The sequence below is a fragment of the Ptychodera flava genome, assembly GCF_041260155.1.
Source record: "Ptychodera flava strain L36383 chromosome 23 unlocalized genomic scaffold, AS_Pfla_20210202 Scaffold_24__1_contigs__length_23054250_pilon, whole genome shotgun sequence".
NCBI lineage: Eukaryota > Metazoa > Hemichordata > Enteropneusta > Ptychoderidae > Ptychodera > Ptychodera flava.
This window is the reverse complement of record NW_027248278.1, coordinates 18,733,359-18,805,447: the sequence shown is the minus strand read 5'-3', so window position 1 is coordinate 18,805,447 and position 72,089 is coordinate 18,733,359. Positions and strand designations below refer to the sequence as shown.

General features: G+C 38.2%; 3 protein-coding genes and 2 long non-coding RNA genes across 5 annotated transcripts in view; 2 read left to right on the top strand and 3 right to left on the bottom strand.

Moving 5' to 3' along the window:
• The window catches only part of LOC139124746 (uncharacterized), a 16,155-nt gene extending 11,412 nt beyond the window's left edge, over nt 1-4,743 (top strand). Inside the window, exon 3 of the long non-coding RNA XR_011550018.1 lies at nt 4,404-4,743. This is a non-coding gene — a long non-coding RNA (uncharacterized lncRNA). The remainder of the gene's footprint in view (nt 1-4,403) is intronic.
• An 8,639-nt stretch (nt 4,744-13,382) lies between these two features.
• LOC139125051 (uncharacterized) lies at nt 13,383-21,145 on the top strand. Its single transcript, XM_070691164.1, has 3 exons — nt 13,383-13,620; nt 14,227-14,349; nt 17,955-21,145. The coding sequence occupies exons 1-3, from the start codon at nt 13,506-13,508 to the stop codon at nt 18,164-18,166; spliced, it is 450 nt and encodes a 149-aa protein (XP_070547265.1). The 5' UTR covers nt 13,383-13,505; the 3' UTR covers nt 18,167-21,145.
• Nucleotides 21,146-21,705: 560 nt separating this feature from the next.
• Nucleotides 21,706-35,650, bottom strand: LOC139125047 (excitatory amino acid transporter 3-like). Its single transcript, XM_070691159.1, has 11 exons — nt 35,451-35,650; nt 30,889-31,026; nt 30,208-30,319; nt 29,398-29,602; nt 29,005-29,047; nt 28,245-28,455; nt 27,244-27,370; nt 25,751-25,984; nt 24,658-24,852; nt 23,551-23,685; nt 21,706-22,852 (listed from the first exon to the last, which is right to left on the bottom strand). Exons 2-11 carry the CDS (start codon nt 31,003-31,005, stop codon nt 22,636-22,638), a joined length of 1,596 nt encoding a protein of 531 aa, XP_070547260.1. The 5' UTR covers nt 31,006-31,026; nt 35,451-35,650; the 3' UTR covers nt 21,706-22,635.
• An 8,215-nt stretch (nt 35,651-43,865) lies between these two features.
• Nucleotides 43,866-46,011, bottom strand: LOC139124493 (uncharacterized). Its single transcript, XR_011549929.1, has 3 exons — nt 45,872-46,011; nt 45,442-45,520; nt 43,866-45,002 (listed from the first exon to the last, which is right to left on the bottom strand). It is a non-coding gene; the product is annotated as an uncharacterized lncRNA (long non-coding RNA).
• A 335-nt stretch (nt 46,012-46,346) lies between these two features.
• On the bottom strand, nt 46,347-68,604 carry LOC139124718 (thyrotropin-releasing hormone-degrading ectoenzyme-like). Its single transcript, XM_070690835.1, has 14 exons — nt 67,605-68,604; nt 61,593-61,872; nt 60,493-60,616; nt 59,615-59,797; nt 57,063-57,175; nt 55,535-55,738; nt 53,515-53,580; nt 52,627-52,805; nt 51,685-51,764; nt 51,296-51,429; nt 50,637-50,692; nt 47,942-48,089; nt 47,036-47,220; nt 46,347-46,518 (listed from the first exon to the last, which is right to left on the bottom strand). The coding sequence occupies exons 1-14, from the start codon at nt 68,468-68,470 to the stop codon at nt 46,347-46,349; spliced, it is 2,790 nt and encodes a 929-aa protein (XP_070546936.1). The 5' UTR covers nt 68,471-68,604.
• Nucleotides 68,605-72,089: the final 3,485 nt, after the last annotated feature.

The following is a 72,089-nucleotide window of genomic DNA, read 5'->3' as shown; positions in this document are numbered from 1 at the left end:
TAATTATACACATTCATTCATGACATTCATGACGAGACCTGTGACCTCCCTTGCGAAAAATGACTATTTTTGTTTTATCAAGGTTTACTTTCATATTCCATTTGTTACAAAATTTAAAGAGAACATTTACAAGTTGTTGTAGATTTCTGACTGAGTCCGCAGACATAACAATATCATCAGCGTAAAGAAGACAAAAAAATATCATACAATTCCTGTGAGCTGTATATCCATATGACCTGCTTTTGCTAAAATTGTACTTAGTTCTTCAATGAAAAAAGAGAATAACAACGGACTTAGAATGCAGCCCTGGCGCACACCATTAGGACAATTAAAGTATTGAGAAATATCATTTCGTGATTGGACACAAGCTTTTACACTGTTGTACATAGAGTGAAGTATTGTGTACAATTTTCTTTTCACACCAAGAGACATTAGTTTGTATAATAATAATGTGTGCTTTACCCGGTCAAAAGCTTTTAGAAATCGATGGATAGACAGTAGAACTTTTCACGTCTTACACTAAAATATTTCTGGATAGTTGCATGCAAAATAAAAAATGTTATCAATTGTGCTATGTCCCTTGTGGATACAGTTTTCATTGAATCTGACCATTTTGTAAGTCTAGCATTAAAGATAGAAGTAAAAATTTTACCAAGTTTATTTAACAAGGATATACCTCTATAGTTATTTACATCGTCTCTTTGTCCTTTTTAAACAATGGAACTACAATAGCACTGGACCATTCAACAGGAAAACTGCCAGAATCAATCAAAAATATAATGAAATAACTCAACGAAAAGTGTCTGCCAACGTCTGCAAAAAAACGATAAAATTCACCAGGAATCCCGTCTGGACCTGGTGATATTCCAGGTTTTAGACTTAGCAGACTTGGCATTACTTCATCTACTGTAATGCGGGAATTCATACAAATATCAAAGTCCGTATATCTGTATTGCTCTAAATCAATTCCCATGATTAAGGAGAGAAGACACAGTTGTTTATACTAAAGTTCTGCCTTTTCTAGACTGAGAAAAGTTGTACTATCAGGTAGAATTTTGAAAGTTTCAACAGAGCGTCTTTCGCATGGCTCTGCCAGTATGGCTCCATATCGGTATCTACATGCAAAGAGTGTTCCTGGCAAAATGACAAGATCTTAGTATCAAAAGACAAGATTTGGCATGCAATTTCCTGAACAAATGCTTTCTATATGCAAAGAGTATTAATAAGTATTGTCTGAGTATGCAAATCAACGAATGAGTCAATATCAATGGACAATAATCATTGGCCTAAAATGGAGTATTATATAAGGACCCAGTGCGTCCTTCATCTTGACAATAAGCGGCATACAAGTACAGAGGTTCAGGCAAAACTCACAGTGCAGCTTCTCAGCTCGTGAAGTTCAGACGGACACAGAAATCGGTGAGTGACTTGTTAAATTAGCAAACCAGTACTTATTGAAGTGTTAAGTGAGTAGAATATGGAAGGAGTAAAGAAATGATCAGCTTTCTTGATGTTAACTCCGTCTAAGTTTCATTGTCAGGATTTATTTATTCTTATCTTTCCAAACCTTGTTCATCTTTCCTGAGTATGCATTATTTTAATACAATCTTCATTGCGTTCTGTAATCACTTGGTCATAACTTGATGTTGGCAGTAACTGTTGCTGATAGTTCGTGTGTTATGTGTTTGATAGCTTATCATGACCTTAATTATACTGTACTGAAACAGCTGAAATATGTTCATGTTTAATGTTTAATGTTAAAGACAATTGTTTTCTTGATTTCGGGCAAATTCATAACCTTCTAAAATCTTTAAATCTGAACTTTAATTAGATCAGATCTTCATGTTTAGAGCGGTCATAAACGTTTTATACCAAAATCAATATAGTTTTTTAAGTTAGTAAGGCTATATTTTATATCATTTCTTTTATAAACATGCTTTTGTCTCGGGTCGTTTTTATCGATAAAAGAGTTCTGAAATATCTTCGCCAGAGAGTGTAAGAAGTTCTTAAATTTCTTGTTCGATTCATTTCATTGCCGTGTATGCCAACTACTTCAACATGTTTTGGCAACACTAGCTGTATCAACACTGAGTTTGTAATAATGGTGTCAGCAAGGATTCTGGGTTTGATCTCCACACCACAATGCTCTCAGTAGTTCTTCAATGGCGACGTCGTCCTAAATTTTGATGTTATCATATCGTCATTCGTCATTCGTCATTTCCCATATATTGTATTCTTAAAGTTGGATGTCAATCTAGGAACATGGTCTTGAGTTTTTGCTTGTAGAGAAATGCACATGCTTAGGTGGTTCGGTCCTTTTTATTTCAGAAATAAGAAGCATGGGTCGTAGCCAGGAAAGTTTCGATCGATTCTAGTGCCTTAAGGTAGAACGCACCTCGGGGACAGACATTCGGACTCTCAAACTTTTACAGTTCTCTTCTGATATACCACATGTGGGGGTTCATTTTAAATCTCTTGGTGAAAGAAAACTTTTTACCGGCTTAGTTTTTTGAAATTCGAAAATGTTTATTTTTCTCCATAGAGTTAACACAGGGATGGCGGCCATTTTGAATTTCTAATATCGGTAAATCTTGGGTTATTTGTTTCTCTAGTACCAAAATTTGCACGATGACCCCCTACTTTTATTCTTGATTTTGAAAGAGAATGATTGAAAGATTCCTTGAGGAAAGTTAGAGCTTTCACTTTCAAGGTGCATATTACCTTAACACATTTCCGTTTGCAGATGTGACAATCGAAAATCGGCGATAAAGTATAGAACAATGTAAAAGCATCTGTTTGCATGTATTGTTTATTACTTTAGCTGCACCGAAGGCTTAGTTTCCTCAATAGTAATATTCGTTTATACAAAGTGCCTTGATTAGCATTGTTATGAAAACCATGCAAACGTTTTACCAGTATATGATAGTGCTAAAGATACTTTGAACATTGAGATCAGATCTTCATGTTTAGAGCGGTCATAAACGTTTTATCCCGAAATAAATATAGTTTTTTAAGATAGTGAGGCTATATTTTATATCATTTCTTTTATTAACATGCTTTTGTCTTGGGTCGTTTTTATCGATAAAAAAGGTCTGAAATATCTTCGCCAGAGAGTGTAAGAAGTTCTAAAATTTGTTGTTCTATTCATTTCATTGCCATATCTGCCGACTACTTGAACATGTATTGGCAACACCAGCTGTATCAACACTGTGTTTGTAATAATGGTGTCAGCAAGGATTCTGGGTGTGGTCTCCACACCACAATGCACTCAGTAGTTCTTCAATGGCGACGTCGTCCTAAATTTTGATGTTATCATATCGTCATGTGTCATTCGTCCATTTCCTATATATTGTATGCCAACTACTTCAACATGTCTTGGCAACACTAGCTGTATCAACACTGAGTTTGTAATAATGGTGTCAGCAAGGATTCTGGGTTTGATCTCCACACCACAATGCTCTCAGTAGTTCTTCAATGGCGACGTCGTCCTAAATTTTGATGTTATCATATCGTCATTCGTCATTCGTCATTTCCCATATATTGTATTCTTAAAGTTGGATGTCAATCTAGGAACATGGTCTTGAGTTTTTGCTTGTAGAGAAATGCACATGCTTAGGTGGTTCGGTCCTTTTTATTTCAGAAATAAGAAGCATGGGTCGTAGCCAGGAACGTTTCGATCGATTCTAGTGCCTTAAAACATTTCCGTTTGCAGATGTGACAATCGAAAATCGGTGATTAAGTATAGAACAATGTAAAAGCATCTGTTTGCATGTATTGTCTATTGCTTTAGCTGCACCGAAGGCTTAGTTTCCTCAATAGTTATATTCTTTTATACAAAGTGCCTTGATTAGCATTGTTATGAAAACCATGCAAAAGTTTTACCAGTATATGATAGTACTAAAGATACTTTGAACATTGAACTAAAATACTGCACATCCTAATTCATATATTGCTTTCCCTGTCTCTGATTAGATTTATTTGGTTAACTGTTGATTGAAGAATCTTTCGTGATGATGAGGACCAGATTGGCATTACTTTTGTGTTTGGCTCTGATTTTGAGTCTCATGATAAGCGACTCCGAAGGTTTTGCGACCCGGAGAAGAAGAAGGTATCCACGTACATTGGACAATGAACGCAGCGGAGTTATTAATGAGGTTATGTAAGTACACAATTATTTTCAAGCTTAATATTTAATCACTATAAATGAAGTTGATATAAATCACATACACGACGATTGGTACAATTAGTTCTTAACAGGATTATGGTATTGTTCGCTGTGATAGTAAATTCACTGCCCTGTGGATGTTGTGATAGACAAAGTTGAACCTTGTAGACTTTTTCATGTACTCCAACAAATAGACATTTAGTTCTAGAACAGAATATATATTCCATCATTTTGACAGAGATGAGCTGAAAGAAGAAATTCAAGACATTGAAGGAAGAGAAATGAAGCAGGAATTAATCGACATGGTGTTTGGAGAAATGGCCGAACAATCTGAAGAGCCAAACAAATAATAGGAAAAGTTGACGAAACTGGGATTCAAAAGTGATAGTCATAATATGTAACCAATGTTTAAATGTAATAATGAGGTGGTGGTGTTAATTTTGTCGCTATAATAGACTGTCATCAGATATCAGTAGCAGGGCTTTTCATTTGTTGACATTTTTGTACTGAGAATGTTCAACTCCTGTGCACATTTCGTCACTTTGAATCAGCTTCCAATAAACTATTTCAGCAATTTATCATCTTTGTGGGAAGTATACGTCATTACTCTTTACTTCGATCTTTGCACTTTTAAACTTTTGCTTAGAGAGGGGGTTCAAGATGCAAGGTAATGAATTCACTTCGCCAAGTTCATGCTTCAACTATCATGGGTACGATGCCGTATTTGCTTGCATGTTGTCAAAATTACCGAACATGGCACCTTCTATTAAGGAGTCAAGTTCGCAGAGACTGGCCACATTTAGAAACGGCTTATTAAAGATATAATTTAAAGCCTATTTTTTGTGTGATCAAGGTTAAAAGCAGTATACGCCTCTAAAGAGAAAGACTTAAACTTCTGCTCAGAATGTCTTGATAATCATTCACTTATGATATCAAAAATAAATTTCGGTGGTCACCGTACCAATGCTCGGAACTAGAGGAACAAATACAGAAAATTTTGTGATACTTTGAATTCAAAATGGCCGCCATCCCTGTGTTAAGTCTGATCTATGGAAATATAAATTTTGGATATTCAAACGAAACTAAGACGGTGGAAGTTTTTCTTTCTCCAAGAGCTTTAAAATGAGCTCCCAAAGAGTGATAGATCAGACGAGAGTTGTAGCAATTAGAGACTCCGAACATCTGTCCCCGAGGCGCGTTCTAACTTAATACATTTTCTCGTTCGCTCCTAAAAATCGGCAAAATATGGGTATTCTTCAACGGTCAGCGTGACCCGTGTGTGATATCCAGTGTTAATGGTGTAAACGGAATTGCAGTCATTTGTTAGCGACATTGGATATTTTTCAATATACATTACGTGTGATATCCTTGTACTTGGTAACATGAATTTGGATAAATCTTTGAGATGCGTTACAGCTTCATACATAACTTTGTTTGGCCAACATTACACAATAGATCTATACGTCTACTTGGAATTTCTTCGACCTTTGATTCACCAAAAAACCTGCCAAAAAGGTCAAGAAAAACAGACAAAACACACACAAGTTTGTGTCTCGTAAACCCTCCTCGTAATTCCCACCAAAACAGAATCTAGCCTTGTGGTGAGAGACTGAGTCGAACGTCCATTCTGTTTATATGAAGATCTGCATGCAAAGCCATTGGTAAATAAGCCTTGTCAGTAATTGGAACGCATCCTGTTCGAAATTAAGCGTATGATGATCGACGCTTTCAGAAACGATTGGCCAATCAACAATTAGCGACGGTAACAACCCCCACTAATAGAACAACACTTTATTTAAGGAATTTTGATTACAGATTATAACCAATTCCTCTTTCTTCATCGTATTCAGCATCATAATCTATGGTACCAGACAAATTAGCGATCAACAAACTCGGCGAAATCATCCCGCTCTTCTATAGTGATATTTTTGGTTTTGTATAAACAGTTAGTCGTGTGTCTGTGTCCGTGTCTGTGGCCGTGTGTGTATGTGGGTGCCTGTTTCTGTCTCTACCTCTCCCTATGCGTCTGTGTTCAGGATTTTCGTGAAAATGTGTAACACAAAGATAAAAATAAAAAGACCCACGTGATACATCCGTCCCTCCTCTGCGTAGTGAAAGCTAAAGACGAGTACAAAATCAAACAATGGTGGTATGGAACAATAATATTTATATCCCTGAATTTAACTTAACCACTTTTGGACATTTTGCTCTGTTTGTGGAAGATATATAAGCACCAAACAATGATGACATGGAGTGAAAGGCCAAGTATCCTTGACATTTTAATTAGATGTGAAAAGTGTGTAAATCTTTTAAAAATTCCTCGCAAATTTCCTGGGATTGAGAAAAACAACAGAACAACTCAAAACGAAGGACGTCACACGTCAAAGGTCAACTGGTGAGGAAAAAGTTACAAAAGAGTAAAACACTGGAGAAAAGGCACACATTAATCTACCACAAAGGTGTGGGTCTCAAAAAAAGCCACCACCAACTTATGTTTAACAAGGGAGGTTGATGGGATGGAGAAGGCAGGATAAAATTGTTAGAAAAACCAAACTGCCAGCTGCTGGTTTGGCGTTGTCATTCAAAAGAGGCAAAACAATGTTGTGACCCCCATCTAAGGCTCAAATGAATGGAACTTTATTCGCCGTAGAGGGCAGTCCACACCTGAAAATGTGAAAAATGCAAATGCATGTATATAAATCCGATTATCTGTCTATAATCGTGGCTTTGTCACGTAGTATATGTTATAAGGGTATGTATGTCAAATTGTCTCCTGCCTCCAAGGTACATAGTCTTTTGTTTAGGCTACAATGTTTCATTCTAAACATCTCTTACATGATTTTCTCTCGAAAGTTTGAGGTTTATTTGCAAATGACAATGATATGCTTTATTCCCATGATAGATAAAATCAGTGAAAAAAATAGAACGACTTAAATGAACAAATATATTTGATATATTCCGCGAATTGATACATTTAAATCCCTCTTATGCTGTTTTCCGAATGTTTATCATGAAGACCGGTATTCCAATTTAAAGGCCATTTTTAAATTCTGAAGTTGCTAGGTCGAAAGTAGTCCCGGGTCGCAATCAGTCGAAAAATGACTATGCAGCCCGCTACAACGTCAACAAGATAGCATTGATTGTATAGGGCGAGCGACGTTCGATATATGAGGCATTTAATGATGTAATGTTATCCATATTGTCCCATTATGACTCCACATTCAGGGGAAAATCAATGGCTCCCTCGACGTTTCGCCTTTTCACTTTCGCAGTGCTTGCCACATTTGCCAGAATAATGTTCTACAATAGTAAAATACATTCATAGCGAGTTACATACAATCCTCGCTTTACTATCTTGACATTTCTGTTCTTTAGCCGCATGTGTAATCTGTCAAAGCATGTTCCAGGAGGCAGATGTTAGCAAACATGCACGAATATTCCCTTGCGAGTTCCTAGTAGTATAAATGTATCATTTCGATCAAGATTCCATAACATTTACACGGATGTCTTTCTTTCTTATAAAAATTTGGCCCTGATAGAAAAATATCATTCTTCTACAAGACAGTGACATGTCCTCGTTCGACAAGGTTACGTGTTATTTCTTGTCTAACATCCGAATCAGAACACGCCTAGAAATCCGGTTCATGATATGTCTGATGCCTGTCTAGACAGAATTAAAAATGCATAGGACATGAAACGGTGGCAGATTTGTAATAGCGAACTTCCTGATCGGTGTAATAATCAGAAAAACGATCTTCTTCCCTGTTATTTGAACACTGCTGTTGCCTCAGGTCTCAGACGACGCTTATGGTGTACACAGATACAAATCATGCTTATGTTGGAGAGTAAAAAACGGAAAGGCATCATTGTGTCATTGAAAGGCTTATTCTGATGTAGATAGCATAAATACAGGTTGAATATTGTAGTCAAAATATGTGCACGTTTGCGATTTTGAATACAAATAAAGACCGATAAAACATTGTTAAAAAGCAATGCGTGTTTCACAAGTGTTGTAATATCTTCCAGCAGCGAACATCTATACTTAAGTTGTTACAAGTCTTTTTCCGACGAAAAAAGACTAACGATTTATGGATGTAAGAAACAATGATGATGTTGATAAATCAAGATTTACTAAAGAATATCTCCTAAAATGACACACGTCCATAGCGTGTCAGCCGCTATTTGAGAGACTTGTGTCCTAATCGAGTATATACCAGCCGCCAAAGGGGTTTTTATTATTATACTATACCAATGTTTGTGTTTATGGCTTTGAATGTTGGTTCTACCGCAGTTCTAGCTTGACAGAATGGAGAACAGAATCCAATATCGAGCGATTGTTGCTGAAAAAAACACAAATCCAGCGCTAAGGACAGAGTGTTGTTGATGCTGCAAGGATATATATTTGTCGGCTATGGCATGTCGGTGGAAGGGACGACACGAAGTGACAACGCTGATTTTCCAAAATTGCAAGCCAAATGTTCTAATAAGGAAGGATTGTAAAAGCAACATTCTGCACGTTTTCAATACTCTTGCAATTATCTGCATCGAACTGATGCATTTAATCACTTGATTGGTTCAAACTCCAATGTTTTTGTTGTTTTTGTTGTGATTTTGTTGCTATCTAAAAGATCTGTGTCTCCGCATTAAGCTTTTACGCTAAGTTAAGGGCCCGTTTTAGCACTGGTGAAACACTGTTTCATCATAGTGAGCGTGAGCTGTCGCTCAATTTGTGACTGCAACGCTGATATAATAGAATGATCAATTTAGTGTGTTTATCGAAGCCCTTCTGCGGTGTAACTCACAGCTGTTTGGTATTTTCTAACTCCGCAACCGCTCCTTTAACTGGAGATGTTTCGTGTACGTTGAAGGAAATATGTATCAAGTGTGTTGATGACACCATTATCTCTTGCATAGTGACACTAGTCGGGCTTCAATCTAAGTTTAGGAGGGCCGGTTTATGGAATATAGAAGGTCAGAGTGATTGTACAAACTGGCAATGGATTTATTAGTTATCCACATGGCATTCTATCATGAAATTTGCTGTCATTTAAATATCTGCTGGACTTGCAATTAGCCTGTTTAAGTCTTTACCCGCTTTCACAAGGGACAGATACCTGTTTTGAATGACACACTGATTCAGTATCACACATCGGTATTGCCGCCAGTGTTCTGAAGCCTGAAATGCCTTTGTTCCACATGAATCGCTGGGTCTTATTTAAAGTAGCGACTGTTATTTAGTGGACTAAGTTCTCTTCATTTCAGTGAGAAGTAAAACATATAATGCCTTCCTTTTTACTTCTCAGCGATAAAAACTGACTTAATAATTCAACTTTTGCTCTACTTTTAACAACTTCATCTTGACTATTTGAAGGCTGAGGGCGTCAAAGCATAAATTTTAGAAAAGATGGCTTATTGATGCCTGTGAACTTGAGATGATCCCTGCAACTTTGACTGTGGATTTGAAAATTTGTCGTACATCCTTTGGGTGAGAAAGTTTGATTTTCAGTCATGCTTGAAATAATGTTTATCACAGCTATAAAAAATTGTTTTGGGCCCGTTTCTTTATTCATATCAGAGATAGTGATATCTCGGGACACGCATCGGCCTAAGTACTTATTGCCTTATGATGCAATGTGGGCTGCTTCTCAGATTTACTTCGAACACGTACACAGACTGAGCAGATCTTTTCTCGGGCGATCTCGATTACTTCACTGAGCTACTGGCAATCCAGCAATAAATACGCACACTTTAGCGGATTACTGGTGTCATAGGCATAAGCTATGTATCACATTATTCAAAGATAACACTTGCTACCATGTAGATGTGATAAAATGAGTTTTGTTCATGTAATTTGATATTAATTTTACATAAATCGATCTACGGCTATGATAAACTGACTATAATCATACCTAGTGGATAGGTATTCTATCATACATGTTGAATATGTCTATTGGGATGTTAAGGGGTGATATAAATAGGCAATATATGTGGCTTTGCATAAATAATTCATAATATATATATATATATATATATAATATATATATATAATATATATATATATATATATATATATATACATATATATATATATCGGATGAATAAATTTGCACACGTCACTGACCTGGTTGTATATTTTCTGTTTATTCTGTTGGTTGTTTCGATCCAACGTTTCGTCCTAAAGTAGGACTCATCAGGTTGAAGATGTCTACAAAAGGAAAATACAGACAAGGCATTAATGCTGAAGGTACTTTAGAAGCTGAGTAAATTAGAAAGTTACAAAAGATATATGGTATGACAATTCTTACCGTTTATGTGTGGCGCAGATGGAAAGTGTGGATTCAAAATTGGCGGTAATGATTATTTATAGTGCCTGTCCGAGGGCGCTGTGAGCTATTGTTCTTTAAATTACCTGTCGAGCACAATTAGCTAAGATTGTTATATTAAGCTGATTATAATATCACACGGTTTGTGGAGTGTGTCATATAGTAAAAACTGTTCTTTTCCATTAATCACAATTCCGTCTGCCTTTGTCGAACTGGTTGTTAAAATGTGACGTTGGTTTCAGTCCTATATCATGTGTACGTGCAATATTGTTTTTAATGAAGTACATAGGGAACGGTAGAATGCGTCTGGGAGACATATATTCGTCATTTTTACAATATTTTACCAACGGATGAACTCTGAAGCTCTTGGAGGAAGTTAAGGTTTCATCCTTTAACTTTTTTGAAAATCACAAAGTTAATTTTCCTCATACATGTGACACAGGCTTAGCGACAGCACAGAATGCGCCCACGCATGCACACAGGCACGTACGCACATATATATGTACGTATGTACGTATGTATGTATGTATGTATGTATGTACGTATGTATGTACATTGTATGTATGTATGTATGTATGTATGTATGTATGTATGTATGTATGTATGTATGTATGTATGTACATATGTATGTATGTATGTATGTATGTATGTATGTATGTATGTATGTATGTATGTATGTATGTATGTATGTATGTATGTATGTATGTATGTATGTATGTATGTATGTATGTATGTATGTATGCACGTATGTATGCACGTATGTATGCACGTATGTATGTATGTATGTATGTATGTATGTATGTATGTATGTATGTATGTATGTATGTATGTATGTATGTATGTATGTATGTATGCACTATGTATGTATGTATGTATGTATGTATGTATGTATGTATGTATGTATGTATGTATGTATGTATGTATGTATGTATGTATGTATGTATGTATGTATGTATGTATGTATGTATGTATGTATGTGTTACGATAAAAGAACGCGACTATAAAAATTGACGCCCGAGAGTTATATGTTATATATCTCTTGATCTCAAGCAAGCTTATTTCCTATTTCCCAGTAGAATTTAAATTGTTGCTTGGTTTTCATCATTATATCAACAAAATTTTCATATATTTTGAAGTCATTAATACCGTCGACTAGATAAACTTGTAGCTTTAACTTTCAAAAAATAATGAAACTGGTAAAACCATCTGATAGTTCCCCCTCTACTGTCTATTGTAAGAACAAAACAGCATGAAGTGACAAATTCGAGGTCGTTATCCTTGTACGTAGAAGATGCACACGCCCTCAAGCGTGGTATGTAACACACGATTTATTCTATTTATTTCATTCCATTTCCTACATCTATGCTCCTTTAAGAACACCGACGGAATGAACAATCAGAGCTCAATTAAAATTATTTGAATATGGAACTAAATAGTTTCTGATCGGTGTGAAAGATATACATGTATATAGACACTATGTATTTTTACATTGACTCCGGGTTTAGGGTGAATTTCAAATGTTGTCAAAACATTCATGACTTGCACAAACTGCCATTATTGTCCTTTCAGGAAAACCAGCTATTATGCACTGGAATACAATGAAGGAATGTTCTCAGTGCTGAATGAGTATCGTAGAAATAGAGATTATAGATAAACTTCTGAGAAGTTCCCATTGTTTTTATTTCCCATTTCGAGTGCAAAGCTAAAAGTGAAGGAGCAAAGACTAGAGAAATATTCATTATACCTTGCTCACTGAATAATCTTCGCGCTATCATATACGATCTGATCACAGTCTTTCATTATATTATGTTAAAGGGACATAAGCTGTAACTTGTGGCAAGTTTATCATTATTCTGCTTCTGTATATCAACTTCCGTGTCTGACCTTAATCTGTTTGTCATGCTGAAATTTTGAGTATTCTTTTTGTCAACACAGCTTGTATGTGTGTAGTGATCATTGGCAACGGGTATTGTTTAAGGCGTGAAGCGGTTACGTAACCCATCCATGTTCGCCTCGCCTCAAGTTGCTCTCGCCTCTCTTTTCCGAAGAGTGCCGACCATGAATCCTTCGGTAATTTTCGGATTTTCGCCAATTGTTAAGCGAAAGTATGTTCGGCAAAGTTTGTGTTGTTGTTGTCGTGTGGTGCTGAGCAGAATTGACGTGCTGGCGAAAACGGGAGTGTTTTGAGCTTCAGGAAAATGAGTTTACCGTTTTAAAAATTCCTCTCATATTTTTATGAATATATAATGAGTGTGTTTGAACCAATTTTGAAAGTCTTTTATCGATACTGTCTGGTTTTACTCAATGGTTTACGGTCAGTCATACCCTCTTTTACACATGCGTCAAGGAAAGATATTTATGAAACTGCTGCCGTGTTATGTTTTGATTGGCGTGAAGCAGTGTTTCTGGCCTGAGAGCTCACAAAGTAACTATGGTTGCTACGCGACTGGCAGTACGATGCCATCTCGTCGTATTTTTCGCATAATCTCGTGTAATTATCAACCACAAACAAAGCCTCCAAAAAGTTTAACACCTTTGGAGCTCATTTTAATATGAAAAGCCAATAGTCTACCGAGACGACCATGGAACAAAAGGCATGCAAGCGTTGTGACTCTGTTATGTTACTCTGTGATGACACGTAGTTTTACAAGCGAGCGAGATCTTCCTGTTGCTCATCACCGCACCAGGAACTCTTATGAAGAGCATACAAATAGTCTGTGTTTGTGCGAAATAGCAACAAAAGTGGTGTTACATGCATTTCCATTGAAGAACGGCCCCTTACAGAGCCTTTGCTCTTGCATGTGTTCTATGGTCGCACAAAAGGGGAATTTTACGCAGGGCGCCCTCAGTGATGTCGAGTAACGCAGCTGTAGGTCAAAGGTTCATGGTTATTATATTCTCAAACAATTTGCAGCGGAGCAGTGTGGATGAGGCCTCTACACAAGCATTTCTATCACAGTCATCGTGACTGTGTTTCTATGAAGTGTTCGTATATCACAGATATTTGACATTCAAAGATGGAATCCAGTGGAATGGTGGACAGTAGCAGCATTGTTCCTGACTGCATGAAGATCGCCCGTGATTTACCCGAATCACCGGTATGCTCGTGTGAGGCTCTGCTCAGCGTTCAAGGTATTGTTCATATTATAGGCTCTTCATGAGTATGCAGAAGTCCCAGCTGCAAACTTGTAGCTCTCCGGTGAGGCGGTCGGTGATTTTTGGTTTTGCTTGCGACCTCGCTCACCAGTAGCAAAACCAACTACTGGTGAGCGAGGTCGTTAACCCCCAAAATAACCGACCGCCTCACCGTAGAGCTATAACTTTGCAGCCAGCAACGATCCTATCAGTTTATGCAGTCACTGCAGTGTTTATTTTATGCATCCGTGTTCGGCTAGTGACGTGCCCATAACACAATAAGGCCGACACAAATCCCAGCCACAACCTCGAGCTACTGTACTGCAGCTAAAGAAATTACATGTTTAGATAAGCTGTAGGGCTGGGCGGCCGCATGTATAAAATCATTGGTCCATATCAGACTCAGGATATCGATTTTAGGTCCCCATTTAGACCTATGTCTATTGACCCAAATAAAAAATCATAGTGTCGAAAATTGCAAAACGTCATGCGATCAGATATGAGACATTTGCATGACTGTGGAAAGAACCTTCGTTGGGTTGAATGAGTGTTTATTTAAGCGTTAAAGGAGTTGAAAGTTTAAATATTGTTCGTTACTTGCAGAATGTTTAGGTATTTGTCAAGCTGCAAGACATTCGGACCAGCTTCTTGACCTTGTAACGTCCTTCGCGATGGTTTCAGATACATTATGTCAGCAATATAGAGACAATATACTGTCAAAGAAAGGTAGGTTGATATTTATACATATTTGTGCAGTTAACTTGGATTTCGTTTGAGAGATATGGTATTTTTAAGTGTACTTCTTTATAATGAGGAGGGTTATGATGAGGATGGTCGTTCATTTGGTATATATTTGCAAGCCACGACAAATCTTTTTTTTCCTTTCTAGACCATACCGCTTTTCTTATGCATGTGTAACAATCCAGGTAAATGAGCCCTGAAGAGGAGGAATAATTTGGTGAGGTGCAAAGTGACAATAGTCAGAGTGTAACTTGAAAACAACAGCAGACTAGGGAGCTCTCTAGGTGGCGGTATACAGTATAGGCTTTGTCGTTGTACCACCATTCTGATCAGCAATTCTGGTCTTGTTTAGACTATAATGTCACACTCATTTCACAACGAAATCACAATCCGAACAAGTCTAGCCTTAAATGAAACTTGTTTGTATATTCCATCTCACTTCGTCCTCACCATGCATGAGATATTGAAGCATCAGACAGCTCTACATGAGTTAATATGATTGTGTGAAACAAAAATGAATAAACTGCTGTGATTTAGGTGTTAGAAATCGTAGTTTAATAATCACGTGTCTAAGAGCATTTGAATTCTGTCCACAGTTATCTAGCAATTTACTTGCTAGGATGTACTTTATTACAAAAAAAGCCACAAGTTTGGCTTTAAATTTTTGTCCCTTGTGCAAAAGACGCTGTCAACAAATCGATGTCTTTACATTCGAAGTCTGTATTTTAATATCTGGTGGTGGGGTGGGGGGTTACACACATGATGTTTTTTTTCGAAAATAAAGGAAACCCAGCATCAGTGAAACTTGTTATGAAAGATTAGTCTCTCCGACCGAGCGTGGCTTTTAAGGCTGTTTATCCTTTCAGACACAGATCGATCCCTGTGATCGATCTTAATTCAAAATTATTAAATGTGAAAGCAGCGATATATACAGCTTCAACCGCACGAGTTTTAATATCCGAATATGATGAATTTAGATTTATATTATGCTGCGTTCAAAACAAATCGTGAGGGGGCTGGAGGAATTCACAGGATTCGAAAATTATGGGAGTAGTCTAGGGGGACTTGAAAGTTCTGCTGTGTCTATAAAGAGGACCTGAAAATATTTGGTTCGCAAAATTTAGATGGCATCCAATGGTTCTAATGTTAGTAATAATTAAACAAATCTAGAACCATTTGGACGCATTTTATGACTTTAATCTTGAAACAATCTTAAAATGTATGAATGCCATTAGATTTTCGTAAAAACACCAAGTAGGCCTTCTAACGGGGCGGCAGCTGCAACTGTTGATAATTTTCTTCAATATTTCTGTGCAATACATCAAATACAGTTTCACAGCATGCTGGAACACACAATATTCAGTTTGTCAACAAAGCCTGTATTGTTTATTATTGAATTAGAGTCCACACTTGAATTTAGTTGGTCTATCAAATTGTGAAGAAATGTTCTTGGCTGTTCCGAATCAGTAATCTGGATTAAGGGGAACTTCAGACCACAGTACGCGTAGATTGAGTGAATATAGATCAGGCGACACAGGATCAACGTTGCGCTCGAAACTTTATTTCCCCAGGTCAGCCTGATGGCTGCCTGGGGCAACTCTTAGCTCCGAGAGCGTGGAGATATGCTCACTCCAAGGCCCCCAAAGTCCTCTTTCGAAGTTTACAATACTTTGTCTACAAGAAAACTTGCCAACGCTAGTTTCACAATGATTAATACGTGCATGCATGAGACATGTCACAAACACCATTGTTTTAAATCCAAGCTGTGAAAATATGAAAAGCTATACTTAACAGCTACAGTTCTGATAAAAGTTCGACTACTTGTCTTTCTATTGTCCAACCTTGCGTGAGACATTTCATGCATAATCATAGGAATTCACGAGACACGCGGGTGCCTGGAATGGCGCTGCCATTGAATTTAAACAAAAGAAACTTGAAAATGTAATTTGCCGCGAATTTTGAAGAAGACCACCTCCAGTAAATCGTGGGAATTCAAGCCCGAGTGCGAAATGTTGAAATTTGGCAAATTACTAGAATGAAGATTTACAGTAACCGGTACAAATTATAGAAACATGACAGGTCAATGATACAAAGTCATGATACACATACAAAGGCTGTTTTGGCAACCTGAATCCTGGACAACTCAAAATGCCGTAGGGAGTAGAACACGAACACAGTTGTATAAACTAAACAAACATATTGTCAAAATACAAAGTTAATACAGCTACTGCCCTCTACTGCCTACGGGCAGTGTAACTGTCACTGCATACCAGCAGTGACAGCTCGTTATAGCTCTGACTCTGATGTAGTTGAAGGAGAGTTTGGGTCGTAGTACGCTCAATAGTCAGTGAAACATATTTATATACAAGATCAGGGCAGAGAGCAACACATGGAAGACTAGGAGACTTAACAGGTACTAGGGATTTTAGAATTCTGGCATATAAGAATAATCAAATATTAAAGAAAAAATAGGGTCAACATGCTTGGTTTTCTACAAATGTACAATGAAAAGTCAGTTTTTGACGAACATAACTTAAAATAATTATATAAAACCATTCAAGTTTATGCAGTGAATGAAATTTTCTTATCTCATTGTAAAATAACACAAAATTAAGACTTTGAACAGTAAAAACTTTAATTTAAATGAAGAAATGTGTGACCAACTTGAATCATTTATCTCCTAACAACTTTGCCATTGAGGCACCCAAATTCCTGAGATTAAAATGTTCATTTGATGGAGTATTTCAACCTTCAAGTATTGTCAATTTTGTAAAAAAAAATTATAAGTAGCATTAAATCGCTCTGCATGAAACCCTTAAATACTTACTGTATAAGCTTGGATTTTTGCAGCAGCTTGACTTTTAGCTTAACAGTGCATATACAGATGAATACAGTAAAGAATCCATTGATTGTATTCAGCTATCCTGTGTTTCTGTTGACTCATGTGAATTCACGTGAATATTTCTGTTAGGCAGGTAACTCATTAGTGTGAATTTATCTGTATTATTGTGTTTTGATGCAGTGTCGTATACGTATTGTACTTTTTAAAAATATATATTTTGGGTAGGTCACTGTGCTCAGTTTTTCATACTTTTACAAACTATAGCCAGGATTTCACAATTTGCATACTATCTCGTGGTTATCATTTTGTGTGCTCTTCAGCAGGCGCCATTGACCTGGCCATAGTTTGATAAACTGAAGTCGTCTTAGACTGGTAAATCCAAAAAGTCCACCAATGCATTTAAATATGAGTCAATATGGTGAACTTACCTTCCAAATATGGCTCTACAACCTACTGATAAGAGGTAGTGTCGAACATCTACGAGCAGAACTACGAAATACAAGTTTATTTTTACTCTGCGTGCATTCCTAATAAATATGCGGCTATATGATAATTGGGGAAGGGACTTGAAAACTTTTCATCATACAGACGGGGGGACTTGAAAATTTTTGAGAGTATCGAGCGGGACCTGTAAAAAATTAGATTCCAATCGCTTGCCTCCAGCCCCCTCCTCTCCCCTTCACCATATATTGTTAACGCAGCCTTATGAAGTTAAATTACTTAAATTAGTCAGTCTCTCTTTTCTTAGGTGCCTCAGTAGTCATGCAAAGTATTGCCCAACACGGATTGATCAAACTTGAGTATAGCAGTTCCGGCATGCAAAGCAAAGAAGACGAGCTACATCAACAACGAGAGCCTGCTTTTACAAGTCACCAATCGATACGCATGGTAGACAGAGAGTATGGTGCCCTAGGAAAGAGCCATGGGGAGGCTGAAACAGAGAATCTACAGCAATGGTGAATAGTAGTAACAGCAAGTGGAGACACAAAGATAATCAAAATGAGTATGAGGAAATTATCAAAGTGAATGAAAATTCACAAACAGAAGCGTTGTATTCCTGTACACAGTATGGAACAAATGTAGAAGGGGAGGTCAATATGATACACATAATACGTTCCTCGATGACAGACAGGCCAGAATGCATGAATTTACGGAATGTGAGGAAACTTGTACAAGGGAGCAGCAATTTGTTGTAAACGCGAATAGATCCACCCGTTCAGGTGTCGATCAACATAAAAGTGAACCTATATGGAAGTATATGTACTGAAATGATAATTGTGCAACCACAAAAATGCAGTGTATTGTGGGAAGAGATTCAAACACACGTCAAGTGAAAAGACACACATGTTGATGCATTTGAATATCATACTAGCATGAATGCAAAGAGTGTGGTGAAAAGTTTACCCACAAGAAGTCTCTTAAGGCACATATGTGGACCCACTCCAATGCTAAACAATTCAAATGTAATGATTGTAATCAAAGATATAGCCACAAGAGCATTCCACAGAAAAATGTCGGGCCACATGGATGCAAAGACTGCGGTAAAAGCTTAAAACACAAACGCTCTCTTTCCAGACACATGGTTACTCATTCAACTGACAGACGACATGAATGCAAAGAGTGTGGTAAAACATTCATCTGCGAAGACTATCTTCAAAAACACATGTTGGGACATTCAAATACCAGACCACATGAATGCAAAGAGTGCGGTAAAACATTCAACTACAAGGACTCTCTTAAGGCACACATGTTGACACACTCGAATTCCAGGCCACATGGGTGCAAAGAATGTGGTAAAACATTTAGATTCAGGAGCAGTCTCCGGGCTCACATGGTGACACATTCAAACGACAGACAATATGTATGCAAAGAGTGTGGCAAAACGTTTAACTTCAAACACCATCTTCGAACACATATGCTGACCACATTCAAATATCCGACCATATGATGCACAATGTGTGGTAAAACCTTCAATTACAAGAGCTGTCTTGAGGCACACAAAATGACACACTCAAATGCCAGGCCACATGAATGCAAAGAGTGTGGTAAAACATTCACCTACAAGACCTCTCTTCGGACACACATGTTTACACATTCAAATGCCAGACAGCATAAATGCAAAGATTGTGGTAAAACATTTAGATATGACCATTTGCTTCAAACACATATGTCGATCCACTCAAATGCTAAACCATTTAAATGCACAGAGTGTTTTAAAACATTCACTACCAAGAAAATTCTACGGAAGCATATGTTTATTCACTCAAATACCAGACCATATCAATGCAGAGAGTGTGGCATGACATTCAACTTCAAAGACTATCTTCGAACACATATGGCGACACATTCAAATGTAAAACTGTATAAATGCAAAGAGTGTGGTAAAAGCTTCAGTCACAAAAGCTCTCTTTGGACACACATGATAGTACATTCAAATGCCAGACCGCATGGATGTCAAGAGTGTGGTAAAACATTCAACCACAGGACCTCTCTTCGGACCCATATGATGATACATTCAAATGTCAGACCACATGAATGCAAAGAGTGTGGTAAAACATTTCGACTCAAGAGCAGTGTCCACACACACATGTTGGTACATTTAAATGTCAGACCACACGAATGTAAAGAGTGTGGTACAGCATTTAAACAAAAGAGCAATCTTCGGACACACATGATGGCGCATTCAAATGTCAGACCACATGAATGCAAAGATTGTGGCAAGGCATTTAAACGGAAGAGCCATCTCAGGGCCCATGCTTCAAGTAAGGAGTGCAAAGTTTGTGGTAAAACATTTACCCCTAAGTGTAATCTTAGGGCTCATAGATCAACTCATTCAAAGCAAAGATATCACCGAATAGGCTATCCCCTTAGTATAATGGGATAACCAAGTGTCAAGTTTGCAAGAAGACATTTCAAAGGAGGAATACTTTCAATATCTCTACACGGACACGAGTAAATTTTAAAAACATGAATGCAAGCAGGTTGGCAAAAAGGACATTTATGCACATCTGGCAGCACATATGACACACACTAATCTCAAATCATCTGAATGCGAAGTTCTGTGATGAAAAATTTTCAATGGAAAGCGAAAAATGGTAGAACACATAGTTTGTTCTGGTGCTGGACCATATGTATGTGGTAGAGTGTGGCAAAACATCGGCATTGTTGTTCCCTTAAGACGCATACTATGCTTCACACAGGTGTAAAACCTCATGTATGCAAAGACTTTGTGTGCTAGTACCCAGGAGCTACTTAGTTGAGTGTCTTCATATTGTGATGAAATTTTCATATTTGTATTTTTAGGCAATTTTGCCCATTTTGGGTCAAAAATCTTTTCCCTTAAAATCGCGTTTCCAATTGCTTTGACACTATGTATGCATGTTCCTATCGGTTAACTTGGTTGAAGTATGTTAAAATTGTGACTGAACATGCAATACTGTAATTTTGTGAACAAATTTTTTTTTTTTGTTTTGTTTTTTTTTGTTTTGGTTTGCGAAATGCCAAATATCGCATTCTGGAAACTAGTCGGACAGCAAAAACATGAGAAGCACAGTACATTACACCTTGGATTTGTGTGTGTCGGTGCATACTAAACTGTAAATGATAACTCGTTTAAATGAAGTTATCATTGGCAAAAATTATGCTAAATAAACATTAACGAGTAGCAAAAGTATAAAGTTTGTGAAAATATCAGTTGGTGTATTTTTACAGGCTAACAACCAAAAACCCCAAAGCTAATAATAATTTGTTTACTTAAATATTACTGCTTAATGAATTACCAAATATTGCTTACATTTATCCCATGTACTACAATATCACAAAGTGACATCTTAACTTGGTATGGTAGATTGTATCACTAATTTTAATGTACGTGGCTGCATGGTAGTGTGTGTGTCTATTGCAACATTAACGGTCACAAGGAATATTATGACATCAGCAATGGCGATAAAGTGGGTGTGGGTCCCGCCAAACCCTGTCTTATAGACTTACGGATATTGGTCACAAGAAAGATTCGAACTTGTCCGACCCATCGATGTATAAGCTCAGATGTGTCCAGATGGCATACCCAAGCTGGACAGCAAGGATGTAGGTTAGGGAGACTAAAATGCTAATAAGAGACTCTGCGTTTGGAATGAATTTCAAATGTGGTCAAGGCATTCATGACTAGCACAAACTGCCATAGTCATTCTAGGAATAACCTGCTATTATGCACTGGAAACACGATTGGAACTAATTTGGGATAATTGGATCTTCGTATTTTCAAAGTTATCAAACGTGTTAGGTGCCCTATAGCTGAATTTTGCAATATTACAGATTACTCATAAAACAAAGTGTGTAATTTAAAATGAAAATAGATGAGGTTACATTTGCAGATTAAATCGACATTTCTTCACCATCCAATCATCCCAAATGAGTTCCCATCGTGTTTGGAGTACGAATGTGTCTTCAGCCTAATGAAGGAATGGTTCTCAGTGCAGAATGAGTATCGTAGAGAGAGATTATAGATAAACTTTTGAGAAGTTCCCATTGTTTTTATTTTCCATTTCGAGTTCAAAGCTAAAAATGAAACCTCAAATACAGGGAAAACTATTGCAAAATTACTGTCGAGTACAATGAATAGTTAATCTTTCTAATTTCAAGTGCACATTATACCTTGCGTAATGAACAATCTTCACATCTTCCTACACGATCTGATCAAAGTCTTTCAGTATATCATGTAAGGGTACGCAGTCGCCATTACCAAGTTACAGATGAATCTAGCACCGTACTCCGGTTAGCTTAAATTATCAATGATTATATGTCATCGTCTTTTGCTGTAACGATACTGAGGTTCCATGTTGTCTTTGGCAAAAGATCACATCCATGTGTTCCTGATTTAAATTGAGGCCCAGAAAATTCATATTTCAGTGATATCTATGGAAGTGCGCCCTCATCCCTGAGCTTACAATTTAAAGAAATGATATATACCGATATTTTATCACCAAAAAGTGCCTACATTGACCGATCGTTAAACCAGAGCCAGCGAAACGCATATCATCATAAGTATGACCCATTTAGTCCAAACTTTGTTTGAATTGACCATCCATGTTAATCTCATGGTTGAAGGGTAGTCCATGGGTAAAAATTGCGGAAGGACTGGAAGTGAAAAGACCGTAAGACTCTGTACAGAATGGCTTAGTTGTCAGTATTCTGCAGCCTCTGCATGTTACTTGTAAAATGAAATTCACACGAATTTTTTGTCTCGTCTCTTATATCGATAAATGTTTAACATTTGGTACTAAAATTATAACTTTATGTATGTCCGAAATAAATCTCTTTGTATTATACATGTACTAGCCTAAACTAAAATATGACGTTGCAACCATGAAATTATCCCAATGTGACATGTAGTTTCAATCACGTTAATGACATGTTTTACGTTCAGGTTTTTACAAGAAAGTGTCTTTCTCTTCCTTGTCTTTGTCTTTGTCTTCAGTGTCAGCAGCTGAGTTCTTCTCGTCTTCTTTTTGCTGCTCAGGTATTTCGTCCTTTTCTTCGTTATATTCGTTTTCGACGTCCGCCTCGATTTCGTCAGCCATGATTGAATTGACCAAGCCGGCCCCGACACAGTGACTGGTACAGTTGACGCCAGTTCTCAGGGAATCCCTGAAATACACCAATAAATGAAACCAATCAATCTATCATTGATCTGAGTTTGGTCAGTCGATCAGCCTCACATACCACGACGGAAAGGTGGCTATTCGTCAAGCATGTCAGAAAAGTTTCAGCCAATCGAGTCGGTAACGTATTTAGTACACGGATACATCCGACTAAACAAAGACAACTATACGGAACTTATGTCGTTTTTCGGATTCTGAGACGATTCTACGATTTTCATGTTGCACACTTATCTTTTTTGGAGTGGAGTTGGTGGTATGACGAATAGATACAACCCGATAGATACAAGCGGATATCTAGATACAATCGTAAAGGTCAGTAGGGTGTATTGGGAACATAGACTTGCGAAAGTGAGCAGCACGACGCAAAATGTACGAAACAATGAATTGCATAAAAAGTCGTTGATGTTCATCTATGGATACTCCACAGTTCTATAGCATATGGAGAGGGGGTGGAGAACTAATTGCTAAGAAAGATAAATATGTAAGTCTCGCGAGATCGCCACAGATGCGAAAATCATCTCTTGCTGAATTGATGACATAAGAAAATGACATATGGAAACGACACACATGTCATAATATCCCCGAAATATCTCTTGAAAAATTGATATGATAGAAAGGAAATTTTTCTGAAAAGGAGATATAATTTATCGTACTCGTAAAAAAAACTAGTTAAAAAGAACTTACAGAAGCCACTCCATGGAAACCAAAAGTCCGATATTTTCAGTCGAGGCGCCCACGGCACTGGCTACAGTTACTATGGCAACAAGACTGGCGCTCGGAACAGCAGGGAGGCATAGTCCCATCACCCAGGAAACAATGCTAAAGCAATGAAAATATGGTGAAGTGATGGTGAAATTTGCGTATGTATACTTTTTTGTAAACACGATTGGAACTCATTTTGGATAATTGGATGGTGAAGTAATGTCCTTTTAATCTGCCAATGTAAGCTAATTTGCTTTTCTTTTTAAGTTATGTACACTTGTTTTTATGAGTAATTTGTAATATTGCAACGTTCAGCTACATGGCACAAACGCTTTTGAGAAATTTAAAAAATTATGAAGATCCAATTATCCCAAATCAGTTCTAGTCGTGTTTGTATTTATTTTCTCGTATTTGTTCAGAACAGCATTTTTTTCACTAAGAGCTACCGGTAGTCTGAAAGCTTTCAATTTCAGTATGTTGGTTCGTTTGGAAGACTTCACACAGATATTTACGACCTAGAACGAAAACATGATTTATCTTGAACTTATTTAAGGAAAATAACATGATTTATTATGAAAACTATAGCTATTGATTTTTGTCAGTAGGTTTCTATGGATGATCTCTATGAGAAATTTTACGTAGTTGTACAATTTGCATAAATATATACTTGGGCCAATTGTCTCTTTTTTGTCAAAAAAACACTACTTTTCTGAAGCGTCCGGTATAGGGAAGCATTAATTTTAGAACGTATGTGCTGTTTCGATTTGGTTCTATGTCATAGGTATAGTTTTTTGTTATTTATTTCCGCAGTTATAGTGAAATATTCAGTAGAGTTGACATGTTACATCATAGTCTGAATGTAAACGAAATTAAATTCATTTGTCCAAGTATTATTGCCCATTATATATTTGGTGGCTCTCAGAGTATTTAAAAAATAGATAACTGCGCATGTCAGTATCGTTTCCATGTTGTTTCGATTCCAATGAATCGAGGAGTAAATGTACGAAACTGAACATTAAAAATGAGCAAAAGTTACCGTTTGTTGATGTCTCATTGGTCTACATTTTACATAGAATGCACAATACTTACGCCATCGTAATGACGTGGCCAAAATTCATGGACATGTTGGACGTTTGTGCAAGATAGAGGGCGCCGCTGACGATGAATAAGGCTGATCCATCACTCTTCATGCCAACATTCAAGGGAACAGCATAGTGTGTTATCTTCTTATTCATCTTGTTATTGACGATACAGACGCGGAATATCATCGGCATTGTAGCGGCGCTATCAAATCGAATGAAAAAAATAAATCCAGTTATTGACTTGCAAACTAGTACACAAAATATCGAACAACACGATAAAATAATGCACAAATTAAAGCGATGTCCACTTTGAATTTACCGGACAATTAAAATACCTGTTGCAGATTTGTCATAGAGGGCGCCCTCAATGTTTTCCCTGGAACGCGACCTTTCAATACAGCTAACAAGTCAAATTTTAAGGACATGCTTCAAAGTGTGGTGGCTCTCTTGAACACGATTGGAACTAATTTAGGATTATTGGATGCTGAAGTAATGCCGATTTAATCTACGAATGTAATCTCATCTGCTTTTCCTTTTATATTACACTTGTTTTTATATGAGTAATCTTAACATTGCAACATTCAGGTATATGGTACCTAACATGTTAGATAAATTTTAAAAAAATGAAAATCCAATTATCCTAAATTAGTTCCAAACGTTTTGAGAATTTTACGCATCTGCTACATATTTCCAAAATGAGATGACTTTTCGATATTTTTAAAAAGTAACTGAAGAACGAAACTTATCGATAATTAATACACTTTTAATCAAAGAAAAGTGCTTAAGAATATGATTATACTTCATATAAGCTTATACCACGAGTACGTTGGTAAAATATTGTGGTCATAAGTTGTTTTTTAGGCATTTCAGCGTGAGCAGAAAAATTCATGCAATTTTTACGTTAGTTCATCTTTGATAGTGAAATAAGCCTTGTCTTGAGCGCTATTAGTTGTAAGAGTACGGTTAAAATGATGGTAGCATTTCATTTGGATTGTGTTTTTGCATAGAGAGGGTGGATAATGACAAGAACAGACGGAAAGCAATGGCAGAGATATACGGGCACGGATCCACCGTAAAGTGGTACAATCCATTATACTTACTTCGTTTTCGTAATCATCGACATCAAAATGGCGCGGGAAGATCTGAAGATCATCAAATACGGATTTTTCCTGGTGAAGATGTAATATATGGCCGACAACGTGATGAATTCATGAATGCAAAGTCCGACGATGACGTCAGCAGAAAATAGACCAAGGGATTTCCAGACAGCGATGAGGTCATCAACTGGCAACATAGATTTGCATATCAGGCTCGGTGTACCGATGGGCAAAAGCCTAATCGGGAAAAATGAAGAATTTGAAATTAATGTAAAGTGCAAATAGAATTTGAATACCCAGTCTTAACGAAATGACAAAATTCTCCTCCTGAGTGACGTATGCATATGATGAAATGCAACCTTGTATGTTATTTTCCCCGTGGCTGGAGGGACTGTGATTAGGCCTAATTGGGTGGATTTTTAAGAACGTAGGCCCTTATGTGTTATACTTGATGCCAACTTTGTATCCGGTGGATACAAATCATGGCATTAACAATCGTAAAGAAATATACATGTTGATAATAATGTTACAGACTATTGAGAGTTTGTGCTGATTCATAGAATATTTTGGACTAGTATTTGTGCACTTTTATAGGCGACTATTTGTAAAGATTTGCACAATTTGTAAAGCTAAACAAATAAAACAAGCAACATACATTATATATCGGTGTAAACTCGAGAAACTCCCCTCACCGCCTCTTTGTCCGAAGGGAAACTTTATCGATCGGCAATATTGTCCCTTCGTCTACCAATTTCGTGTTCACACAAGCACGATATCATGCCATGACAAGTATCCCAGTGTAAGGAAGACTTGATCATTTTTGTTTGGAAGTTCTGTACTACTTCCACCGATTTGTGTCGTGGTAAAGTACAGAGATGTGGTCAGAAATAATGCGTAATAGGTAGGGCTGATTAAGACGCTTAAAAGTAAGGAAAACTAGAGCAAAAATTAAAGTTTACGTCTTTCCATTTCAAGGTGCGTACTACCTTAAGGTAGAACGCACCTCGGGGACAGACATTTGGACTCTCAAACTTTTACAATTCTCTTCTGATATACCACATGTGGGGGTTCATTTTAAAGCTCTTGGTGAAAGAAAACTTTTCACCGGCTTAGTTTTTTGAAATTCGAAAATTTTTATTTTTTACCATAGAGTTAACACAGGGATGGCGGCCATTTTGAATTTCTAATATCGGTAAATCTTGGGTTATTTGTTTCTCTAGTACCAAAATTTGCACGGTGACCCCCTATTTTTATTCTTGATTTTGAAAGAGAATAATTGAAAGATTCCTTGAGGAAAGTTAGAGCAAAAGTTTTAAGTCATTCACTTTCGAGGTGCATATTACCTTAATAGTATAGAGGTGTGTCTTTCACGGTACCTCATCAAAATTAATATCAGTGCAGAGTAGTTTTCAGGGCAATCATTTTTGTGTGGCTCCCAAGGAAAAATCAGTGGTTTTCTACTATAAATAAAAGTGAACAAGTTTCTTTAAGCATACCAGAGGTAATACGTCAGGATTTTGGTTGAGATGAGACGCAGCGATGACATGAATTGGAGCATTACTGCGCACGATTGCTTCTCCATACACATGACAACACCAAACAACGCTGAGAAAACCAGCAAACCTGTGGAATGAAACCAGGAAAACATAAAGAGTTGTTGATATGCTTTCACGGTCCCACCTTTCGGTGAGTAAGACAGTATTCAGGTTCAATGTCAAGTTGTATATGTCGGCGCCTGATATGGAAAAACTTGAATACTTTCAAATTAAATGCGCTCAGAGTTTGGTCCTCATTTCTCCTTTTCATCAAACGTGTTTATTATAAGGGCCATGTGAGTTTACCACTGTACCATTTAGGAAAAATCAACATAAAAGAAGAAGAAGAAATATTAAAATATTCGACAAGATATTGAGAAAATTTAGCCGAGGAAAATGACAGAACTCAGGAATGCTGGGATATATAGACCTTCCCAATCCACGGTTCTAGCATTAATTGTGTTATCATTACTTTGTACACGGCGTCAGTGTAATGTTTTGGATGCCATTGCTTTGGCCACGTTCTCGGCCAATGTAATTCTCGACAGATAAATTGTTGTATTCATTAACATGGTAAGACAGGCAAGCAGTGCAATGGCGGTAGGTGGACAGTAACGCTCACAGACAGTGTTCCACACAGCTAGGGAAAAGGATGGCGACATACTTATTTAGCGATACAAAATTTGTATTCTTTTGTCTGGTTATTAATACAGAGTATATTGTTTGATGAACAGAGTGGTGGCCCGTCCCGCAAAATCCCCTTGAGGGGAACCCTGCAGCCACTACTGGTAAAATTACAAGACCCAAAGATGTCTCAGAGAATGTGACAAATAAACTAACACAGAAAATTACATCCAAAACTTACATCCGAAGCTTCAAACGGCAAGACATGCTTATTTTACTCAGACTTTGTTTACAGGAACAAATATCATCAGAAATAAATACTGACATATGCAACCTACCTAATAGATTAGTGCCACTGCCATACTCCAAGGATTTTGATGTCACTATGGTGATGGCGTCCTTGCTGGGTGATGTTGTTGCGTTGATTCCAGTATTATTTCCACTGACACTGTACGAGCTGTTTGCCGATAAACTATCGTTGGTCAACGGATCTAAATTTTTGCTATCATCGGGTGGGTCGACTGTGCCAAAAGTGTATGCCGTATACGCCTGCCAATAAAGAACATAAAGATGTAAAAGCTAGCTTGCATTTAAAATTCCAATTAAACGTTCTGAAATCATTTAATGTATTTGCAGGATGACATCACAAGGTACTTGATACGTGCAAGGTCCCCTACATGACAAGATTAACACTTAGACTGACCCTAGTCGCCTGGCTTTTCACGGTAGCTGAGTTACTCGCTGGCCAAGTTCCACGATCTACAAACAGCCTACTATTAGCGCGTCAGTCTGCTGGAGTTCATTTCTTCAATCTATTATGTTTTGATACTTATATGCCGACAGACTTGGAACAAGTCTATATAACACTGCTTACTTTGTGACATGGTTAATTTTTTTCAGAGAAACTGAACAAGGTGCATGCGCTATTAACACAACTCGAGTTTATGTGTTTCTATGTTAATTTCTTTTATTTCGATTGATCTTTGCAATTTACTTGTAATGTCTTGTATACTTCTCAATATGTATCTCCTTTATATGCATTTATGCCCAAGTGTATTCCAACGCATGGTTGTAAAGTAAGACAGAACACGTAATTACCGTTTGAACACAGGCTTTTACCAGGTTGTTTGGAATCAGGTTTCTATGAAAAATCAGACAAAGAGCGAGCAGATATAATTCACGAAGTTATACTTTTGAAACAGAAAACGTGTGAACAGGTGACGAGTACATAACAAAACATCTCTCTCTCTCTCTCTCTCTCTCTCTCTCTCTCTCTCTCTCTCTCTCTCTCTCTCTCTGACTAATCCGAAATATATCATTGTAATAGTGGAAATATGGGTTTGTGAGTGTGTATGTGTTTCTGTATCTGTTTTTGCGTTTGTCAGTGTTTGTGTCTGTGTATAGTAACTTACTTACTTAGTTACTTACTTATTTACTTACTTACTTACTTACTAATTCACCAAATGTCACTTCCAGTGTATTAATATCTACCTAAGTAAATCTGCAATGACGTCTTGTGTTTCGTAATGAGCAGTCTTGAAATCGTCATCATCGTTGCCGATTTCAACTTTCCCAGGTTTGATGGCCAAGGTCAGAACTGTTCCCACCACGACACCGAAGAACACCACGGTGAACATGAAGGCGAAACTAATGCCGCTCATCTTGCCGTTGGTTTTGGGTTCAATTGACGCAGTGGCTGAAACAAATAAATATTGCAAGAGGTATTACTGGTGCGAGTACCCGATGTGGTACTGTAATAAACAGTGACTGCTACTGCCATGACATTGTTCTGTTCACATAGACATATAAGTTATATCTTTCAGCACTTTATATTAACCGATGATTTGCTGACATAGACGTTAAGTTGTACCTCATAGTCGTATCCTTGTATTGGTAATTTCTGTGGTCTTCTTTGTTTTTGTTTGTCAGTCAATAAATCTGAAATACCTAAGTTCCCATGTGATGAAACTCCATTTAATAATTACAAACCCAATGTACTAGTATGTGACGGTCTTGAGTCAATCAAGATCCGACGAATTTTTAATCTTCTTCTTTTTTTCCATAAAACACAAGGAGAACTCGGTAAACAACACCGAAGGGTAACATTTTTTTCTAATTTTTAATTTGTTTACAAAATATCGCGAACATTAACTGTAAATTCGCAAAGTGTTGGATGCATTTAATGCTACCAGGTGATGAAGGGAATTTTCGGCTTGTGTTTTCTGAAGACAAATTTTGTGTAAAAAAAGTAAATTTCGTTCTTACATTGAAAAGGAAAACATTGCTTAAATTATCACTCACCTGTTATAACACTGGAAGTCAGTACGGGTATCACCATACAATACAGCCCCCTCATGAACAACTCTCCCGGCATCCCTATCCACATAATGGCGTCATTGGAGGGTTTGAACGGCTAAGAAGCAAAATTAAAATATGTAAATTACCATATGTGTCATCTCTGTACAAAACAGTTTTGGAAGTATCTTAGGGAATGCCAAACGTTATGTTTTGTCTCACTAATCGATAGTAATGTTTTCGAACTGATATGACTTCTAACCGCTCTTGCTCAACGGAAAATATTATTTCCTGGTTTTGTGTATTGTTCTCCCTTTACAACATAAAACCGAGAGATACTATTCCAGGCAGCAGCCTTGCCACAAGAACAGAAGAATTTAGAGATCAAGTGATTTCCAGTGCTTTATATTTCTACCACTTTTAGCTTTCCCCAATGAGTTTCTTTGAATTTTTTTTTTGATAAAACTTGTATACAATTGATAAAACACACATTCAGGACGCTGCGTGTATTTCTATTCAACGAGAAAGTTTGTGACTTCAAAGGAACGACAATGCAAAGTTGTCGCATTACGACAGAACGCCAGAATTGACATGGAGCAAACATATTCTCGGTGTAGTTGTCATTCATGTGTTTTTTATAAAAAGTAAAATATTCATTACAAAACGTGACAATATCTATTCACTTACCCTGATGATGAAGACGAGAACGAATCCGACGACCACGCCTATCATCGTGAGTATGAACAGAAGGTTGTTCTTAATGACACTCTTCCAACAACCTTTACTGCAATTCATTCTGGCCATTCTGACGTAATTAGGCTAATCCTGATAGTTGAAAATAATACATTGAGAAAGGACAATATTAAACTCTGATGGCGCCCTTTTGGAAAACTAAGTGAAAAAGTAGGAAATTTTTCACAAGCCACGCATATTCTACCTTAAATTAGCCATGTCATTGGCAGTTTATGCGCCTCTAGGGCAAATATTTGGACTTTCAAATTTTTACAGTTCGTTTCTGATATACCACTTGTGGGGGCTCATTTTAAAGCTCTCAGTGTAAGGAAAATTTTCATCTTCATAGTTTTACGAAACTCAATAATTTTGCTTTTCTCTCTACGACTGAGTTAATCAGGCGGCCAATTTGAATTGCGAATATCAGTAAATATTGGGTAACTTGTTTCTCCAGTACTAAATTTTCAAAGTCACCCACGATTTTTATTCTTGATTTTGTAAGAGAATTATTGGAAGATTCCTTGAGACAAGTTTGAGCAAATTTAAGTCTTTCATTTTCAAGGCACATACTGTTTATTGCACGCCCTCAACGGTCGGACCGTTATTCGCACACCAGTGCAACTAATAATGCCTCCTGCAGCACTCGGTGCAACTCTCAAATACGTTCAAGGTTTTGAAACAGCTTGCAACTGGAGAAGCTCTTCTCAACTTACCATTGAAACAAACTCTGTTTTTCCTGCCGGATAAACACCCATCCTACGACTAAATTTTGCAACTTTGTACTCGGTAACTCGCTGTTAAATTTGGTCTACATTTCATGTGTTTGTTTGTTATTTATTTTATGTTATATTTTGTTTATTTTCATTTGTATTTTGGGGAGGGCCAGGGGGTTTCGACTATTCCTTGTTTTAGTGGTAATTTCGAGTATTATTTGCTAGTAGGGTGTCGAGGCGACAGGAATCCATGATGGCTTACTCAGATTGTAGAACCGTTCGTTAAACGCACTCAAGTTGCGTTCACCATTCTCTAATGTTGGAGTTAAACAGTTTTTCACAGTAAAGAATGCAAAACACGCATATCACAAATCATAGAGGGGTTCATGTTGGAACGTCAAATATCAAATCTTAAAAAATCTAAGAATTGTGTGTCAACATTCTGTTAACCTGTCCCTGGATCAGTCCATTCCATAGAAGCCTGGGGAATTTCTATATAATGGTTCGTGCAGCGCTATGTAGACCTACAGCAAAAAAACAGGATGGTTGGACAGTCTCATATACATTACGTTTACTTTTTGTACGTGACACACAAGTTTTGTAGATAACATTGTAGATAAAAAGAACCGACTCATTTGAGTGTCTGGATAGAACACACAAGGGAATTGCTAAATTACTAAGCTACTGCAATAAAACTGCTTACACTAATTAGTTTCAGCTGTAGCCAGCTGGCAGATTGGCGTGTAGTGTGTTATAACTGGGCAGTTTCTGTTTCACCCGTGGCCACTTTAGTGTTGACCAAGGTTACTTGATACAGACAAAAAATTCTACTTGTCCAAAGGCAAAACTAGCTCTGTCTGGGGTTGTAATGGAAGTTTACGATTGTCACCCTGTGTTCAAGATTAAGATACAATGTAACATTACCATCACTGGTCCATGTACAAATCTTGTTTATTTCAATTTCCCAGACCAAACTGTCTGCATGGGACATACAATGTTGTCGACTTTGCCAGCTGGATACAGCTGAAACTAATTAATGTGAGCAGTTTTATTGCAGTTCACTGCAGTAGCTTAGTATTCTAGCAATTCCCTTGTGTGTTCTATCCAGACACTCAAATGAGTCGGTTCTTTTTATCTACAATGTTATCTACAAAACTTGTGTGCCACGTACAAAAAAGTAAACGTAATGTATATGAGACTGTCCAACCATCCTGTTTTTTGCTGTAGTGTCCAGGATTCATGAAAGCTGCATTTGATCTGAGACACAGAACTATCACCTTCGATGTCTGAGGTTCTAGTTCCGGTCAGGAATCTACGGTGGCCCCTACACGCCACGGAACTCTACTACTTTTGAATATAAACTCTAATTTTTCTTGACAATATCTTTAATATTTGTAAGAGATTTTATTTCTCCACCGCAAACTTTTAATTTTGTACGGGCAACTTTATCTTAACATTATCTTAACTTTAACTTCTCGAAAGTAGTTTTAGTTTTAACAATAAAGAAAATATGTTTCTCAAAAGTATTTTTTATTTTGTAAAACAAACGTAAAATTTTTTCAAGATAACAGACTCCCCTACACGTCATGGAAATTTATTACTTTTGAACATAAACTCATATTTCTTGACAATATATTTAATATTTGTAAGAAATTTTATTTCTCCACAGCAAACTTTTATTTCTGAACGGGGAAACTTTATTTTTGGGGTAAACTGTTTTTAAAAACTTTTAACAAAAACACTTTAACTTTTAAAAAATAACTTTAACTTTGAAAAAAATATTTGTTTCTCAAAAGCGTTTTTTATTTCGAAAAGAAGTAAAAATTGTTCACAGCAAGAGTTGAAGATTTTTGCTGAGCGCAAACTGAGTTACTTAAATGACATAACCTTATGTTTTTAGAGCAGAAAACTTAAATTCTTAAAGAAAAGTTTTATTTTTCAAGAGTAAAATTAATTTCTTTATGGAAAAAAGATTTTCTCAGAGCAGCAAATTGAAATATAGTGAATAAAACTTTTTTCTCAATGGAGAGAAATTATTTTCTGAAGACAACAAAACTAATTCCTTTAAGACATATTTTCTACATATAAGTGTGGTTTAAGATTTGGTAAAACTGAACTGAGAAAGAACGAAAAAGGGATGAAAAGTCAAACTTACTTTTCTTCAGAGCGAAATTTATTTCGAGAGAGAAATATTTCATGTGAGGGCGCAATTACCTATAATGCATAGCAAACTCTTTCTAGCGAGAGTAAACATATTTTGGGGAAGAGTAAAACATTTTTCCGACGAGCAAAACTATTTTAACGGCGGCAGAAGTTTACTTTTGAGAAACATATTTTGTTTATGGTTAAAACTAAAATACTTTCGAGAAGTTAAAGTTAAGATAATGTTAAGATAAAGTTGCCCGTACAAAATTAAAAGTTTGCGGTGGAGAAATAAAATCTCTTACAAATATTAAAGATATTGTCAAGAAAATTAGAGGTTTATATTCAAAAGTAATAGAGTTTCGTGGCGTGTAGGGCCACCGTAGGAATCTAATTCTTTTGTAAGCTTTCAGAGATTTGATACAGTTCTGCGTTGAAGATTTAGATTACTGAGAACCAAGCCCCAACAACTGCGGACAGTTTTGGTATACTTACGTTTCGAAACTTCGAAATATTAATTTCGAAGTTTCGAAACGTAAATATACCAAAACTGTAATTGAAGTCGACGAAAACAGAACTTGCAACATCTTGTCACCAATGCGTGGCATTTCATCGTATGACCACAAGGCTTTGCTGCTAGTGCTACAATAGGTGAAACACCCTCTGCGTCTTTTCGAGTACTTTTGAAATTCCCCTTTCACCCTGTTTGACCTCTTGAACCCTGTTAATCGTGATTCACATGATGATATCACGTCTTTGTAAAAGAAAAGAGGGCTGAGGTACAGCGCCCTTGCAGCATTCTAGTGGGTACATTTTTTACAATTACATCCAGTCTGCGTCATCAGCGAAGCAGTAACCACAGTCCCTCTATCCACAAAACTGTGCAGTAACCAATCTTTAGCCCCCTGCTATTTGTTGACAAGCGAAATTGTATGACTTGGTCGTTGGGCATTGACCCCTTTGTAGATACTAGCTTATGCAAATGATTGAGGTCACATAAATAAAACGCCAAGCGCGTTTGCGCCTGACAGGCACATCATTTCCATAAGTATTTCCATTCATGGCGTAGAGGCGTAATGTTTTCAATGGCCGATTACTGGCCGCTGCATTGTGCATTCATTCGAAGTTGACTCAGCCCAACAAAGGGCAAATCTAGGTGAGTTAGACACAAACGCCTATCACCCACCATCCAGCCGATAAAAAATCATGCACAGTTGGTGCTATGGTATTGTTAAACTCCCTCTGCTGACAAAGTGGTTTTGTGACGATGTGCCGGGGTTGGGATATTGGTTAAAAAATAGAGCCGGTTTTCGGGGTTTTTTCCCACGCTGCCCGCTGAATGACGCAATGTAGCATCACAGAGCATGGCTTCTCTGTTTATACACACAGGGATAAACATGTTGCAAAAGTCAGTTTCTGGCTGGTCAACGCATGGGCTATGTATGGGCTATGCGTGTAGTATAACACACATTGAACGCCAGCTGTTTGTATTTGTTAGTCTTGGAGGTATCACCTTTCTACCTCCCTGCATGCCCTGGTATGGTAGAAGCAAGGCGTATACGTTTTTAGATAGAGTTTCAACGGCAGAAGCCATGCTATTAAACAGACACGATCACTGAATGTTATAACTTAGACAAACTGCACATGCCAGTATAAACTTACCGTAGTGCTGAATGTTAAAGTGGCTTTACACCAAGTCTGGGCAAGACTACTCCTGTGATACGTGAATGGTGTGGACGTTCACCTTCTGTCCCGTTGAACGTTGATTTGACGCCGAGCTGCGTTCCGGGTTTTGTGTTCAGCCACTCCGCCCAGGCCAGGAGACGCTAACAGTTATAAGGTTCACTTGACAGACACATAAGGGTCTGGCCTTTCTCTTTTCCTCATAACTTAGGGCGTTGTTATTTAAATTTCGAGGTCAAATACAGCCAGACGTTCTCAACTTGGAAAACACTTCTCACCGCATGACAAAATCTGAATATCCCCGGGGCAAAAAAACAACCGCTTTAAAAAACTGTATGAAACGTCATAGTAGGCCTAAACCTTTTTGATTCATGTTTTTCTCACTTATTTTCGCATGAGTACCTACGGTGTAGCATGTGTAGGTTTACATACTTACTGAGCACGCATACCTCCGGGCACTACGAGCGGTCTGCTTCTTCTTTTTTTGAAACAAATGAAATAAAATTCGCATTAACATTTCTTTGTTTCGCTTTTGTTTCTATTCTAGCCCTGAGCTAGAGCCCCGTACAGTCATTTGACTGCAAAGGACAAAGGAAAAGTGTCAACATTAGTTATATTCAATCTGAACTGTCTACTCACACGAGTTTGAGTTAAGTGAGACCGCGGCAGGAAAACAAATAACCAGGATTGAACCTCCTCACGTGAGAGTACAGGTTTTTATCTACTACTGCGACATTGTGCAAGTCACCTGAAGCTGATCAAGAAAAATTCAACATCGTGTAAGCCTCGGATTAGAATTTAATAAGCCTGGTGAAAGCGTCGTGGCTAGACGGTCGTGAAAGAAAAAAAATTTCTAGGGTCTGTTGCAGAATTCGCAAGAATTTTCGCGCCTTTTTTGCGCAACACCCATCTTTCGTCATACTACCCTAAAACACATCCATCACAACCCACATTAGACTAGTAAGCCGTCAGACGACGCAGGGTTGTACCCTTCAAAGCCCTGCCGCCCAAAGGGATCTTCAAATCTTACCCCTACGCAGCTTCAAGCATTCACTTATAGGAAATGATCTTCACTCTTTCGTCTTTCCTTCCCATCATGGTATTCTAAAAATGCGGATGGAGGACATATATTCGGCCTCTCAAACTTTTTCAATACTTTATTGGTCTGCAACTTGTTGAGAATTATTTTGAATTCATTGAGTGAAACATCCTTTCACTAGTTATTAATTTTTTTTGAAAAATGTAGAGTGTTATTCCAAATACACTTACATATAGATGACACGGCCATTTTGAATTTGAAATCTTGGTAAATATAATGGTTATTTGTTCTCTCGTGCAACATTTTGCACCCTTCATCCCTGATTTTATCATCGATTTCGAAAGTGATTGGCGCAAAATTTCCTAACGGAATGTTTTAGCGTAAGTGTATGTTTCCAAAATTATCGAGGCCCGTACTACTTTAACACGTTTTGTTCAGGGACGATCTTTGGAATTTTGTGAATGAGTTGGAGGTGGTCATCGCAATGCTATTGTTACCAAAACTTGGCTCAGCAAGCTCTGTCTCAGGTCCCCCATCCGGATGAGTAGGGCAGAATCAATTGCAATCATTCTCAGCTTTGACTGCGACTTTTACATCACTGTAGATGTACCTGAAGAAGTTGTAAGTATGGAGCAAAACATTGCACTGTGCCGAACAATCTCATCCACAAAGGGAAAAACACCCAGTAGAGAAAGTAAATTAATTCATACGTCAACACAACTCAATACTGTCAGTTGTAATTAACTTCGAATCATTTGTAAAACATAAAAAAAATTGTGTTGATAAATAATACAGAAGTAAATATCATTTTATTATTATACATCTACCATCGCAAGAACGATAAATTTTGTGTGCACTAAACAAAAACGAACGCCCGTCCCGTAATATTCACTGTTTCCAGGCGCCCACCCTCTGTGGCTGCATCTGCGCGATCACTCTTAAACGGTTTCAAGGGATCCATTGGACGAGTGCCAGGGTGTGTCTCGCGCCCTGTACGTGTCACGGTGTCCTAAAGTGGCTTTTGTTTTGAATCTAGAGGCACTTCACCAATGGCGTACAATACACTCTTTCATATTAGGATGATCAGCTCCACGTCTTGTTGAATACTGTTGTGCAGTAATTCGGTTGACCGTTGGTGACGAATGTTACACAACAACCGCACGAATTAAGGTAGTATGCGCCTCGAAAGTGCAAGACTTCAATTTTTGCTCAGACTCTCCTCAATGAGTATTTCAACCATTAACTTTCAAAATTGAGAATAAAACTGAGGGGTACCATGCAAATTTTGTTACTAGAGAAAACAAATTACCCAAGATCTACCGAGATTTGAAATTCAAAATGGTCACCATGATTCCTGTGTCAACTCTGCGGGGGAAAAACAAAATTTTCGATTTTCGAAAAACTAAGACGGTGAAAAGTTTTTTTAAACCAAGAGCTTTATAATGAGCCCTCACAAGTGGTGAATCAGAAAAAAATTGTAAAAAGTTTGATAGTCCGAATATCTATCCCTATGGCGCATTCTACCTAAATTATGATATCTAACTTTGGAATGTATCACACATTATTTTAACATTGATCATAGACAGCGGGTGTTTGGTTGTATGTCTATACAGACAAGATGTGCATTCAGGAAATACGGCCAACACACACAAAGTGGCCGTGATGCTGTATTATTCAGAAATTCATGACAATCTCTGACACCACAGACACGAACATGTCGTCGGTCAAATATGCAGTTTTCCCATACATTATTTCGAGGGGGGCAATCTGACGTGTTATTTTTCTTTTATGAATGAGCTGAGACCAACAAATACGTATGAATAAATGTTGTATGTCTTTAAAGCTCAGTAAATTGCCCACAGTTGTAGGTCAAACTGTTGCACTCAAAGGCAGACACGCCTATACCACTACTATACCACCATATAACATGTATTGGCCTGAGGTAACTCGTAAATACCTGTGTTCGGATGTTGTTGGTTGACGATCGATGCAATCTCATCTATATCTGTTAAGAATGAATTCTCACTGGTTTCGTGTATAAACAATAGTTTATTGTACTACTCTTAAATACAATATTGAAATACTTGAGTTCGTTATCCATTATTAATTGTAATAACAAAAAACGAAAACTTTAATGCGGGGCTCGTTTTCACAAAACAACCAAAGACCGTGACGTAACGATGGATTGTCCTAAGATACCAATTCAAAATTATTGACGTTGACATAAGATGTCATTAAAAACGAGTCTATACTCATCAAATCAATTATCAATTCTGAAAGATCAATCACTCAAAAACTGACAATGGCAGGAATGTATTTTATTGTAGGAATTTTCTGTGGAAATTTGTGAGAATTTCAAGGAATGTAGATGGGTAACAAGCTTTTGTGCGAATTGTAAACCGAACAAATGTGGCAATTTTATACTTTACTGGGTTCGGCACGTCTCATTCGTGGAGGATGTTCAACAGTATACACAAAATTAATAGTTTGACCAAACGTTTGGAAAAGAGTGCGTGAAAGTCGTCGAGTCGAAGACGCTGTGTTATTCTTAATGTAACCGATGAAAACGGTAGAATGTAACCCACCAAAACTCTGCCAAATTTATTTCTCTAGCATGGCTGACTAGTCCAGTACTGGCGTTAAGGCTCTCTAGAATAGTAACAAGTCATGAGGCACGAAATGACGAACAACCACACAGTAGAACAAACAACATCCATGTTACATGTATTACTAATTGCATCAAGTCAACAACGTCTACATACAAAATAGCAATATTGTTCTTCAAAAACTACTAATTTACCCGAGCTACTAATATTACTCATTTGTAACAATAATCGTACTGGTCGACCTCAAAAGATAAGGAGTTAAACTTACTTTCAGTACAATAACTTCGTTTCACACTCTTTCCAAATACTCAACAGCTTTTATGAAAATATCACATTACTGCTGAGGTACCTCAGACTTGACCTGGTATTTCAGTAATGCGTAGAATTCACACGCGAATCTAACTCTTGTTCATCAATGAACGCAATTGTAAATCATTATACTGAGCGTCAGCATAGGCGAGAACACACTTAATCGACCACGATGCAGCGTCCGACTCCAAGGCAGCTGCCATAAGCGCACCCATCTCGGATCCTGGTCTTCCACTGGTATCTTCGGAAACACTCGTAGCTCTGCCGAACAGGAACGTGGAACAAAGCGCAAATCTGAAGTCTTCTCACTTATTTAAATTGGGCGCATCGTCAAATGTTCAGTGCAACAATCACATCAAATGTTCTCGTGAGAGAACATTTCTCACAGAGATCTTATTGCCCCTATGGACAGTTTATAGTCGGCAAACAATTTGCTGTTTACGTTGAAATTATAACTTTCAACTCACGGCCATACATCTTTGCGTACAGTGTATTGCTTAGGGGCCGTCGATAATAAAAGCTGACGCACAAGAAAGGTAATTCCTTCGTTTTACTTGAAACCCCCTCCCTCCCCCCTCAAAAAGAAAGTTCTTATGCGAAATCAATTTCCTCATTATGATGCCGTTTCTGACAAACCCACCACACGCACCTATCCGATCACCCTCCCATGAAAAAATACTGGAAGGGCACAGTAATTAATAAATCTCCACTTTACGCGTTTCAATTTTTTCGACAGAACAGTTTAATGTATCTCGCACGTAGGAAAATGTTTCACATACATGTTTCACGTTGAAAAAGCATACAAGTTTTTATTTCACATTCATGTCTTTTCGTTGTCTTTTCTGTCTCCGTATTTTGTGGTCATTCTGTTCTCGATGAACGCGAAGGTAATTTTGCGTTCTCGCTGCAAAGTCGCACTTCGAAAACAATAGAAAATCCTTATGCGATTTTGACGCACACAAAACGAAATGAGCTTTTACCCCCTCCCCCTAAACGAAAGAATTACGTTTGTCGTGCGTCAGCTTTTATTATCGACGGCCCCTTATATACGTGCACAGCTTGCAATTGTGAGAAGTGTTCGTTCAATCGACTTAGTCGAGGATGGCATAGACATTACATCAACAGTAGAGAGTTCGATCTCTACCAATCAAATGCATATTCACCAACTTGAGGAAAACATGAAAATACACAAATATCTGAACTTAAAAAACTAAACCTTCAACTTCAAGTGCAGTGTGCTTAAAAGTGACTCGAGAGAAAGTTTCCGCGCTGGACTGTCTACCTATGCAGTAATTGATAAACAAGAACTCCTAGATGATACATATATACACAGCTCGCAAAATCTACTCGTTACACTAGCCATTAAAAGTACATTCTTATACTCATGCTGCCCACTGCATCACAATGTTATCTGTTGCTGTGGTGAGACCCTCGTGCGAAAGTTCAAAGAATTGTTCTCAAGTCATTGTCTTATTAACACGATTGGAACTAATTTTGGATAATTGGATTTTCATATTTTTCAAATTTCTCAAAAGTGTTAGGTGCCATATAGCTGAATGTTGCAATATCCCAAATTACTCATAAAAAAAAGTGTGTAATGTAAAAAGGAACGCAGATGAGATTACATTTGCAGATTAAATCGACATTACTTCACAATCCAATTATCCCAAATTAGTTCCAATCGTGTTTATTTGCACTTGGTAAAATGCATATTCCTGCGCAAGCTCCGTAATGGTATGCTATAAGCGTCAGCGTCTTGGAAAAGTGTGTTCAAGATAGTTTGGTCTTTGATCGAGTTATTTCTGCAATGTATCTATACACACAAGATGACGCGGATCAGTACAGCGACGACAACCCCCAGTAACTGGGAGCTTTTCCGATCTTACGGAGGACATCTTCCCGTCAAGACCGCCGCAAAAGCCGGTGCACACTCAAGTTATTGAAGACAGATCCGAGCGAGGTCGACCGTCGTCTCGGACGCCCTCCTTCGGCTCGACGACGCATCGATCGGAGACAATGCCAATTGAAGAACCAAAGGGTTTTTCATCTCCTATTGGACGTTTTTTTGGCTCGTTTTGCTGGTGATTCTCTTGGTTCTCACAGTGGTAATGCTCATTGCTTTTATTCAACCCGTAAGGAGTGGAAGTAGTGAAGTTTCAGGAACAGCGCCATCAACGACTCTTCACCTAAGCACACCTTTCCACCGGCCTTGATTGCCGACGAATGATGTAGCGAAGATGTACGACCTTGATCTCACTATTTGACCTTGACGACCAAGAATACTTGGGTTCGGTTCGAGTGACTGAATCGTGCTCAGAAAATACAAAATTTATCATTCAGCGTTTTAACAATCATCCCGGACAAGATATCCCTGTCACGTGACGTGACGGCTAAGTGGAGCCTCTGGAGGTACGGAGACAACTTTATTTTTAAAGATATCAATCTTGCACCATGATCAATATTACGTCATTGTCATTGGTGAATTTAAAGGAATTATGTATCAGGGTTTAGCAGGGCTCTACATCAGTGAATACACAGATACAAATGGTGATCTTCGGTAAGATTCTTGACCTTGAATTTTAGCACGATCCTCTAACTTTTCACAAGTTTTCTGTGTCACTTATTTAGCCTCATTTTAAAATTTGATTTCTCGAGAGCATACTCTGTTGTCACCATATCACATCATACAACATATCTCATACATCATATTACCATATCGCACTTAAACACAACCAAACATACCTCGCCATACCACACTACATCATGCAACACAACACCATACAGTACCACAAGACATACCACATCACACCACAAAACACCAAATAATACCATACCATACAATAATCTACTCCTTGTCATACAATGCAGCACAACACCTAATCATACCGAACCGTACCATGCCATTCTATATAAACAGCATACCTAACCAAACCGCAAAACACGTGATGATCTCCCACGTCACACAAAAGCCTGCCATACCCTAATGTACTGTACAGTACAAGACTATACGATACCTCACCACACCTTATCACACCATACCATACCACACTATGCCATGCCATGCCACACTACACCACACCAAACCACACAACACCACATCACACCACCCCACACTATACCATACCATACCATACCATACTATGCCATGCCATGCCACACTACAACACACCAAACCACACAACACCACATCACACCACACCATACTATGCCATGCCATGCCATGCCATGCCACGCCACGCCACACTACACCACATCACACCACACCGCACAATACTATACCATACCAGGTATGGCATACCATACATTACCACATCATACCTACCGTTCCACGCGATGCAATACCTTGCGATACTACATATTATTTAAACCAAGAGTCGCGAGAATGTACACATCTAAATGGTAAATATCAAAAACACTGCGTTCAAAAACACTACGTCACATAATACAAAAGGCGCTAATCACTATTGAACTAGAAAGTTGTTTACACCCCATACATGAAAGTCTCAGGTAAGCCCAAGGGCCTACATTAAATTGAAATAATCAAGACATGATAGCTAAGTTCAGACAAATACGCAAAATATATTTCATTTCTTAACTTCATGGTTGACAGAATATACATATAAGATGCATGAAAATTATACTAAAAGAAAAGAAAACTTAGGTGTTACATCTACACTAACATTATATGTGCACAAACTTAGTCGGTGTAACTGTTTATGAATACCATCAAGGGCATATCGCGTATATGATTGTCATTTGCATATTTAAGTCTGACCAATACGACTAATTGAAGTTCAGACACATTGTGAATGAGTAATTGTGACTTGAAATGTACGAACATTTTAAAAAGAAAGTACGGTGAAGATATGTTGGTTTCAGATATTGACTGAAGTCAGCAAATTTCAGGAAGTTTTGCAGAGTTTGTGTGTGTTTAAGAGTTTAGGAAAGAGTGAGACAGAGAATGAGAGAAAGGTAGGCTGACAGAGACAGACAGACAGACAGACAGACTGCAGGGAGGGTGGAAGGGGAGAGGGGTACATGAATTAAGAGTTTGAAGAATTGTATGTAAAAAACTGTCTTCAATAGTACACGTGATCGTACTCAGTATAATGCCGCAGAACAACATGTATCACAGTGCACATGAATTCTGGCTAAATAGTATCCACTTTCCATCTACAACTATAGCATGGGAAATAGTTTTATACCATCTCCCAATTACAATATGTACAGTGTCATCTCATGATTATAATCTTATGATTACAAATATTTACTTGACATAACACCTCAAAACATAAACTTCGTACCTACTACACTTACGTTAAAAGGTTGTTACAAAAATGTCAGTTCTTATCAAATACTTCCTTTGTGAAGCTTTAAATATATATATAATTCTAAAACTACAAACTACAATTCACTATGTCAAGACAAATATATGATGCTTGTAGATTGTTGTTACGTCATATAGTAGTGTAAGTTGAGATGCACATAATCTAATCTCTAATCATGCTCAGCTACAGTGAGATATCACATCATTGCATGATAATTGCAAACGTTGCCAGTTTCCTACATGTGTGCCACAGTTTTTGTTTACTCATTAAAAGACATGACTATGTCATGCAACTGCATGAATATATATAATAAAGCACGGGGTAACATTTCAGTTGAAAACAATTTGTTAGGTAAGGTCTTGAAAAATCACAGTATATATATATACTTTAATCTAGTTTTTTAATCGGCAGTACTGAAATTGATTAAGGTGCGTAGTTCGTCTCTTTCGCTCTTCTTCCCTATTCCTCTGCAATAGTCAGACCTTACAAATGAAGAGTTGTACCCTTACCATATATATCAACGAAAAGTGTAAATGCTTAAAGGACTGAATATATTGATTCATCCTATGCAAATTCTTCTGTTTTATTATTAATTAATGGTATACTGTCACCTGTTCCAATTTTGCCACAGTTACCATGGAAAGAGAAAATCTAACCAATCACAGACTTTAAGCGGGTGGCCGCTTTTTAAAAACAGCGCCCTCACATGGGCATTGTCAATACCAAGGAGCGCCCATTTGACCATATATGGGTATATTTAGATTACAGGTGACTGTATACCTTTAATGGTCAACTTGAGCGATCCTTACGCATCGACTGTTTTCATATTTATTTTACCAAAACACGAATGCGTTTCTGGGATAGGTTAGGATGGGTTAGGGATGGTTCGGTTGTTATCATCATGTTTTCATCCACTTACAATCATTAAAGCCTCGTTCAAGAGCAGCACATTATTCCTAGCAATGTACAGCCGCATCAGACTCTGACTTACACCTCTGGAAAGTAATCTATCGAATATTGACCATGAATCTCAAGAATATACTCATTTTCCCATATAGCCAACCTGCATGTCTGCATTTTAAAAAATCACAAAATTTTACGCATTTGGAAAATTCTCATCGAGAAATCTCGCAATATCTCGCTCATATTTCTCCAACCAATTGATGTTTATTTTCACGTGATCAACAGCTATGTCGAAAGCTTTCTTCACTCCAGCACTTTGGGGCAGCTTATTCCTCATCGACATGAACTGTAAGATGATTATTTGAAATAACAATGGGAAAGAAGGCATTAGTTTCTCTATTCATTTAAAGTCATGGAGCCGTTTGTAGCATTGTTCTCATTGATAGTGCTTTGACAATTTCACTATGATTGTGAAATCTCTCGAGATCTCTCGAGACTTCGATATTCATTCTATGAATTGTTGCCTGCACTATATATTGAATGACAACACGACGCAAGTATAGTCTGTATCATTGGCCTTTGTCCTTTCCTTAAAAATGTTAATGATTGGGTTTGTTCTGTGTAATGTCATTAAATGTCCGATAAACACGATAGTCACCCAAGATCTCGTAAAGTCTCGCACAGTTAAGTACGTGGTCCATCCTCAGCATACTGAGGAAAATAAAGCATCCAGGTATGTAGTTTACTACGTAGGTGCGTGGTCGTACTGTTTGAAAATGGTTTACCTGCTGCAGCTGTGAGTTCCTATTAACAGATCTAAGTGTCTTCCAAATACGTGTCAAAGCCCATACGTTGCCTCTTGTTCTGTAAAAAAAATCCAAAAACTCAAAATAATGACAAACTTCATAAGGGCAAAGACAAATAGACTAAACAAACAGGACAAACGTAACAACCTTGCACACACGTGATAATTGACCACGCATCTCAAGTAAAGTACATACAGAGATATATAGATACAAAATTACGTACATAGTCTGATACATAGTCTGATAAATACATACATACATACATACATACATACATACATACATACATACATACATACATACATACATACATACATACATACATACATACGTACGTCCGTTTGATGTGCATAGAATTGGTCTGTTTTTGAATCTCTATCAGAAAAAAAAGTCTTTTGGTTTTACTTACGACTCAAGAATATCATCAAAATGCTCTATGACAAAATCCACTGCAAGACCGCTGCCAATCGGTGACTCGCTGACCTTCGTAACAAGTCTATCTCCCCCAGACGATATGATTGAATCATTCAAACACCACATCATATACCTGTGAAATGATGGAGTATCACGACTGAACACAATGTTTGGAGGCGTTACTGTATGGTTTTTATCGATAAAAATTACATTGAAAAACAAACTTATTTTAGTTTTGTCAACAAAATGTAAAGTGTTGTGTATTGATGATCTTTTTGTCGCCTGCGTGAATGATTTGGAGATAAATACCACGAAATATTACCACGGGAATATTATGTGAATCTAGCAATAATATTTCATACACATTCCCCAATGTAACTAGGTCTCGAGTAATGTAATTCTCCTATAAGTGTTTTCATGCATATAAACAGTTGTTAGCGTTTAAATTTGTCACAGCGCAAGATTCCATCTTACCTGTTCAGGACCCAGGGTTCAGTCGATTTGGTCAGACCTTCCCTTAACGAGAGCTTGTCGTCAGTGGAAGTGACAGTGTTGGACAGATCCCACAATACCTGCCATTGGCTGGCATCTGAGTTGGCCACGCCCACCGAATATACGGTAGTTCGTACGTCCACAGGTATTCTGTGTATTAATGAGCAGAGATAACAACGTCAGCTAAAAGGTACACAGTCACCGTAACTTTGCATATTCCATATATGGTTAAGGGGCGGGCTTAGCGTACTAACGCGTAACACCTGTAGCTGTCAGTCCTCCATATTTGATACGTCAAAGTTTATGCAGACGACGCTGCTAAGTATGCTATGGCTGGTCATGTGGGGGCGACCTTTTTAAAAAGCGGCAACCGCGCAAAATCTGTGATTGGCTAATAAAAAACAGGTGACCGAATACCTTTAAAAACATCCTCATTTCACTTACTTTTAATTACGAGCATTTATTTGCCAATTGGTCATAAAAAGGGGACTCCAAAAGAAGAAGTCTCATTAGATAAACATTGAGAAATTTAAGCGAATGACCGCGTTTGCGATGACCATTTTCGGATTGAACAAAATTCGCATATGCATGCCACTGATAGTTTTGTTAGAGAGAGAGAGAGAGAGAGAGAGAGAGAGAGAGAGAGAGAGAGAAGAGAGAGACTTACTGGATATTGCTGTTCAGCCAACTTGTGAAATATTGCATCGCTCCCTCTGTACACGACGCATAGCCGTGCTCACACGCCATTTTCACCAACTTTTCCCTTAGGTACCGTGTCTTCACACTGTCGCTGTTCGTGAAAGTGAAGCCCAATTCTGAAAACTTATCACTGAGGAGGCTGATGACATATCTCTGAAAAAAAACAACAACACTCATCGTCAGTTCCTGTATAAACGGCTTATTATTTGAGATAGTAAAAAGATAAGCTTAATCGGACCTTTATATTGTAACAAATATGAGTACAGGTCATATCAAACATCTTCGATTTTGGAGATCTCTGATCGCCGAATACGTTCGTATTATTCAGTTGCTGTTCTCGCTCGGTTTGCTCTTCATGAAAGATGTACCAGACGGAAATATTGACGGAGGAATAGATTGCAAAAGGGAACGAAAAAAATGGCAGATCAGTGACAAACAGTTGGCAGACAGACTCACAAAATAACTATTTATTGGGTGGTCTATACACTTTCAGTTCTAAACTAAATCTAAACACTAAATATGCATAAAAACATCCGCTTCTGTTAAGTTTAGAGCACAAATAATCTGACTTGTAGATATAAACAAATGTCCTAATTAATTATGTGATAGAAATCAACAGAAAAACAGATTTAGTAGGGCGGCTATTTCATACAGGCCGCCATATTATTCAAGGTTTGTCGCCTAGCAACAGCCTAGATCCAGATCATAGCACAGGTCAGAGCCTCATTTTGATGAAAAATTACCATATATAGTATAAATGCTCATTAACCATATCTGATAATTTCTAGTACTGATTATTTGCTTAGTTTTTATTGAACGTCGTGTTTGACGATTAACACAGAATATCAAAGCAAACATGCAAGCTCCAACATGCCTGAAATTTCCCATAGGAGCCTGTCAGATATAGTCGAGCAGAAAGATATTGAAAACCACGATATGCAGCCTCCCACGGCAGATAGCTGTCTTCTTCCGTTAGATACGAGGTGACACGTAGAGCAATCTGTGTGTCCAATAGTCCAGCCCTGTAACACAGCAAAACAATCAAATCAAAACATAACTGAATGACTCTAAAAGGTTTACAACGTCTCTCTGTCTACCGTTTGTGGGGTTAATTTTGCATCTCATGTATAAACTCAAGTTTTTACCGCCTTACCTCTGTGAAAATCGAAACTTATTTTTCCGGTAGAATTAACACAGGGATCGCGGTCATCTTGAATTTAAAACACTGGTAAATTTCAGATGATTTATTTACATGGCAGGCGTTTCATTAAAAGCCGGCAGCCGGTGAAATTGACCGGTTACTCTCACGATTTCGCCGGCTACTCTTTTTTCAAATTTGGCTCTTTCATCGCTAAAATATAATTACCTTCTGAAATGATACGGACAAGTATCACAAATTGTGTAATCAAACTATTTAACGGCTTTTATGTGAAACAAGTTTAGAAGACGAGCGACTGCTACGATCGCAGTGTACTACGTTAAAGCACGGTCTTGCATATACTGCCTCAATAAAAATCGGAATTGCGACGGACGATTCCATTGGTTACCTGAATTGCTGATTTGTATGTGGTGACCTTTATCTTCGCCAATGAAAATGTGCGTACTACACCTGTAGGCCGTCATAAGCTCAATTCAAAATGGTCGATGAACAAATGAAGACAGAAGCGATCGCAAGGTCAAGTTTCGCTGTACGATCTTAGGTTTTGAAGTGCACCGAGAAACAAGAGAAGGATAATTACGTGGATTTAAACTGTTTTTGAAGGCAATGGCCTGATTTTTTCTCACGAAAAAACTTCCCGATAACAGTTCGAATTTTAGTATGTGAACGCATGTAACCAGCTGGAGGTATGGTATGTACTGCTTTTCGGTCTATCCACGCCAATAAGAATTCGCCCAGAGTGGTTTAAAATACGAAAGACCTCTAAATTCACTTCAAAAACGATGGTCAGGTTAGTCCAAATGTGAGCTTCTGAACGTACAAATTTTCATATCCTATATCAAGGTTCTTTGCACAGCCACATAGTCAAATAACCTTGAGGGTCTTTGTTTCTATTTGCGAAATATGGTAATCACTGTCATTTTTTATCATTCTTGATAAATAAATTATCCTTTTTACCTCCTTAGTGGTATAAAAGTTCTTCATCTACCGATTCCATACATAACATCAGGGTTCTTAATTTTAAGCATAACATAGTACATTCATGAAACGTTTCTCGTTTACTGTGCTTAAAATATCAGTGTTTCATCCAGGATGGCATCAACAAAGGGGATTTTTACCCTTTACCTGAAAATTTCTGGGGGGATTTCACCTCTACGTTGTGACTGGCACCATTTCATTTCATGGGGGGTGGTCCCCCCTTGACAAATTAATTTGGGTGCCAACATTAGAGAAGGGGAATCCCCAATCCCCTGACTAGATGTAACACTATCATCTACAATATCACATTTATATCATTAATAATAGTGTATCATTAGTCTACCTCCTAAAAGCATGGAGGTTCTTAGATTCTAAGACTAGTTTTCTTTGTTGAAAACATCGTCAACATTACCACATTTTATCATTTTTAATTATGAATTATCACATTTACGCCTAATCTCCTAGGAAAATGGCTTTTGTGATATGAACACAAATTGTCCTGGAACACTGCAGACAATTCTGATCCTGAAAATAGTAGAAATTCAAGTGACTGTGAGCTGTAAAAAGTGAATTTTAGCTCATAGGGTTTCCGGCCTTCGGCCGGGAGGGGAACACCCCCTCTCGGACCCTCCCCCAACGACAACCGCTTTGTGGTCATGGCAGCTGCAAGCCGTGTACTTTATCATTCTGGCCCCCTACTTCACGACTTAATGAAAGCCCTGCATGGTACCAAAATTTGCCCCGTGACGTCTTATTTTTATTCTTAATTTTGAAAGAGAACAGATGAAAATATTACCAGGGGAAAGGTTGAGCAAAGTTAATTTAAATATTTCTTTTTTCGAGGCGCATACTACCATGGCATAGATTAAGTTAACCAGTCACTTTGGGGTCATTATAACTTTGGAAATATGTAGCAAATCACCCCTTGGGTTTATGGACACTAGAAGACGTTGCGGAATTGTTACACGGTGTAGAGTATCCGTGCTAATAGCAACTTCACAAACTTCGACATGTCTTTTAAATGTGTTCTGAGATGATTTGCACGTAATGACGTTGCTGGGGAGGTTCATTGCAATTTTATTACAACATTTTGAAATTCTGGGGTGGAACGTTACAATGATTTTTTTCTGTGAATAACAGCGCGTCTGTCAACTGTGCTGTATAGCACAGTTATTTTCACATGTCTTCAGATCAGATCGCTTTATTTTTGCCATCGATATTTTGATGTGATATAATTACATATTTATATTGATATTATAATTGCACCTTTTAAACTCACAGAACCACGGTGTACAAATTCTTCTGTACAAATGCCTATTGGTCATCCTTAACAGTAGTGCCATCCTGTTTGATAAGCGTTTTTGTCTTTTTAGCAACCCATAAGACTGTTTACTACATTGATTGTCTGTCGTCAAAGCTCTGAATATCTCACCTTTGAAGATGGAAAGCATCGTCAACTATGGCTGCCCTGCTAGCTTCGCTGTATACCTTTAAGGCAAAACACAGTGAGGGCGTACTCGTTAATGATCTTGTGTAGACCCGACAGAGGTATAAACGGTGAACTAGTCTGGAATCCCTTAGAGAGTGTCAAAGAGCTGACCATAGGAGGTTTTCGTTCGTCTATTAGACAATGTTTGGGTACTGACATTTAAAACAGCTACTTGTAATCTAAATATGCTCATATATGGTCAAAGGGGCCTTCCTTGGTATTCTAAATTCCCGTGTGAGGGCGCTGTTTTTAAGCAGCCACCCGCTTAAAATCTGATTGGTTAGATTTTCTCTTTCCATGGTAACTGTGGCAAAATTGGAACAGGTGACAGTATACCTTTAATGGTTCAGAGAAAAAATTCCTATGCGCTTGACAGTTAATGTGTAGATACGTTGCCATCCGTCCTACATCATGTAATTTATGATAAGCTTCATTCTTAACGAAGAAGGGATCTTTCAGCGAAAGTTTTATTCTAATGTCTGGCTACATTTTAAATGCTTTTCCCGCCTTTCCAAAGTCTTTTGCTGACGTCATTGTGTCCAATGGCAAGACCACTATTGGGTTAAGACGGTACTCAGAATAACATCTATATGAACTCTTACCAAGTGATCTGTCGTCAGCTGTGCGATTATCAATTCCCAGTTGTTCAGATCATAGTTCACCCTAAGAAAGCTTGACAGTTCAACGTTTCCTTGAACCCACTGCTCGCTTGACAATGTTGGTATTGTCAGCTCAACTGAAAATAGATATGGAAAAAAAAACAATACTAAATATTGTGTACTGAAAGATTTTTCAATCTGTCGAGAGGTGGTTCATGGTTCTATTGGCATCATGGGGCCGCAGTGCATGACGGGACATCTAGGACTGTCCCATGACGATAAATTAGAGGCCACCGGAGTATATTGTATATAAAGGTAAGCATATAAGTGTGAAATAAAAGGTATAGCAATATTTTAAAATGTAGTTCAACGAGAAGGCGAAGTATACTCACTGTTTCCTTTGTTCATCCATTCATCTGTGACAGGAATTGCATCACGGGAATTGTACATGAAATGCACATACCATTCATAGCTAAATATTGAACAGAGAATGGCAAATGTGAGGCGAAATTATGCTGAATATTGCAAAAGTCTACATTGTTATATTGCTTTAATATATTACACAGCTTTTGTCGTAATCGATTCGTTCAAAGGTTTCCGCGTGTGTGGCTGTTGTAGTAATTGGATCTGATATGCAATAACCTTTGAACTTTCATTGGAGTCCCTGATGTCTTCGTTTTAACTCGCATTCTTATTATGATGGTGTTAAATGCATTCTTTTGCTTATACAACAAGCCGTACAGTGTCTAACATCCTTCTTGTTGCCTGTCACCGTTGAAGCCATTCTGTCACCTGTAACTTTTAAAGGAATTTTGTCATTTTTTATATACAGCCATGCATTGACTTTCAATTGCCTTGATAAAATGTGTGGGCGATGCATGATAGCGAGTGTGTGTGTGTGCAGGCGTGTTATGAACTCCACAGCGTGTGGGTGGGTCGAGGTCAGAAAATTTGAAACTACTAGTACTACAGCTCGGCTATAGAACCACTCTTTTGGTGGGTGAGGATTTAGCTGAGCGGTTTTGATACTGACATCTTCGCTAGGACACTGGGTGCTGTACGTTGTGAGTTCGAATACCCTCGAGAATTTACGTAAATACGTAATATTAAATACGTAAATTACGTAATTTTCACTTGCTGCCCGCTACAGGTGCAAAAATTGTACAGTATCACTGAAATTGAATAGTAAAATGACTGATACGCCCCTTTTACTTTGGATATATGTAAATTTGCGTTGGTCGAAAACTCTCGGACACTCTCATCAACATCCCGTCCGTTATTGTCATACGTCACCTGCCTTGTCGGTGAATTGTTACCAATTTTAATACACCCACCCAAATTCTCCTGTCGTCAGATCAAACGTCGTGCCCTCAGGTTTTATCAGAAACAGAGATTGTTCCACTGAAAGTTGTCGTGAAGTGGGCGTTTCCCGGGTAACAGTAACTACGGGGTAGCCCTGCTGTAGTATCCACGTATCCATCACCTCCTTGATGTCGGGGTTGCTGCCAGAGATCTGAAAGCCAATCACGATCGGCATTTGTGTTACGTCATCGGTACGTACGAATAAAATCAAGCTGATCAAAAGTATGCAGTCACCTGTAATCTAACTATGCCCATATATGGTCAAAGGGGCATTCCTCGGTATTCAAAATGCCCATGTGAGGGCGCTGTTTTTAAAAAGCGGCCACTCGCTTAAAATCTGTTATTTTCTCTTTCCATGGTAACTGTGGCGAAATTGGAACAGGTGACAGTATACCTTCAAAACCATATACAGATCTAGAGATGTACTCCGTCATTACATGCTGTATACTGTGTGCTCTTTGCTTCTGTTCAAAGAGGAAGCTACCGAGCCAATTTGTGCGTGTAAAGAGAACTGTTGGTGAGTAACATTACAGTGTTCGGCACACAGTGTACGCCTTTCACTGTGGAGTTCAATGACCTTTGACCTATTGAAATCACAAGAGCTGCGTAAAACCAAAAATTATAGCTGTAATTGTCCGCCGAAACCATAGTTACAAATTGCGCAGCGGTGGTCCACATTCGTCCCCAGACTGTTGCAATTTAACACATCATGCAGAGCGCATGCGCGTTCTTTGGTAACGTAGTTGTAATTGTTCATCCTCGCTATAAACAACACCGGCAAATTGCAGACCGCCGAACCGAAGTGCGCCAAAACTACATATACGCAATACACACACGATCGATATAAAGTGTTGACTCACCTCGGTAAGCTCTGCCCACAGATCGTCTGCGTTGGCATTGCCGTATTCGTATTTCCTGAGGTATGACTGCGATAGCGAAACATACAATCTTATGTTATTTAATTTGATATTTCAATTGTAAAAGTAAAATACAAGCCTTCCTTAGTATAGACTTGGACCGATTTGCTTCTAACGGTAGCGGTTCCTTCATATGTGAAAGGTACGGTTGTCAGTTGTATTTAATATGAGTCAGATTATTGTGTTAAAATTTACTTGCCTAAACTTGCGCAGGTATATTGCAATTAAGGTAGTATGTGTAACCTCCACAAATGTAATAATGTCCACAAACGTAACATCAACCACAATTGTAATAAAATGCACCCATAAATGTAATATCGCCCATAAATGCAACAAAAATCAACCATAAATGTAATAAAAACACCAACCACAAATGTAATAAATGGTAACCATAAATGTAATAAAAAATCACCCATAGATGTAATACTTGTAAATCATAAATGTAATAAATCGATTTTGTCGTTGCAATTGAGGAATTAGCCCTTAAATATTGATCTATGTAATAAGGAAAGCAACTCCACACATTATTCATTTCTTAATTGTTTGCGTTTAGTGTGTTTTGCATATTTGAAAGTGTATTTTACGTTTCCCTGTTTTGTGTACAGAACTGACTGGCCATGGCTAGACACAGCTGTAATCTGAGTGTCAGTGCAGTCTCTACTCCAGAGTGGGGAAGACAGTATAACACTACGATCCTTTAACGCCGTTTTTCGAAAATTGCCTTACTTTCTTAATCAATGGCCTCAAATTCGTCTTCAGTGGATAAATTGTGTGGAATAATCGATAGATTGTCTGTATTCCTATGTTGTCCCACTTGAAGTTTGTTCCTTCACTAGGGATGCCAGGATGTCTAATTTTGTTCTACTGTGTTCAAGGTAGTGTTCGTATTGTTTTTTACTAGATTGAAATATATGTTCTCGTCAACATGTTTTGTGTCGTAAGTTTTGCTGTTATAAGGTTTTATATTTCTCTGTTATTTGTTCTGAGTCATCTGTCATAAACTTTGTGTAGTATCACTGGTTGACGAGTTATTTTGACGCTTCCTTATTATGTAATTATCAGTGTCTACTAGAACTGCTATTCCACTTCCATTATCTAACGGTTTGATCAGTACCTCGCCGTTTTCTGATAGCGTTCTCAAGGTATTCTATTCTGTGTTTCGGAAAGGAAACCTAGTTTCAGGAAAGTATGCAATAACATTACACTAGTCTTATTAAAGTTATTATTTACTCAGGGCATTGATAAACAAATGATCACATATGCAAGTTCAAGTTTATTACATTTATGGTTAATTTGTTTATTACATTTGTGGTTGCGGGTTGTTACATGAATGGTTGACTATTTTATTACATTTGTGGTTGATTTTATTACAATTGTGGTTGATATTACATTTGTGGAGATTATTACATTTGTGGAGGTTACAGTATGCACCTCGAAAGTGAAAGACTTAAACTTTTGCTCTAACTTTCCTCAAGGAATCTTCAAATCATTCTCTTTCAAAATCAAGTATAAAAATAGGGGGTCACCGTGCAAATTTTGGTACTAGAGAAACAAATTACCCAAGATTTACCGATATTAGAAATTCAAAATGGCCGCTATCCCTGTGTTAACTCTATGGAAAAAAATAAAAAAAATCGAATTTCGAAAAACTAAGCCGGTAAAAAGTTTTCTTTCACCAAGAGCTTTAAAATGAACCCCCACATGTGGTATATCAGAAGAGAATTGTAAAAGTTTGAGAGTCCGAATGTCTGTCCCCGAGGTGCGTTCTACCTTAACTATCCCGACAACAATGAGAAAATCGGCAGTAAAACTCTCTAAGATGCTCTTTAAATTTGTATATCACGTCAAGACGTAAAAACTATGGCACCAATATACCAACAATAGAGATGAAAGATATGTGGTGTGACGTCGGATACACAGAGTTGATGCAAATTTTTAAAATCCTCCCAATAATTGGCCTTACCATCAAGCCATCTCTAAAAGAATCATCGCCCAACATCGTTTGTAGCATTCGGACCACAGAAATCCCTTTATAATAGGTTATTTCGTCGTAGTTTGATAAAATGATGCTGACGTCATCTACATCCGGGTCAGTCATGGGGTGGGAGAGGGGGTACGAATCGATGCCCAGGGCTCTTTGCACAACTTCCACCACTGACACCTCAAACTGAACAAATATAACAAGCCATCATCATAATCGTTGTTGTCATATTAATCATCATCATCATCATCATCATCATCATCATCATCAACAACAACAACAACAAAAACAACAACACCGATCATCACAATAATCATGGTCATCATCATTGTCGTTGTTGTTGTCGCACCGCCTTTATCATTACCATCTGTGATCGTCGTCAACACGATGGCCGTCGCCAAGATTACCATCACCGTATTCGTTGTCGCCGGCGTCGTCGTGATTGCCACTGACATTCTCACCATTATCACCATTCTTACAATTACCGGCATTATCATCACACTATTATCTAAAAAACTCTCTTGCTATTGATGTATAACATCTTTAAACCGCACACATCATCAAAATACGGGTCCGATGCGCGCATGTATTGAGCCACATGATTACAATTTGACCTTTGTTGGGCGAAAAAGTTACCACATTCCTTAATACAGGCGCTCAGGAGGACAAATTTTGATCGAAGGTGACCTACTTATCTTGTAAAATTAGACTGTGGACATAATTACTTCGTAACAGCGGATTTATTTCTATGATCATTATATAGATATGTGCGGTCGATTGACAAAGTCCGGTGTTTGCATTAATTATAATTAATGAATTTGTGAGTGAAGTTATTGACCTCAAAAAAACCCCGCCAATTTCAATCGAAGCCGACAAGGAAGGAAAGGACGCTTGCGTTATAGACCCTTGATGTTCTAAGTTATTTGTAAACATAACATAAACATCGGGTAAATAAAACAGAAACAAAAAACAAATAAAAGAGCAACTACAATGAACTCAGAAACGAACCAACCAATAGTCATTGAATAAAATAATGAATGAAGATATGGATTAATGAAGGATTAGCCGAATACGTTAATCAACGAACGAGAGAGAATTAATCAATCAAACAATTAATTCATTAATTAATTGGAAATTAAAACATACATAATAAAGTAAATAGAATAAAGCTGCGTTTCCGATAGTATACTTATCATGACACTTATGTTTCCGATGAGTCAACTTTTGATGAAGAAAATGGTTTTCGGTTTTTTCTGCAATTTTTTGAATTGGTTTACATCATTGGAATTACTTTTTGAACATATTGTCAAGTATTGCATGATTTGATTGTGAATAAAGTGAAAATAGCCGATGGGTCACGAGTGGAAAATTCGGGTACCGTGAGTATAAACTTTTGATTATTCTTTCTTGTACAGCATCATTTCTCCAATTCGCTGATACCAATAGTCTTTCCATCTCTGTCAAGTTCGCTAGATTTCACTGCAGTTACTTATTATAAATTCATACTCACCGCATCCGATGACGGGTCTATACTCTGCATCGCTTCAATTGAAAAGAATGTCGCGAATCCTTCTTTTAGCCACAGATCGGCCACGATGTCAGACTTACCAAGTTCCCAAACCACTGAGGAGAGATTATATTGTTTTAAAGGGATATAGTCGTCGAAATTGCGCCTGCATGTGCGAGTTCTTGTTTACAAACGATGTATTTCGTACACGATATCTAGATGCACCTCATCATCATAGCTTTAACATTTAAATTATACGATGTAGATTATGACAGTCATGTTTTAACTGTCATCAATCACCATCGTACCTTGAAAACAGTGTTGCCAATGGTCGCATGGGTCCCATACGACCTTTGAGCGCAGTTCTGACGACTACGTTTTAAGGTAGAATACGTCTCGGGTAGAGATATTCGGACTCTCCCAAACTTTTACGATTCTTCTGGCCTACTACTTGTGGATGGTGGCTCATTTTCTAATCTCTTAGAGTAAGTAAAATTTTACTGGCTTATTTTTGTGAAATCGGTATTTTAATTTTCCCCATAGGGGCCTACAGATAACACACGGATGGCGGCCATTTTTAAATTTCAAACATCATTAAATATTGGGTAAGGGACGGTCTCAGATTGTCGCATAAGTTCAAAAAACGCAATTCCTTCGCTTAGATCAAAACCCCCCTCCCCTCCCCCTAAACGAAAGTTCAAAAGTGCGAAATGTTGATGTCTGCCTAAGAGAACAATGTACTGAGAATTATGCATTTCGTGAAGACTGTAGTATTCAGTGCTGCTTCGTCAACACAGTGAGAGTGAAATGACCAGGTGTGGTTAGAGCGGGAAGACGCTTATAGCACATTTAAAAATAATACTTTTTATCTTTATAATTTGATGAATGAAATGTTTAGGATACAATATTACTGTTGGTAAATTGTATTTGGTACAGGAGCGAGCTAAAACAGTTTCTGTAAAATTTGTTGGCACGAGTGTGCATTTTTTAAATTTTTACACACAAAGAACTTGTCATCACAAAATAAATGTGCGAAAGTGAATTTCACTTATAGAATGGGGTCAAACCCCCCCACCCCCCCCCCCCCCCGTAAACGAATGAATTTCGCTTTTTGAACTTATGCGACATTCTGAGACGGTCCCTAATTTGTTTCTCTGGTACCAAAATTTGCAATGTGACCTCCCGATTTGCATTCTTGTTAAAAGTTCGCTTGAGAAAATGTTGAGCAAAAGTTAAAGTCTTTCACTTTCGAGGAGCGAACTACCTTAAGGTAGTATGTGCCTCGAAAGTGAAAGACTAAAACTTCAAACTTTCCTGAATGAAACTGTCAACCATTCTCTTACCAAAGCAAACAATAAAATCGTTGGTAACCGCGCAAAGTTTGGAACTATCGAAACAAATTTCCCAAGATTTTCTGGTAGTTGAAATTCAAAATGGCCGCCATTCCCGTGTTAACTCTATGAGCGTAAAATTTAATTTTTGATTTTCGAAAAACTAAGACGGTGAAAGTTTTTCATTCTCAAAGAGCTTTGAGATGAGTCCCAACAAGTGGTAGATCAGAAAAGAATTGGAAAAATTTGAGAGTCCGACTATCTGTCTGCGAAGCGCATTATACCTTAAGGTAGTATGCACCTCGAAAGTGAAAGACTTAAACTTTTGCTCTAACTTTCCTCAAGGAATCTTTCAAACATTCTCTTTCAAAATCAAGAATAAAAATAGGGGGTCACCGTGCAAATTTTGGTACTAGAGAAACAAATTACCCAAGATTTACCGATATGAGAAATTCAAAATGGCCGCCATCACTGTGTTAACTCTATGGAGAAAAATAAAAATTTTCAAATTTCGAAAAACTAAGCCGGTGAAAAATTTTCTCTCACCAAGAGCTTTAAAATGAACCCCAACATGATGTATATCAGAAGAGAATTGTAAAAGTTTGAGAGTCCGAATGTCTGTCCCCGAGGTGCGTTCTACCTTAAACGAAACGTTCTGGAATATTTATGTTGGCTATATATTTTAACAGTATGGTAAGAAGTAACACATTACAGAAGATAGCTTAATGAATTACGGTGAACTCATTTTTCTTTCTAAACCGCTTGCCTCCAGCCACAGACTGAAGTTTTGCTCACCGAAATAATGAAATACGTGAAATAAAAATAGATACAAGCTATCTTTTCTCAAATTACGGGAACATAACGGACGAAAGCAAGCTTTGACAACACTGTGACTACCATCGATAAAAAAGAAAGTAAGCAAGCACTGTTTGATGCGAAGTTTGCTTGAGTCCATTATGGGCCTTGAAGGGGTACATTATTGCCATCACTTATGGTTTTGGCGATAACAATGAATTTGTAGATGTAGAAAAACTTTTGGGTTACAATACTGGATAATCGGATATATTATCAGTCATGATCTGAGGCTATCACTTCACAAAATTCACTGGTATTAAAGCTATTACAATTTCCTCTTAATCGTATCGAGTCGTCTAACCTTATTAGGTGTTACCTTTCGATTACAACGAGAGGAAAGAGTCCCTGAATTACTTCAGGGGGTTATAAATCGAATAAAAACTAATGTTTGTTTTACCGAATGGGCGATTTCATGGGCGACAAGTTCTGACACCAAGTTCCGTTTTCGTATGGGCGACGTCGACTCCTCGTACAGAATGTAACGTTCAAAACACGTGATCAACCCCCAGTGTTCCATACCAGCCGCCAGAAACGTTGGCACTGCGACAATATCTGGAATATTAAAGAGAAAACTAAAATGCGTCAAGATCGTACGAGTGGCTATCAGATATACACTAGTCCAGGACTTGCAAAATATGGTACACATGTATTATTCACCGTGTTGGGGAACGTCTTTATGTCCATTGGTGGTTTCGACGCATGCGCAGGTACTTGCAATTCCAGAAGTGCTAGAAATTGCCCCGTGACAAGAGCCAGCATATATTTCAGCATGTGTGTCAGAGTCGAATGGCTATTTTACGTCGATTTCGTTCGCAAAATTGTCCAAAATTTGTCTTTGCATCCAAACGCTTAATGTTACATGAAAATGTCTTTCGATAAGTGAGTGTCTTCCACAAGCCTGTTCCCAGCTATCGTCGTTAGTTACCACATTTTGGTAAATGCCTGGTTTACACCCAGACGACTCGAAAGGCGGGAAAACTGACAGATCGGCTGATAGACATGTATGGCAAGTCCAGAAAGCAATCAATTGACAATCGCTGCATGACAGGTCATGACAGGGTCAGGGTTCACAGGGACAAGAGAACAGCATGTCCCATCGTGAGACAAACTAAAAGCACCATACTCGATATTTAAACAGAATATAACATCTAACGGTTGCATAGGGCGGCCATGTGTACAAAACAAAAGAAAGTATTGTTTTCAGGAAGGAAAGAATCAACGGAAGACATGTTAAGTAAATCGCACACCTGTTTTCGGAGTTGGGTCCTCTATGCCGGAAAAGTAACTGTCGAAATAGATGTAGCATTGCTCTGCATAATTAAGTGCAAAGGTCATTTGCTGGATAACATCTGGACGTGACCATACTCGAATCTGTGATTGAAAATGAAAGTAAGACAGGAATACGTGAATGCCTCATGACCCTTGACTTCGATTCTACACCATGCAATCTCCCTGGAGAGAATGTTATATTTGTGTTTCATTGCATCTCCTTTGTCAGTAGGAAAGTAAGAACCGTTGAATCTATCTATCTATCTATCTATCTATCTATCTATCTATCTATCTATCTATCTATCTATCTATCTATCTATCTATCTATCTATCTATCTGTCTATCTATCTGTCTATCTATCTATCTATATCTATCTATCTATCTATCTATCTGTCTGTCTGTCTGTCTGTCTGTGTCTGTCTCTCTCTATATATATATACAATGTGTATATATATATATATAAATATATATATATATATATATATATATATATATATATATAAGGCCATGTTTATCTGAGTCTGTCTTTCTGTCTGCCTGACTGTCTGTCTGTCTATGTCTGTCTGTCGGTAGGTAGGTAGGTAGGTAGAGGTTAGGTGTGTATTCTGTTAATATATCTTTAAATTTGTCAATCACTTGCACCCACTTGTGTATCTATATCAAGTCACCCATCTACACAATCAGTAATTCTCGTTGCTCGTTGCAATCTCATGACCCACAATCCACCCAAACAACTAGCCAACATTACGTATAGCATCCAGCCAGCAACCAATCACGCCCGCCACCAGTACAGCCGTCCATCCATTCATCCATCCATTAACCGGTCACCTATCTGTCCCTCCAGTCCGTCCCTGTCATCCAGCCATCGAACCGTTCTGTCACAAATCTATTCAAGGAGCGACTCATAATACGGCCAGTCATCCAGTCGGTCACCGATCGAACTGACCGCCCACCCGTCAGAACAAGTCACCGGTACAGCCGATCAACCGTGTGGCCATCTAAACATGTAACGAATCACCCATTCGTTCACACCTCACTGCTTGTATTATTTAATATTCACCAAGTGACAGGAACTAACCTTTCTGCCCCGCTGCGTCTCCCTTTCCATGCTAGTCAAATCACCTATCACAAAACCAAGAAGATAGGTAGACATTTTTTGCGTCTCTTCGAATATCTCCCGTACCCATCCCGTCTCCGCGTCTTCAGATCTCTCTAAGTCCGTGTTGAATAACACCTTGTCGAGATTGTAACGTGGATGCGTGACGCTGACTTTGTAAACTGCTTTAAAGGTGGGCTCGTCAAAACACGGGAACGCCTTCCTTGCAAACGTAGGCTCAAACAGCGAGACAACCATGGTTCTGTTGATAAAGTAAACCACATGCTAAATAGAGACAAACACGTTAACATTCTCAAAAACTGCGACGAACGAGTTTTGCAAACGATGGCGACTAGTCCAAATTTCTCTACATCTTGAGCATACTAATGTAACGCCCTCCCTTGTAGAGATTTTATCTCCAAGCGTCCCTCAAGTGGCCAAGGTGTGTGAAGGTTGGCTCAATATCGTACGAAAAAAAGATAGGAGACAGCGTTATACTATTAATTTATTATTGGTAACAATTTGAATGAGAACAATCGAGAACGGGATATTCCATGGTGTAATCTTGTTTAATCTTAAGAAACAAAGACATGCGGGAAATTTCCACGCGATGACCATTGCATGGTGATATGATAATTTTGTAGTTATGTAAGTTTAGAAACGTATATAACTTTGCGGAGAATGTACACTTGGGATACACTCTTAGACGTGGAGTGCCACGTTACCATATCGTAATAAAAATTTAAAGTTGTGCTACAATCAACATCTTGGTGTGTTGACTTTACTAACTGACAGCACTACGATCCAGACTGGTACCTCAACTCGTATTCCCCTAACTACGTGCGCAGTGCTAAGGGTTCTTCACAGAAGCATTCTAAGAACTATTAACCTACGGCATTTGAACTTATTTGTGACTACCAAGTTGTCTGAACGCGCAAAGCAATCTGCCGCCATGCTGATAACATCCAGTAAATTCTTGATCGAAAGTCGAACTCGAAACGTATGGGTGCAATAACCGGGCTTGTGCAATTTTTCTGACCGCAACCCCTGCTACACGCTATAGAGTATATTTAGTACTCGCGTATGTATACTCGCTATCGTATATCGCACAAAAACTTACTTAGGGACCGTAGATAATTAAAACATACGCACGGCAAACGAAACTAAGTGCGATTGTCCTCAACCCCTCCCTCCTCCCCTAAACGAAAGTTTGGAAGTGCGAAAATCCAACCAAGCCTCATTCTGTATCTGAATCCAATAATCGGTGATTACGCATACGCTACCGACACCACCCCCCCCCCCCACCCAACATACCCCCTATAAAATCAATCTATGTTCAGTGCCAACTCAACAATGACGCGACAAATAGAATGAAATGAAACAGTGTATCCAAAATGACTGTTACGTTGTTTTACACGTGCACTTATTCACATGTATATGTCAATGCTGGTGTAGCGCCGGTGCCACACTGGCCTGGTACACGCCAACAATGTAGCGCGATATTTTGCGATACAGAAAAACGATATTGCGATAGCAAAACTTGTAGTGCGATTTTTGCGCACGGTAATCCAACTACAGCAAAACCCCCTCCCCCTAAACACAGAAGTTTCGTTTACCGTGCGCGTGTTTTAATTATCCACGGTCCCTTAGGCCAAACTGAAAAAAACGTGTTTCAAGTAACATGCCTCCGGAAATTAAAGTAGATCCGATGATTTTTTATTTCTTTTTCTTTGTTGGCTGCGACCCATAAAACAGGTTAAAATTAAAATAATTTTTTTTGAACGCGAGAAAATGTCTAAGATCGCAGTCAGCGGGGTTTTCTCGGGTCGGCTATCGGACACACATAATTTTTTATGTCTTTAACCAATAGGTTCGTGTACGCCGATGATTAATCATGCTTCACCAGTTCCCACTGGATTACAAAACAAAGTCTGCATTTGCATAAATAGCCCGTTTCATATTCGATGGAATTTTTGTGTCTGTGTTTCTTTCAGCGAACGACAAACAAACATGCGAACGATGATCAAGTCGGCAGTAGCTGATAAAATACACCATTATTTGTGAGCGTAGCGAGGCCAGCGAACGCGTTATGAATTGACCGTATATTTTGGCGGTGATCTGATGGTACGTGTGCTGGATCGACAAACAATATTTTGGAAGTGAAACTGCGCAAATAGGCGCCTGAATAACTTTTTTGTTGCACGACTCGAATCCCCGGCATTGTATACAGCGGTGAAACTGCTAAACCCACAAAGGACTATTTCAAACGCGTATTTATAGTGCCTTTTCAGGGATGGCAATACAAACAAACTTTCTGTGGCAATTGTCATCACTTGCCTATGATTAATTGTACACACAGGCGTTTATTTTCAGCCTCATCCATATTGCCGCATGTAGAGGTACCTGCCTACATTATTAATTACACGCAAAATACATCTACACACGCTGCAGAGAGAGAGAGAGAGAGAGAGAGAGAGAGAGAGAGAGAGAGAGAGAGAGAGAGAGAGAGAGAGAGAGAGAGAGAGAGAGAGAGAGCGAGCAAAGATACGATGTTGTACAATACGGGCGTTGATTAAAGTAGGTAATAAAGAATTGGGAAATTAAAGCCAGCGCATACTGTGTGAATGCTTGGAAACATCAAGAATATTAATTTTGTATCAGGTCGACATTATAGTCAGATGTAGGTCAACTGTATTAATACTGTGGGATGTTGACTACTCGTTCCAGTGGTATACCTGGCTTTATAGTGCCTATTAAAGTGACTGCGTTTATGTTAAGGCAGTACGTGTCTCGAGCTTGAAATACTTAAAACGTTTGCTCAAACGTTTCGATTTTCACAAAATAACCCACTGAAAACTTAGTTATTTACGCTATGACCCCTCAAATGATTGGAAAGAAAGGTGTGGACGAAATATTCATTGTAAAATTTTGAGCGGCAGAATATCTTTCACCGAGGCTGATGCTACCTTAAATGAAGGCATGGTAAACATATGACGCTAGTACGCTGTAAAACTGAAGCTAATGATGAGCGATGCGTAGGCCCGACAGGGTTTGGTTTCGCTGCATGTAGTCAAATGGCTGTTCAACACGAGTAATCCAACAGGTGGTTGGTTGGTTCAAATTACACGGGTGCGCAATAGGTTTTTTTCTGTGGTATTCTGCGCAAAAGTACCATTGTCAGGCCGCAGTTTGTTGATGTTTTCGTCCATTCACCTACAAGCTTGAGGAGGTCAAATCAGCGTGTCAGATTTTTAACAATATAGCCTTAATAAGCATAGAATTTACAAGTAATTGGTCAGACGTGCTACACAATGTGCTCAAATACCACAGCTGCAAAAAAAACATTTAGGTCATGACCTTGCGATTTTATATTACTCTACTGGTACTCGAAGAATTCGATGAATGTGTACGAAGCAGTATGAACTGATGGCTGAAAGCAATCCCCCTGAAAAAAAGGCCAATTTATCTTCGGCTATCCGCGAGGTTTCTGAATCTTGGTAAAACTCGTCTTTTGTTTAACTACTTCTCATTGAAGCACAGTTCTGATGTGTCCAAATTTGTTGAACATTGACCGAATGAACTCGTGTCCCTCTTTTATTCCCATTGGAAGCGTTATGTTTTGCAAGGAGTATTCCAAAATCTGTGACCGTAGAATTGTTGACCGCACTAGGCATGTTGTTTACAAAAGCTTACCTAAATTTGGCGGGAAATATCTGAAAATAATGGGCAGAGTTAATCGAGCAGGAAGCAGTTTTGAAGGAGAATTCAGAGACAATATGCAGGATCACGATTAGGATTGAAGTTGTGATCCTGAATGTGGAACCGTGATGACGTCAGTCAGCTTCCACTGGTCCGCTTTTATTAGTGTGTACATGGTGTCGCATACTAAAATAACGAAAACGATTAAATTGTGCGTTTCGATTTTCTAACGCGTGTTTTGCTTTTCCAAATTGTCAGCCTAAATGAAAGTTTGAATTTACACCCAATTTATGTTTGCTGACTGTCGTTTACTTTTCTATTTATAGCCAGGCCCTGATTGAAGAAAGCAACCTACCTGACTTCGTGTCATGTCACATTACGATGAATAAGCGACCGGTGAACCACTGATACACTAATTGCTCGTCACGTAAAGAGTAACATCAAAATACTCGTTAGGAAATTAGACAGAAATATAATACGTACCCTGCTTATTATCTTAGATCGCACATTTTAAACACACCGGGTCTAAACTTCAGCAATGTCAACAGTAATGTATACAATGTAAAATTGTGTGTTAGAAAATGGAAACGCACAAGAAAGCTTTTTTATATTCAGCGTGCTTTTTTCCCAGAGGCATATTAAGGACACACACACACAATTTTATCTGTTAAGACGTGCAATTTTAGTTCTTTTTTTGCATTAGATATAAACTTTAACGAGGGCCGTTTCAACCAGCTGCTGTGTAGTTAAAGACTTTGTTGACCTCTGTTGACCCTGGTGCTTGTTGTGCGAGTGAGTGCCAGACAGTATTCACAATATGCGTTCATTTATGAATCAGAAGCTAACTCAAGCGTAACAGAAAGCCCAAACACATCTTGTGCTGTCGGTAGAGAAGGTAGCGTTGACCCTTCAATACCTTTTATAATGTAAGCTGAACTCAGCAGAACGGGATTAAAAACAGAAATGTTGCCTTAAAAGTGTGCAAGCGAAGAACGTAGCAGACGACACAAGAACTTGGAATTATTTGAATTTTATGCAGCGGGAAAAACGTAAAAACTAAGTCCCTCAGGGGAGAAAGTCGGCGTCTGTACACTTGTTGTTGACTTTAAATAACTTAAACTAAGACGTTACGTAGAATATTTAGAAAATGGAGTACATAATCCAAAGAGAGGTTGGTTAATTTTATTTTTTGTTCCGTTTAATGAAAGTAAACAAGTTAACGGTAAAATAGCAATCGTACCGCTATTCCTTGTGTTCCGTCAGAAATGTTTGTTGATGAGTCAACAACTGAATTAGCAAAATGCAAGTCTCAGTGAAAACAGAGAGATATATTGTGCACAACTCATATTATTTAGTCGGTATAATATGTTTTTCATGGTTTCTAAAAACGCCATTGACACTAAAATTGCCAAAATACGAATATTCTGAAGCTTCACCAAAATAATTATGAAACAAACGCCATAACGTTGACGCCTGGAAGCGCGACTGACCAAGTCCGCACTATTAATAATATGCCTAATTGATGAATTTTACAGCTTTTACAATAAAAATGTTATACGACCTGAATTTATGTGGAAATATTTTCATTTAAAGGTTTTGATAAGATACCTTATATTTTTACGTATCGACACTCATATTGTGTTCACATACCTCCATTAGGTTCGCAAAATTTAGCTGATCTAGATGACCTGTGCAAGTGAAGGATAACACTAAGAAGAGGACCATTTATGATTAATAATATCGACGCTTCATTTCTAATCTCCGCTTACCAAGTCAATATTTCATAATTTTATATCCTCTCCAAATATAATACGAGAAAGTCTAGAGCGAGGCATTCCCTCGACAACATACCGTGGTTATTATTGATGAAGGCAAGACTACGCCATTTCGTAATTGCACATCAATTGAATTAGGCCTAATTCCCTGATTCACTCCATTTCAATTAGGGCTAACTGATGATATCTATTGAAAGGCGTCCCCTATTGACTCATATCTTTCAAATGATGGACGGCCTTTATTCTTTCATGATGCGATTCAGTCAATTTTCATACTTGCAATCAGTTGGTTACGCAATTCGTGGATATTTGAGACAAGGCATGCATGATATATGAATTTGAATATCTGTCGTGTTCGGTTGCTATACTCTTTTCCCCTCCGCCTAGTAGTACGCCTAATGATGGGTGTCTGATAAATGTGTCTTAATGGATAGATGGGTGTACCTACATACCTCTCTCTCTCTCTCTCTCTCTCTCTCTCTCTCTCTCTCTCTCTCTCTCTCTCTCTCTCTGAACCTACCTTTCTTCACCAGTGCTGGTTTTATATGGGCTGAGATACAGTCCATGTAAGTCCTCCTTGAGCTGTCCACTAAAATCACCAAACCGAAGCACGTATTCGGTGTTTACAATGAGCGTTTCGTCGAGTTCAATAACGTAGTACTCTCGCTCTTCGAACTCAAACTGCGATTTGACGGCCACCGCGTCGCTGGTCAAACGATTTTCCAACGACACCTGATTGTCGTTGATGTCCAGTCGCAGGGCATGAACCAGAATGAGGTCGGTCTCCTCTACGCAGTTGAAGGTGATCGACACAGCCCCGCTGAACTTGGCTTCATCTTTGTCGACGCGGAGGTCGAGATCGTACCGAATGGTTTCTATGTTGCCGGGAAGGCGAAGGCGGTGCCAAGGTATCGATGGATCGAGCGTAGGTGACACCGTGACCGTTGTGACATTTGGCGGCGTTGCTGAGGTTGCCCGGGGTCTCAAGAAACCTATCAGTAGTCCTACTGTCACCAGTAACAGTATCACTCCAAGAACAACCCAGAAACACTTCCAATAGGACAGAAAAAATCCTTTGTTTGCTTCAAATTTGATGGGTTCCACCGGATAATCAGATCGCTCGGATGGCGGATGCGACGGCGGTCTGACAACGGCGTCTACTGTGGGGATCGGCGTCAGAGACGAACCAGACGACCGTTGATTCTGTCCGGCCGACGGAGGGCTTGCCCTTGTCTGGGGTGGTTGCTGCTGATATTGCGGTCGTGACGGCGGGTGGTTTCTGACAGCGTACGGCTCGTACCTGCCTTCTTCCTGCATCGAATAATTCACCATGGCCGGGTTGTCGAACGTGGTTTCCCGACTACGGTACCGCTGCTGTCGCGACATGATGGCTGAGAGTATAACGCCGTCAGTAGGAGTACAGTACTATGCAACTGAAAAAAAGGCCCGCTTATTTTCGAAGCGACGACGTATCAGATCCTATTGCGTATATGTCAAAGAGAAAGGCGTCGATTGTTATGCTAATTAGTAGCAAACTGAAAGGGAACGTGTACATACAGTGTGGGTAAATAGATCGACATTTGAATAACAAAGCTACCGAGGTGATGTCAGGGTCAAGCATTTATCATGCCAAGAACCGCTTCCAGAGTAGAAGAATAGCGCATACTTCAATGCTCAAGGCCAAGGGCACATCTTTACAAAACGAACTTTCATGTACGCACATTCGAGTGGTAAAAACAGAACGGGGAATGTAAAATATCGAGCAAATTCCGATTTCAATCACGCCAGACGTTAACCGTTTGACGAGTGCGCCCTCTACACCACATCTTATGTATATTTGCCGTTGGGTTTATGCCATATGTCACAGACCTAGTATAATCATGCCGCAACCTGTTTCAGTTTCTCCAGATTTTTGCTTTGCCCTTTATCATGATGATATCACTCCTGTGCAAATACCAGCTTACAGGTAGCTGTGATGAGCGTGCAATATAAACCGTTTTCCGAGTCCAAGCGTCTGACATATTTCAACGTGTCGTACTAAACTGCTCTTTTCTATATAAAAGTGCCTCTTCCAGGCGATGTTTTGAGATTGATAGTTTAAAAAAGAGAGTCACGCTGGGGATATAATATGAGGACAAAAGTGATAGTTCGAAACTAGAAAGGACAAGTACGTCAGACGACTGACGGGCCCAGAGAGAACACAGCTGTTTATTTAAGGCTTGAAGAGTCCACAAATTCTATAATGACTACAATGTACTCGTCACCGATCAATAATGGACTCTGCAAACATTATGTGCTAGGCTTTCGCCATTCCATAATGTCGCACAAAGCGTATTACTTTTATCCACCGTGGGCAGAGAGAACGTCTTAGATTACTTGGTCACCGTTGCTTCTGACTCGGCTATATTAGAAATGTGTGTTGATACGAAAATGTTGGTTCTCCATTGGCTATGTTTTCTTTGGTAATTTACAATTTTGTCGGGAAATCGAGCACTAAAGCCGTATAAAATTATAATCCCACCTACCCTAGAAAAACCTGTCAAGCCTAGACATTTTTTCGTATTTTCAAATAATTTCGTGTGAAAATCTCCAAATTTTGCCATATTTTATGTCTCTCAAATGAAGAAAAAATCGAATCTTTCGACCTTTAGACCTGGTTTTAGAAAACACGAAAGCATCCTCTGATTTCTCAGGGAATTGGTCACGTGGATGCGTACACAGCAATATTTGGCGGTAACAGAATGTAAGGAACGAAAGCTGTCGATGCAACAACGGAAATAGTGGCAAGAAAATTTAAACAATAATACATTGTAAAATTCTTAGTCTCTGCGACGACCACTCTTCCCAGGCATCTCCAACTAAGCTTTCCATTTCAGAACAATTTCTGTCTGGGATTCATATATCATTGCCAAAAATTCAATAAATTTGTGAATCATTATTATTTTTTCTCTTCAATAAAGATGAAACCACATAATTTGAAGTTCGGTTTCATAATTCCACAGATTCAAACAATTGACCACAGAGGGCGTACGGTATACCTCGAGTTGTTGATATTAATGATGTTAACTGTCTGACATCACTCTCTTCCGATTGTACCTGCGTGCTTTCAAACGGTCGTGTATTACGTAATATAAGCTTACATTGTTCATATAATGGTCTTTGTTAAGAACAAATTCGAAATCGTATTTTATGAACTAGCTGTACATCGTTTTCTTCATTTCATACTTAGAGCACAATGAGTGCAACACCTATATTTCTGAATAAGATAATAACGAACGCCCTCCTAACCTGAAACACTAAAGCAATTTTGTCGTTGTTGTCAAAGTGATGTTCTCTTTACCTGTATTCAATGCTTTTGTAAAGCGTAGCGTTCATTTGTATAATTTCGTATCCTCAATTGGAAATGTTAGCTTGTTCTTCAGGCGTGACCTACTAACTACATGTATCACGTGACTTTCTCATGAATTTAAAACCTGAAAAAGTATTAGAAATGTGTCCGTTTTTTGACAAACATTGCAAACACGATTGGAACTAATTTGGGATAATTGGATTTTCATATTTTTCAAATTTCTCAAAAGTGTTAGGTACTATATAGCTGAATGTTGCAATATTGCAAATTACTCATAAAAACAAGTGTGTAACGTAAAAGCAGATGAGATTACATTTGTAAATGAAATTGACATTACTTCACCATCCAATTATCCCAAATTAGTTCCAATCGTGTTTGCAGTAATTCGTATCTTATCTTCTAATTTCATTACCTTTTTCCGCTTAAGTAGTTTCTCATCTGTTAAGAGATTTCAACTCCCCTCGCAAAGTCATCTATCAATGATAATGTTCCACCAATGTGACTTATATATACTGTTACGTTAGAAAAGACGCTGAAGTCAGCGCTTTTCTTTGAAATAAAATTTATTGAAACTAATCACTGAACAAAGTGATAGAGTACAAACTTCAAAGATTACAGACTAAGTATCTCAGCTGGGACGGCACAAAGCTCCGGAGTTAAGTCAGACAGGCTTGAGGTCACGGTTGGTCCGTGCAAAGCTAACAGAATAAATCCACCGTGAGAGTGAAGGTCTTGAAAAGTCTTGAAATTAACACTGCTGAGGTGAATCATAGGTCTGACTAAAAAATTGTGTTGCCCCTATTTGCACTCGATTTGATTCGATCTAGAGAATATAAAACAGTCTAGAACTTCTTTTGGTATGCTAATTACTAAAAGTATCTTCACTTGTAGTAAACACGACTTATTCAATTTCCACTAAGTTTTAAACATGACTAATTGAATTCAAGGTCAATTGAATTAATGAATGACTAATTGAATTGAAGGAGCTGAATGACCTCAAGAATGTTCTGGACTAATTAAACTCATGTCCTGCGTAAGGGAAAGTAACCTACATAACGATACAAATATTACCTGCATATAAATGCTGGGCACGGTGTCAGCTTTTGGGTTCCGCTTTCGATTTGTTCAGTGTGAATGGTCTGTAATATCGCTGATTTTAAACTTCCTCGTGTGACGAGCGGCACTGTTCAATGGCTCTCATTCGCAGAAAATCGTAAGAATAACTGTGTGTCCCCGTGGACAAGCACTCAGATCAAATTGGGTTGATCGGTCGGAAACTTTTTTTATTCGAGTTTATCCCATCAAAAGACAGCATAATTTCGACAAAATCATCCATTACATTTGCAAATGAGAATACCAAGTTTGGGGTCCTAAATGGGGTAAGTATGGTTACCAAAAACATGCATTTTTTGCGTGCAACACGAAAATATAATTATTTGCATACTCTGACAGCTACCACTGAGTTGCATTCATGAAGGGGCACATACACTCGCAGTTGACGATGGAAAAGAGTATTTCATCCGACACATAACCATGTCGATGTTAGAAGTGTTATAAAACAAAACGAAAAGAGTTGTAATAAACGGGAACTGTTTGTGTCGATCACGGACACTGACAAAGGGACATTTTACTCTGTATGGTTAAAAATTAGACTCC

What these genes read in the sequence shown, in the direction of transcription:
- LOC139125051 (XM_070691164.1), top strand. Translation starts at nt 13,506, where the DNA reads ATGGAATCCAGTGGAATGGTGGACAGTAGCAGCATTGTTCCTGACTGC. An exon ending in GGCTCTGCTCAGCGTTCAAG is followed by an intron (nt 13,621 to 14,226) that starts GTATTGTTCATA and finishes CGTTACTTGCAG; the next exon opens with AATGTTTAGGTATTTGTCAA. An exon ending in CAATATACTGTCAAAGAAAG is followed by an intron (nt 14,350 to 17,954) that starts GTAGGTTGATAT and finishes CTCTTTTCTTAG; the next exon opens with GTGCCTCAGTAGTCATGCAA.
- LOC139124718 (XM_070690835.1), bottom strand. Translation starts at nt 68,470, where the DNA reads ATGTCGCGACAGCAGCGGTACCGTAGTCGGGAAACCACGTTCGACAAC. An exon ending in ACCAGCACTGGTGAAGAAAG is followed by an intron (nt 61,873 to 67,604) that starts GTAGGTTCAGAG and finishes CTTTATCAACAG; the next exon opens with AACCATGGTTGTCTCGCTGT. An exon ending in TAGACCCGTCATCGGATGCG is followed by an intron (nt 55,739 to 57,062) that starts GTGAGTATGAAT and finishes ATATTTGTTCAG; the next exon opens with TTTGAGGTGTCAGTGGTGGA.
- LOC139125047 (XM_070691159.1), bottom strand. Translation starts at nt 31,005, where the DNA reads ATGGCCAGAATGAATTGCAGTAAAGGTTGTTGGAAGAGTGTCATTAAG. An exon ending in TTCTCGTCTTCATCATCAGG is followed by an intron (nt 30,320 to 30,888) that starts GTAAGTGAATAG and finishes TTTGCTTCTTAG; the next exon opens with CCGTTCAAACCCTCCAATGA. An exon ending in TCGATGATTACGAAAACGAA is followed by an intron (nt 24,853 to 25,750) that starts GTAAGTATAATG and finishes TCGATTTGATAG; the next exon opens with CGCCGCTACAATGCCGATGA.